The sequence below is a fragment of the Chrysoperla carnea genome, chromosome 5, assembly GCF_905475395.1.
Source record: "Chrysoperla carnea chromosome 5, inChrCarn1.1, whole genome shotgun sequence".
Taxonomy (NCBI): domain Eukaryota; kingdom Metazoa; phylum Arthropoda; class Insecta; order Neuroptera; family Chrysopidae; genus Chrysoperla; species Chrysoperla carnea.
Genome location: NC_058341.1, coordinates 5,034,397 through 5,095,854, shown reverse-complemented (window position 1 = coordinate 5,095,854; position 61,458 = coordinate 5,034,397). Strand labels below are relative to the sequence as shown.

The 61,458-nt window shown below is 31.7% G+C and overlaps 15 protein-coding genes across 19 annotated transcripts; 9 read left to right on the top strand and 6 right to left on the bottom strand.

Moving 5' to 3' along the window:
- Positions 1-2,061: 2,061 nt before the first annotated feature.
- Positions 2,062-3,691, bottom strand: LOC123301615. The gene is made up of 2 exons (XM_044884447.1): positions 3,248-3,691; positions 2,062-2,473 (listed from the first exon to the last, which is right to left on the bottom strand). Exons 1-2 carry the CDS (start codon positions 3,676-3,678, stop codon positions 2,320-2,322), a joined length of 585 nt encoding a protein of 194 aa, XP_044740382.1. The 5' UTR covers positions 3,679-3,691; the 3' UTR covers positions 2,062-2,319.
- Positions 3,692-7,786: 4,095 nt separating this feature from the next.
- LOC123301579 (stAR-related lipid transfer protein 7, mitochondrial-like) lies at positions 7,787-11,843 on the bottom strand. Its single transcript, XM_044884400.1, has 2 exons — positions 11,019-11,843; positions 7,787-9,743 (listed from the first exon to the last, which is right to left on the bottom strand). The coding sequence occupies exons 1-2, from the start codon at positions 11,841-11,843 to the stop codon at positions 9,072-9,074; spliced, it is 1,497 nt and encodes a 498-aa protein (XP_044740335.1). The 3' UTR covers positions 7,787-9,071.
- LOC123301580 (spermine oxidase-like) lies at positions 11,643-17,192 on the top strand. 4 transcript variants are annotated; one of them, XM_044884404.1, is made up of 6 exons: positions 11,643-11,661; positions 13,620-14,037; positions 15,070-15,286; positions 15,644-16,227; positions 16,548-16,778; positions 16,880-17,192. In XM_044884404.1, the coding sequence occupies exons 2-6, from the start codon at positions 13,622-13,624 to the stop codon at positions 16,911-16,913; spliced, it is 1,482 nt and encodes a 493-aa protein (XP_044740339.1). In that variant the 5' UTR covers positions 11,643-11,661; positions 13,620-13,621; the 3' UTR covers positions 16,914-17,192. The 4 variants fall into 4 exon arrangements, with proteins under 4 accessions (XP_044740339.1, XP_044740336.1, XP_044740337.1 ...); XM_044884401.1 differs by lacking the exon at positions 11,643-11,661 and adding an exon at positions 11,804-11,862; XM_044884402.1 differs by lacking the exon at positions 11,643-11,661 and adding an exon at positions 13,284-13,425.
- A 2,333-nt stretch (positions 17,193-19,525) lies between these two features.
- LOC123300323 (spermine oxidase-like) lies at positions 19,526-21,346 on the top strand. Its single transcript, XM_044882881.1, has 2 exons — positions 19,526-20,709; positions 21,067-21,346. Exons 1-2 carry the CDS (start codon positions 19,526-19,528, stop codon positions 21,344-21,346), a joined length of 1,464 nt encoding a protein of 487 aa, XP_044738816.1.
- A 5,408-nt stretch (positions 21,347-26,754) lies between these two features.
- On the top strand, positions 26,755-29,581 carry LOC123300322. Its single transcript, XM_044882880.1, has 6 exons — positions 26,755-26,947; positions 27,364-27,513; positions 27,624-27,784; positions 27,978-28,083; positions 28,875-29,030; positions 29,091-29,581. The coding sequence occupies exons 1-6, from the start codon at positions 26,755-26,757 to the stop codon at positions 29,579-29,581; spliced, it is 1,257 nt and encodes a 418-aa protein (XP_044738815.1).
- Positions 29,582-30,169: 588 nt separating this feature from the next.
- On the bottom strand, positions 30,170-31,057 carry LOC123301631 (COX assembly mitochondrial protein homolog). Its single transcript, XM_044884464.1, has 2 exons — positions 30,940-31,057; positions 30,170-30,831 (listed from the first exon to the last, which is right to left on the bottom strand). The coding sequence occupies exons 1-2, from the start codon at positions 31,019-31,021 to the stop codon at positions 30,515-30,517; spliced, it is 399 nt and encodes a 132-aa protein (XP_044740399.1). The 5' UTR covers positions 31,022-31,057; the 3' UTR covers positions 30,170-30,514.
- Positions 31,058-31,986: 929 nt separating this feature from the next.
- Positions 31,987-33,885, top strand: LOC123301594 (26S proteasome non-ATPase regulatory subunit 14). Its single transcript, XM_044884422.1, has 3 exons — positions 31,987-32,091; positions 32,227-32,478; positions 33,106-33,885. Exons 2-3 carry the CDS (start codon positions 32,241-32,243, stop codon positions 33,801-33,803), a joined length of 936 nt encoding a protein of 311 aa, XP_044740357.1. The 5' UTR covers positions 31,987-32,091; positions 32,227-32,240; the 3' UTR covers positions 33,804-33,885.
- A 118-nt stretch (positions 33,886-34,003) lies between these two features.
- LOC123301593 (glyceraldehyde-3-phosphate dehydrogenase-like) lies at positions 34,004-35,689 on the bottom strand. The gene is made up of 3 exons (XM_044884421.1): positions 35,573-35,689; positions 35,083-35,206; positions 34,004-34,825 (listed from the first exon to the last, which is right to left on the bottom strand). The coding sequence occupies exons 1-3, from the start codon at positions 35,648-35,650 to the stop codon at positions 34,023-34,025; spliced, it is 1,005 nt and encodes a 334-aa protein (XP_044740356.1). The 5' UTR covers positions 35,651-35,689; the 3' UTR covers positions 34,004-34,022.
- Positions 35,690-37,136: 1,447 nt separating this feature from the next.
- On the bottom strand, positions 37,137-38,281 carry LOC123301622. The gene is made up of 2 exons (XM_044884453.1): positions 38,150-38,281; positions 37,137-38,090 (listed from the first exon to the last, which is right to left on the bottom strand). The coding sequence occupies exons 1-2, from the start codon at positions 38,156-38,158 to the stop codon at positions 37,551-37,553; spliced, it is 549 nt and encodes a 182-aa protein (XP_044740388.1). The 5' UTR covers positions 38,159-38,281; the 3' UTR covers positions 37,137-37,550.
- Positions 38,282-38,561: 280 nt separating this feature from the next.
- LOC123301592 (glyceraldehyde-3-phosphate dehydrogenase-like) lies at positions 38,562-39,981 on the top strand. Its single transcript, XM_044884420.1, has 3 exons — positions 38,562-38,702; positions 38,819-38,942; positions 39,109-39,981. Exons 1-3 carry the CDS (start codon positions 38,625-38,627, stop codon positions 39,909-39,911), a joined length of 1,005 nt encoding a protein of 334 aa, XP_044740355.1. The 5' UTR covers positions 38,562-38,624; the 3' UTR covers positions 39,912-39,981.
- A 1,048-nt stretch (positions 39,982-41,029) lies between these two features.
- LOC123301590 (PI-PLC X domain-containing protein 3) lies at positions 41,030-43,612 on the top strand. Its single transcript, XM_044884418.1, has 4 exons — positions 41,030-41,525; positions 41,850-42,021; positions 42,533-42,827; positions 43,107-43,612. The coding sequence occupies exons 1-4, from the start codon at positions 41,294-41,296 to the stop codon at positions 43,479-43,481; spliced, it is 1,074 nt and encodes a 357-aa protein (XP_044740353.1). The 5' UTR covers positions 41,030-41,293; the 3' UTR covers positions 43,482-43,612.
- A 1,559-nt stretch (positions 43,613-45,171) lies between these two features.
- LOC123301564 (NADH-ubiquinone oxidoreductase 75 kDa subunit, mitochondrial) lies at positions 45,172-48,676 on the bottom strand. The gene is made up of 4 exons (XM_044884369.1): positions 48,538-48,676; positions 46,392-48,111; positions 45,484-45,794; positions 45,172-45,404 (listed from the first exon to the last, which is right to left on the bottom strand). Exons 2-4 carry the CDS (start codon positions 48,103-48,105, stop codon positions 45,249-45,251), a joined length of 2,181 nt encoding a protein of 726 aa, XP_044740304.1. The 5' UTR covers positions 48,106-48,111; positions 48,538-48,676; the 3' UTR covers positions 45,172-45,248.
- A 637-nt stretch (positions 48,677-49,313) lies between these two features.
- Positions 49,314-50,496, top strand: LOC123301609 (elongation factor 1-beta'-like). Its single transcript, XM_044884439.1, has 2 exons — positions 49,314-49,489; positions 49,816-50,496. The coding sequence occupies exons 1-2, from the start codon at positions 49,410-49,412 to the stop codon at positions 50,399-50,401; spliced, it is 666 nt and encodes a 221-aa protein (XP_044740374.1). The 5' UTR covers positions 49,314-49,409; the 3' UTR covers positions 50,402-50,496.
- A 696-nt stretch (positions 50,497-51,192) lies between these two features.
- On the top strand, positions 51,193-51,653 carry LOC123301642 (cytochrome c oxidase copper chaperone). The gene is made up of 2 exons (XM_044884477.1): positions 51,193-51,419; positions 51,482-51,653. Exons 1-2 carry the CDS (start codon positions 51,280-51,282, stop codon positions 51,564-51,566), a joined length of 225 nt encoding a protein of 74 aa, XP_044740412.1. The 5' UTR covers positions 51,193-51,279; the 3' UTR covers positions 51,567-51,653.
- Positions 51,654-53,081: 1,428 nt separating this feature from the next.
- On the top strand, positions 53,082-57,444 carry LOC123301566 (zinc finger-containing ubiquitin peptidase 1-like). Of its 2 annotated transcripts, XM_044884373.1 has the most exons (6): positions 53,082-53,412; positions 54,501-55,090; positions 55,188-55,340; positions 55,431-55,723; positions 56,081-56,569; positions 57,355-57,444. In XM_044884373.1, exons 1-6 carry the CDS (start codon positions 53,159-53,161, stop codon positions 57,397-57,399), a joined length of 1,824 nt encoding a protein of 607 aa, XP_044740308.1. In that variant the 5' UTR covers positions 53,082-53,158; the 3' UTR covers positions 57,400-57,444. The 2 variants fall into 2 exon arrangements, with proteins under 2 accessions (XP_044740308.1, XP_044740307.1); XM_044884372.1 differs by having other exon boundaries at positions 55,188-55,723.
- The last annotated feature ends 4,014 nt before the right edge of the window (positions 57,445-61,458 follow it).

Genomic DNA, 61,458 nt, shown 5'->3' with positions numbered 1-61,458 from the left:
AAAACATTTACTCGACAAAATTCTTTAGTTAAACATAAACGTATTCACACCGGAGAAAAACCATTTTCATGTGATGTTTGTAATAAAACATTTAATGAGAAACGTAATTTAGTTAAACATAAACGCATTCATGGTGGAGAAAAACCATTTTCATGTGATGTTTGTAATAAAACATTTACTCAACAACATCATTTAGTTTCACATAAACTAATTCATAGTGGGGAAAAACCATTTTCATGTGATATTTGTAATAAAACATTTAAACATAAACAGTCTTTATTTAATCATAAACTAATTCATAGAGGAGAACGTTATTTAGTTGTATATAAACGTTTTCATTTGAGAGCAAAACCCACAGTCGATATAAAGCAGAAACAAATTTCTAAATAAAATAAAATCGCTGTTATTTGATGTTCCAGATCTCAAAAGAAGTATAGTCTATGTCATTAAGAACGCTCGAATTAAAACATTCTAAGTGTTACTATTATAACATAACATATGATGAGTACGCTTAGAATGTTTTAACTGTTGTGATTTTTATGGAATCAAGTGTAATTTATTTTGATATAAAAATGCATTTGTATATAAATTGAAAAAAATGTTAAGGATCTTCATACAAGGACACAATTTTTGGTTGCAAATTAGTCCTTTTTACTAATTTAACCAATATGTCAATCAAAATCAGATTAATGTCAATAACCACGGAGATCGATTGATGGGAACCCCTAAATCAACTTCCATGATGATGGCTAGTCATTTTATTTGTCAGCTTAACAACAAATGTAGAAATATCGAAGCAACATTGTTTATAATGGATAATTTATAATTTAAAAAAAATGTAACAATATAAATAAATTCAAGATGTAGAATAAAAATCTAGTCCTTATTTTTGAATTCCTAGACCAATCTAAATAAAAATCATCCATGATCTAAATCAGTTTTTTATTTTTCTCGAATTTCCATAAAATATTTTTGACAGGAGTTCGAGATAATCACAAAAATAAAATGAAAAAATACCATCCTGATATCTTAAAGTTTATTTAGTGATTAACGCACATAGAAATAAAAAAAAACTTTTAACAGAAAGAAAACCGACTTCAAAGGAAAAATTTTTCCAAAATATTAAGGTAGTTCCTCCGCGACAGTCCAGTCAAAAAGTTTTGAACTAATACTATCATTCAGCGCATTAACTGTGCTATGACTGTACCATATATTTTTTCCACAAGACTGTACTTCCTCCACTACTATATCCCCTATACGTATACACACACACACACACACTATGAAATATACCTCTGTATGGAAATGTGGCAACGTCGCATTATTCTTATTATTATTTATCCTATACCTATACATGTACATATTACTACCCAACTTATAAACTATACAGTATCCGTTGCCACATCGTTTCCATACCACTAGTCTTTATATCCCCTCCACAAAAAATCATCGCTAAAACGAGTTATTTATTTAAGTTTTTTATCGAAACTATATGGTAAATAATTTTTATATTTTCTAAATATAGTATTCTACATTATATTAGATTTTCATAGAGATGGTGAACGTCATTCATTGATAAATAAATATAAATTTGTCATTTTTCCACGCTTCTCCCATGCTACGGGCTCGTACACGTACAAATTGCGTCACTTTTAATTGCTAATATCTCATGTATGACATTGTAAATCATCTTCTAATTTTAACAGCATGTGTATTATGAATTAAATATTTTATATTCTGAGTTTTGAGAAATTCTTGGAATATCACTTTCGTGGAGGTACTACCTTAAGTTATATTTTGATTGATTAATTACAAAACAAGCTAAGAAAAAAAATTAATGAACTTTATATTTTATCGTTGATAAAACTCCAACAGCTAAATTTCGCTAAAAATTGGGGGAAAAACCAAATTTTAAAAATATTTTTTATTAATTCTTAAAAAATATAATTTTTTGTTACAAAATAATACAAATAGTTTTTTAATTATTATTTATTAACATTTATGAAACAAACAAAAAAATTAGATTCTATCAACAAGTTTTCTAGAAACGACTTTAAAGAGATTCTTAGAAAAAATAGAAAGAAAGAAAAAAAAAACCTAACCATGTAACTTTTGATAGAATCATTTTAATATCACAATTTACTTTTTTCTTTTTAAACATTCGAAACGGAAATTATTAGCTCTGCAAAAATATCATTGAAAAGAAACGTTTATTGTCGTTAGAAGATTATTTTAGAATGGAAACATTATTAGTATGGCATCTGAAGACTTCGACATATTGATCCAATGATAACCAAAACGGAAGGATAAGAGTTTTAGTTAGTTGCCAGTTCGAACATGATTTCCTACATCGAATAATGTATCATCATCTTCATCCTCTGCTAGAGGTAAGGGTAGCATTTCTAAATCACCACGTTTTGCTTTTATACCATATTTTCGGACAGTTGTGTCAGGTGTTGGTGGTTGATTTACTCTAAAACAATAAAATTTATCAATGTAGAATTATTTGTTAATAAAAATTGCAATAGGGGAGCACAAATGCGCTTATACGACGAAACAGACTCGCATAATTTTCAGCACAACCTGAACTCCTTGCAGTAATATATAGTGTCTCAGAAATTCCTTTATACTAGTCACCTATCAACGCAAACCCGAAGAACTAGGCCCAATCTGATGTCAGAACATGATGTCCCCCATTGGTTATTGATTGGTTAACTACAAAACAAGCTATTAGCCATTATAGATGAAAGTGACTCACCCTGTATATACGTGATAGAGAATATCAACAGAAATTAACTTCTTTTTGTTGTATATAGACAATTTTATTACAGATGTGATATACAAATTACATACTGAACAAAATTGTATCTTAATAACCAAATCGGTGCGAGTACATTTTAGACCGTGGGTTTAGTTTTCTTCGCTAGCTAGCACGATAAGCTTTAAAATGAGGGGGTAATTCATGGATCCAGAGAAAAACAGACTAGAGAAACAACATACAAGATAATAAAGAGTGTGAGATTATCCTGTTTCACCCTGTGACTCACAGCATGTTCCATGCCTTTAATGGGGTCGAGTTAACACAGGTCTGCGGATTTTTTACGCCCTTGCGTTTACTTTATGGTGGCGTCCACTCTGTAATCCTTAAAGGCACGAAAATCCCTGTCAGATGGAAATAACAGCACTCAATATAAAGGCTTCAGAATAAGTTCTGTGGTAAAAAAACAAAATGGTTTAAAATTGTTACCTAATAGTTTTAATACCCATATAAACCAAAACGATAATACCAAAACCCATAAAAACATAAAATCCACGTATAAATGTATCCGCGGTCAATGATATATTCGCCTGTTGCATTTGCTCGATACCAATTCCCGTTGTTGGTGGTTTCTTTTGCAATGAAGACGGCTCTGTTGAATTGATTACAGGAACAACAACATTATTTATATGATTATTACTAATATTATTTACAGATGGAGAACTATTGATGGGAACTTTCGATAAAAGTTCAACTGGAACTGGTTTCTTTTCTTGATTAATTTTATTCACTTTTGTAATAACATTACTTAAACTAATATTATTATTTACAATTTGTGTATTTGTATTATCCGATGTTTCTAACCTCACTTGTTGTAAACACGTATAAATTATTAATAATATTACATATATTTTCGACATAATTTTATTAGAATTAAATAAATGATTTATTAAAAATGTCACTGTTAATTTTAATTTTAAAAAAAATATTTTTTTAAATAAATATTACTTGTTAACTCATAAATTTCCATTTTTTTGCTCACATTTCAAAGTATTTGATGAATACATGATTGATAAAATTTCTTAATACGTATGTGTTGTTATTAATATTCAAATAATTTTAATTTTTCAATAAATTCAATGTAAACATTTCAATATTGAATTGTTTATAATAATTTTGAATTATCTTCTTTTAAAATATTTGATTAATCATGTATTTATTAAAAGCTACTTAAGAATTTTATTTTAAATACTATTATATTCAATTTTTTAATTTTCAATATTTCATAATATTAATTCACTCGATTATTTATTTATTTATTTTATTAATTATGGGAAAAAAAAACTATTAAAGATAAATTTTCTATAAATAAATCTTTTTTTTTTAACATATTAAAAATGGCGCCATTTTACGAATGAAATCGAATATGAATATAAAAATTTGATAAAAATTTTATCGGATTTCGGGTTGTTGAAAAATTTATGGCTTCATGATGAAATTAATATCATAAATTTTCAAAAAAATAAACTAAATTGATTCAGCTGTTTGAGCAAGGATGGGGAATGTTCTTTTTTTTGCACAATAAACATAGTTTTGGGGCCTCTTACGAAGCAAAATTTTGAATTATTTCATTTTAAAATTGAAATTTTAAACATATGGTATGGAAGACTCGCTCGGTAACAGAGCCGAGGAGATCTTGAAACTAAACAGAGCTGATATTAGAGTCATCGTAGAGTTACTCACAGGGCATGATAACCTGAACAAGTTCCAACATCAGATTGAAAAAAGACAATCTCCTGCGTGTGACAGATGCGGAGAAAATTCAGAAGAAACATCGATCCACTTTCTCTGTTACTGCCCGGCGCTCATACAGCAGCGAAGGAAACGGTTTGGTCCGGTCATAGTCGAACCAGAAGAAATTAGGAAACTCAGCGCTAGGCAAATCCTGGGTTTCAGTACATCAGTTGGTTATAATAGCCACTGAAAAGTGTAGCGGGGATAGAGTACAAGGGTCTATTTGGCTAGGTGCTCTGAATCATTGCTTCGAGGCGCGATGCTCGAGCATGGCCCGCTAACCTCCATACCTTCCATCTGTTTATGAAAAAATAACATTGCCTAACGGAGCTTTCCAAAAAGAAAACATAAAAAAACTTTGGTCATTGACGCTTTTTCGTATTTTCATAAACATAGATTACGATCAATATGAAATATATTTTTATAGACATTATTTGGGGACAATATTGAAGTGTTGAACTCAACTTTCATTCTTTAAGAAGCTTTATAGATCATCCTTTACCTAGCATAGTAATTTTTCTAATAAATAGACAAATTAATATTCCAATTATTTAAATTATTGATTTTACACATCTATCAGCAAAATTTCATCAAAATAACAAATACATTATAATTTCAAATATGCCAAGAGAACATTTCATTTTAGACTAGGAGTTGATTGTCACAATTAACTAAAAGTTGCCATAAAAATAAGAATAGCCAAAACTTACCAAGAGTATCTATTTTGTAATAAACCGGATCAATCCATTTACTGGGCAAAGGTCTGTCTCATCAAATTTCACTCCGTTTTAGATTTGAATGTGGCCATCTTCATACAATCGGTTCGACAATGTCTCAATTGCTGATCCATATATCTTTTAGTGTTTTATGGTGTCCATTTCCAAAAGTTTTTTATCCTCTTTAAGTTTTTCTAATTTCCTGAAACTTTTCGATTTCGCACGGTTTGTGTAGCGAACATAAAAACCAATAAAAAAAAATTGATATCCAAGTATATTTAAACAATTAACTCTGTTGATTATTTTTTTTTTTTTTAATACATTTAATTTTTTTTTAATATAATAAAAATACAAATATAATATATATTTACAATCAATAACATTGAAGAACATTTTTTTATTACGAGTTTTTAATTAATTACATAAAAATTAATTAATTAACTATTAAAAATTAATTATATTCTTGATTTTATTTCTCTCTAAAAAAAAAAAATAATAAAGCAAACATAACGGAATAATCTAATTATATGTACAAACAAAAAAATCGCCCTTTTGACATTTTTCTTTAAAAAAAACAACAATTTGAATTTGATCATACCCTTTCAAAGGGATGTTTGTGGATTATTTTGGAATATATTATATTTGTGCATATCATTTTTAAAGGATAAAATTATAAATTCGGGGAGTTTAATTCTTATATATTCATGTTTGAGAATTTCCTTTATATAGAAAAAATTTTTTATTCCAAAGTTCTACATCACTCATAAAAAAAAGATTTCATTTTCAGTCACTTAAATATACGATTATGGACGTTTTTTTAGGAAGATTGGGAATATTATTTAAAAATACCTTCAGGATTATTGTTTTATTTTATCCAGGCCTAAAGTTAAAACAAAAGAAAATAAGAGATAAAACCGAATCGGATATAAATGGAAGCAAAAAAATAAAACAAAAGTATAGAACAGCGTGAAACAAGAACGACGATTTCATTTTGTATCCTTTTGATAAAAAACGTTAAATATTTTGGCCATTATAAAATGTGTAGGCTTGGAATGAGAACGATTTATACGTGGACTTAATGTTGAGGAAATTCAACATTTTCTCCAACAACAAGGCCCATTTTGACTTGAATTGAAAATTACGTATAATGGGCAAAGAGCAAGCTAGTAATTTAATTAAATTAGCACCAATACTTTAGTTTTTCGCAAAAAACTCGCTTTGGTGTTGCTTTCACTGCTTTATTCCTATTCACCCCTTTCACCTGAGCCTGTCAGTCCTGTAGCAAGATGTTCCGTAATTTACCGAATCATGTAATGAGACTTTACGCAGGGCATTCGATAGACCAAACTGTGTATAATCAAAGCTATACTCTGAGAGAAATTGATTTTTCTTAAAATTCACGCGGAAACAAAACGATTGTTGCTCTTTTGTGTTAAACATGATGGCAATTAAAAATACAGGAGCATATTTCGACAACGGCACCTTATTTCATTTTTTTAATATCGCTTTGTTTACTTTTGTTCCATTCTCGAAGCATTTGAAGTGCTTCGAAATGTCTTATAAATACAGTGGAACCTCGATAACTCGACTTAACACGTACTTCGAGATACAGAAATTTAATTGCTAATCTAAAGGCGTGATTATATTTTACTAACTACTACTTACGGAATCTGCTTTTTGAAATTCGAGTTACAGACTATAAATATGGAAAATAAAAATACGTCACAGGGAAATAACATTTTGTTCGAGTTAAAAAGTCTAGGGGTTTAGGGGTTTAGCGGAAGGGAATGGCTTCTTTTTTGTCTTCTTACTGAGAATTACGACTTAACGAGGTTCAAGTTATTAAGTCCCACTGTATTAAAATTTAATAATTCCTCGGATAAAAATAAAAACATACTTAAAAGTAGAGAAGAGATAAAAAGAAAATTACTATTAAAAACTACATTTTCTTTTTCGTGCCTAATATAAAGAAATTTTATAAAAAAAATTAAAATTTGTGAATTTTCTATGAAATTTTGATTAAATGTATTATTTTTGCTTAACATAGATTAAAAATTTTATAATTTTGATATTATTTTAATATAAAAAAAATCAAAAATTGAATTCTAACAATAATTTCACTCACAAAATGACTAGCTTTTTTTTATTGTCTTTTTTTAACTTTTTTAATTGAATATCAAATTATTTTTTACTAAAATTCACTAAACAGCACACAAGACACAACATTAGGCCAAAAAATGTATAAAAATACAGGACTGGCTTAATTTCATTTTTACACAAACTCACACTTTTTTTTTTTTAACAAATATTATGGCAGTAAATGCTTAATAAATATGGGATGATCAATTTGACTTAATATACAATTAATTGCTATATTGGATGATCTATTAGATTTATAACACATAAAATAATTTTTAAATATTATAACAAATCTACATATACGATTAATTTTTTCCCACGGGGAGCGAGCATAAACTACGTGACACAAATTCCAGCCTCTTTGGAACTCCTTCCTCCCTTTTATTATCAAGTCAAGAAGACATTATTTATTTTCTGAAATACTGGCATTACGACATTGTAACAATAAGGCGTTCATAATATAAAAGTATCCAATTTATCTCTCCCCTTCCTGACCGAGCCACGTGGTTTACGCAAACTCCCATGTAAAAACGTGATGTCTCACGTAACTCGAAATAAGGTTTTCCAGTAAATTTGTCTGAATTTTATACTTTTTACGGCATCTTTTAATATGACGAACAATAAAAATAAGGTTTTGTTCAACCTATTTTAACGAGACTTATGTGAATAATCCTAAATATGGGGACACTTCCAAACAAGAAGAGAAATATAAGGGGAAAATTTAATGGGGTCCGTAGAAGATTGAAATAATCAATAAAACTTAATCGATTAAACTATAACCCTCATAATACAGAGATCACTGATAGTTCCACTTTTACGGCCCGTATGGAGGGATATAAAATCTCCATACATGTTATTTGCACCTGCAGGGCGTCAGATTTAGAATGTTTGGATCCGAAACATTAGATCCATCGATCATGGTAGAAATCCCGGCGGAGAAGCTGAGGCAGAATAGCTTCACCTGCCTAAATTAATATGTTACCCGGGGACGTCTCGTCTTCGGGTAACTGGTTGTTCTCAAGTAGGGTACGGAGGACCCCTTAATGTAGACACTATGGACCCATTTGCGATGCCCCTTTCTGTTTTAATATTATTATTACTATCAAACTTAATGCATTCAATTAAAGACCTTTTCTAGCTAATTTTAAGGAGCCATATTCTATCTAGCGAATAACAAAATTGATAATTTTAACGAGCCCTTTGTGCTCACAAAAATCAACTTTATTCGAATTGGTATCACAAGAAAGAGCTTTTCAAAATAACTTGACAAATGTGTAGGTTATTTTCAATTTGATAGCACGGATAACTCAATATGGCGACAAGCAAACCAAATTTCATCCAGACAATTACAAAACTGTTTCGAGCATTCGAATTTGGTTTCTATTTTTACGAATATGATTCCAAAATTGCTAATTTGAACAAATCTTGTGTGAATATTTTAAATAAGTGACTAATATTATTCGAACGAAAGAGCTTATCAAGCTAATCCTAACTTATTATTTGGATTATACTAATTCCCTGAAAATATGACGCCACGAACAAATGGTGGCTCCATCAAACATAAATTTTCCTCGAGGTGAGCATCGAATTGAATGGTATTTAAGACGTTTACAAAACTATACGGCAAGGTTTTGTTTCGATATGTTCTTAAAATTGGTGATATTTTAATTAAAAAAGTATAATGGTCGTAAATACCTCCAAAAACTATCATCGACCGTACTATCAACATTATTTGCGTAGTCTTTTTGTGGTTCTAACGGATCAATTTGTTCGTAATCATCATCTACGTTTGACACAGTTTTAATTGGTTCACTAAATGGTTCTTTTTGTTTTTCCAATGTATCAGTCGTTGGTGTCGTTGTGGGAGTACTTTCTTCCGTTGATGTTTCTGATTTTGTAGTTGATTCCAATTCTAAGTCAACGTCAACCGAAGACGTGACATTTTCTTTATCGGATTCAGACGTTTTAAAACATTCCAATTCTTGTACATCGATATCTTTACTACCTAAATGTTTTCGATATGCTTTTGCCGCCTTATGCATTTTTTGCATAAAATCTGGCATTCCAGAGACCGCTATCCATGTGGTCATTGCTTCTGGTAATGCCATGCCAGGATCATCGAAATATGTTAAACAAAATTCACAGCCTGGTTGATTTAAATCTGAATATAATGGTCGTACAACTAAAATGGACCAATATTCGGTGACACGAATGGTGGAACGTTTTATTGGACACATTGGATGTTCGGTACTTTTACACACTAACACAATAATTTTATTTTCTTCGTCGATGTAATAACGACGATTGAATACGTAATCACGGTTTGAAAAAAATCTCTGTAAAAGAAAACGAAATTTTTATGTATTATAAAGTTCAAATAGAGTTAATTGTTTAAATATTCTACGTATTTTGAGTTGGTATAAATTTTAACTGAATCAACTAGGACACAGATGAGAAGGGTGGTGGGACTTTTGGTGGGAAAATATGATATTTAAAAGAGTCTCATCATTCACCTATCTCGGAGAGCAGGTAAATAACGAAGGAAAAACTAGCACAGCGATAAAAGAAAGACTCCTGAGAGGCAATCGAGCATACTTTGCAAATGTGAAGCTCTTGAAAAGCAAGCTGATTACAAGAAGACAAAGTTGTAAATATACAAGACTTTGGTTCGACCAGTAATAACCTATGGGAGTGAAAACTGGACACTCACGGTAGAAGATCAGGAGAAGATAAGATGGTTCGAACGGAAAATAATCAGAAGAATCAGTGGAGCGGTACAAATCAATGAGACAGAATGGCGTATCCGGAACAACAGCGAGATATTAGAAATCCTGGACGGTGAAGATATTAATTAAGACTCCGTTGGTTTGGGCACGTCCAGAGAATGGAAGACGCCAGGATGCCGAAGATGCTACTTAACACCAAGATCTATGCTACTAGGAAGAGAGGAAGACCAAAGTTCAGATGGATAGACCAGGTGCTGAATAATTTGAGGAAAATGCGAGTCACTGGATGGGGAACCAAGACCCAGGACCGCAACATCTGGAGGCGCATTGTGGAGGAGGCCAAGGCCCACGTCGGGCTGTAGCGCCTATTGCTGTATTTTTGAGTACAATTAATAAGAATCAAAAAGTCACTAATAAAATTTAAAATACATAATTGGCATTTTAACATTTTTAAAAACATAAATAATTAAATTTTAATTAAAACTGAAAGCTAAATAAAAAAACTTAAGGTTGCCAAAGAAGCACTTGAGTGGAACTCCCAAGGAAAAAGAAGGGTGGGCCGACCTCGTCATACCTGGCGAAGAACCCTGGAGCAAGAAATTACTGAAGAAGGCAAATTCTGGGGAGAAGTTAAGTCCATGGCACAGAATCGAGATCGTTGGCGAGCATTTGTTGAAGTCCTACGTTCCCCTCGGGATCATAGAACATAAATATAAAAATATAAGGTACGGAAAGCTAAAAGTACTACAATGTTGGCCCCATACTAAAGTATTTTTACCACCAAAAATAGTAATACTTTTTTTTCCCATTCATGGTACACTTTTTCATGGAATCACCCCTCGTATTCTCTAGATCAGAAAGTAAAAAATAATCAAAAATACTTACAGGCCATTTCATTTCCCAGTAAACAATATCGCTATGACTTTTATTATGTTTATCAACGACCCGCAGCTCCACCGCAGATTCATCCCATTTTTTTCGATACGGTAAATTAATTTGCACTTGTAAATAATCATTTGCACAAATATTCTTATACATTCCCAACATTTTATAAGCAAATTTCCCCGGATAAATTTCTTTACGCCATATTATAATATTTTTACGTTCGATAAACGGTTCCCATTGTCCTTTTGGTATTGGATTATTTTGATACTTCTGTTTAACGGTATGCGGTTGATTCGGACACTGACAATATTGTACTTTCGGTGCTGGTTTATCGATAACTAAACGATTGTTACACGTTGTACAAACTAATTGTGTATCACGCATCTGTTTCACAACACAAATCTCATCGATATGATCGAAAATTTCCGAATCTTTAATAATATTATCGTTCCATGAGTACGCGGTCGTTATTCCAGCTGCACTGAATACTAAATTACGTCCACGTCGGAAAACTTGTTGACGCATACGTTTTAAAAGCTCTTTAAAAGCATGTTCTTCCCATAATTTCGAATATAGCGTAAACATTTGCTGACCACGACGAATACGTTGTGCCAAAACAAATTCACATTGACGGGTCCATAATGTAAGTAAACAACAATTTTTACGCGTTGTTGATTTTTGATAACTTTTTCGATATAATAATTTGATACGTTCTCGAATATTTGTTAAATGAATATTGATAAATTTATGAAATGAATATTGTTTTTTTGTCGAGTAGAGGTTATGTTTTAATGAAATTATCCGTGACATTTTGCTAACAAACATAGTTTTTTTTCTTAAGGGGGTAAGTTTCGATTTTTTTTCGGTTTAAAATTTGAGTTAATTAATTTTTTTTCACAAACTTACAATATACAATTTATTATTCCGAAATTTGACACGAGAAATTGAATCACTTTTCATTTCACTTCAGCTTGAAAACCGAGTTGAGACGTATATTGACCGACCGGCATAGTGACACTTACAACTTTCAATTTCAATTTATGTGCGAAAAAAAAATTCCTTCTGGGTTGGGTTTTTTTTCTAAGAAAATTGGATACAATACATTTTTTAAATTTTAGAGAAAGTTTTTTTAAGTGGTTGGAATTTTTTGTTCATTCTCCATAGAAACAATTTCGTTTAAAATATTTTCTCTTTAGTTGAACCCTTTTACGAGATATGCGACGACGGGAATTAATGAACTACAACTACAATTTTGAAGGATAAACAAAGGATAGGAATATTTGCCAAGTTTTTAGGTTAAGAGCATGTGATTCCCTGGGAATTTTCCAATTTTTTTCATACGATTTTCGTTACTAAGTATAAATATCCTTCAATTTAATTACATCTATTAAATAATTATTGAGAAAAATTAAATATTTGTAAATTATTAAAAACATATTAAGTACAGGGTCTTCGGAAAACTTCGTGCAAATTAGAAGAAGAGATAATGTGGCAATTCTCAATTCAGGCAACATCAAATGAGGGGGTTAATAAATCTCAAGTTCTTTTTGCATCTCCCTTTCAGACCCCGTCTACTAAACTCTTTCTTGGAATTTTAATTTCAATAGACAGTTTTTTTAAGACAAATTACTACCTACTGAAATATTTATTAAATTTGCATTATTTTCTGGACACACTGTATAAAACTCTGTGTAAAAATGCCCGCAATATTTTTATGAAGAAACAGCTTTAACACATATTAAATCCCAATATCGTTCAGCGATAAAAAATGTTGAAGAGGTCTTACGTCCCGCAGTTTCAAACATTCCACCAAGATTTGATTTGTTATGCAATAAAAAACAGGCACATCCATCTCATTAAATTTTTAACTTACATACTTTAATTTAATAGTTACCATGCAACTACTTGAATATATTCGAGAGAATTAAGACGGTCAGAATCCACTTTTATTTTTGAAACTATAATAAATACAATTTTATAATTTTTTTTGCAATTTTTAATTTTAGATTTTTGTATGTTTCAAAACGAATTCTAAACTTATATATTTTCATATGTATATGCATATTGTTACCTAATAAATAAATCATCAAAAAATATTAATTTATTTTTCTTTTATATTTGTATGGGGTCGTGAAGAAACTCGCAATCATAAATGGGGTCGTGAATTACAAAAGTTTAAGAAGCCCTGATTTATATCAATTGTTGGGATTCTTTCAAACAACATTCTTTGACTACTCCATTAATTTTCATTTACTTCGAGATGTAATTACGTTTGGTTTAAAAACTGTTTTCTCGGATTAAGTTTTTATCCACCCGGTAAAAATAAATGTTTTGTTCTTCGTGTACAATCGTTTATTGAACTGTTATCAAACACTGCTTGAGAAATGCAATCTGAATTGATAAGAAGGTAATTAATTATCTTTAAATAATATAAATAATAAATAATTTTAAAAAATTTTTCATTCATTAGTAAAATTAGCACGTAAATAAATTTATTTTTAAAATTTATAATTTGAAGGTTTGTTTAAGGGGGCGTCGGTTCATTGGTTTAAGGCATGAAATTTAAATTATGATTTTTGAATTTTTGTTTTCATGTTACAGAAATGACCGGTCCTAGTGTAATTATAATTGGAACTGGAGCATCAGGATTAGCAGTTGGAACAAAATTATATGAGAATGGATTTAAAAATATTTTATGGTTAGAAGCTAACAATCGTATTGGTGGACGAATTTATACGGAAAATTTCGGTGAAAATGTAATTGATTATGGTGCCCAATGGTGTCACGGAGAAAAGGATAATTGTGTTTATAAATTGGCACAACCATACAATTTATTGGAAAGTTCCAATTTTAATTTTACTGATCCACAACAATTTCCAGAATTTTTTACTGTAACTGGCTCAAATTTACCACATGATGATACGTTTAAAGTTCATCTTGCCTTATTTGAAATTATGCATACTAGTGAGAATGAAATGATTAATTTTAAGGATTCTTTAGGGCATTTTGTAGATATTAAGTAAGTCCTTCATAGATTCTAGATTCATAGTTTAAGACGAGACTATATAACACTAAAAACGCTCTGAAATCGATTTTTTTCGGACAAGACATAAACAATTTCATTAATTTCACAATCCATGAAATTTTTTTTGACATATTCGTAATCAACGTGATCATCGATCTGAAAAACCTCCGAGTAACGATTTTAGGCACATTTCGTGATCAATTTTGAGACAAATCCGGGAGATGAGCTCTGCAATCAGGGTACTCTGGCCTTCAGGTATCCCGGAGTATCTTAGACTTCATATTCGTGATCAGCAACCTCTAAAACCTCCGAGTAATTATTTTTGATCCATTTTATAACAATTTAGATATACTCTGGGATGAGGTGTACAACCAGGTCATCTTGTTCACCAGGTACATCAAGGAAACTGTTGAACATCATATTCGTGTTCATAGGGATCCCTAAAACTCCTGACAAACAAAATTTGGTCGATTTCGTTGATATTTCACCAAGTAATAAATTTTTGCAATTACCAAAATCCATTCTGGTGATGCCAAAAATATTGTCATGGATTTTATAGAATCAACCGCATCTCGATTTATCTTGCCCGAAAAAAAAGATCTCAAATGTTATATCGTCTCTCTTATTTATTACCCTAACAAAGTTACTTTTATAAGTAGACCTCACAGACTTCAAAATTGGCAAAATATAAGCATAACTCTAGTGAACCATTTTCGAGAAAAACGCTGTCAAGGGATTTATAAACTTCACCGGTTGGTTCATCGAAAAACAATGACATGTTTCTGAGTTATTCGAAAAATGATTACTTACTTTAAAAATGATATAGGCAATATACATTACATATTTGTATAATTTTTGTAGAGAAAATTGTTTTGATTTTGTAAAAAAAACGTAACTTAGAAGCGAATAACTCGAAAATTTAAAAATACTTGTATATATTTTCAAAATAAGTGATTTTGTTAGGGCCCTAACCCGGGTTAGTGAATGTTTGCAAATATTTGTATTTTCGAACTTTTTATTGCTCAGGTTTCAAGAAAAATTAAAAAGTGATTTAATTGGAATTGATAAAAATATTTCGAAATACGTTTACGACTGGTTTCATAAAGTAGAGAATTCATTAGAAGCCTCCGATACTTGGTATCAAACTTCGGCTAGAGGTTTAACCGAATATTGGGAATGTGAAGGTGATTTATTATTAAATTGGAAAACACGAGGATATCGAACGATTTTAGATTTACTTATGGTAAGGAAGAAAAAATTTAATTGTTTATATACTCTGTATAGTGACTGTGTTAAAAGAGAGAAAATGTTAAAATTAAATATTACAATTAATCTAAGACTTATCTCATTAACGATGCGTTTGATTGAAAAACTACTCTCCTTTTTTTCCGAAGGACTTTATTAGTACAACTAATAAGCCGGGATCCATAGGAAAAGTTGAGACAGCACCGATTTTAATAAAACTTTTTGTAACGTGTTCATAGGACCCCAAGGAACATTCAGCTAACTTAAATTAGTCATAAGGAGGCACAAGGCCCCAGCCCATAGAAATGCTCATTTTAAAAAATATAAAAATTAATAAATAAACTTAAATTTCCAGAAAAAGTATCCAGATCCAACGAAAGCATTACCATTGGATGATAAAATACTTTTGAATAAAGAAGTTACTAATATTGTTTGGAATACGGATTCAAATCAAAATGGTGTGAAAGTGAAATGTACTGATGGATCCGAGTACAAAGCGGATCATGTAATTGTTACAGTATCGTTAGGTGTTTTAAAAGAACGAATTAATTCGTTATTTAAACCAGAATTACCCCTCACTAAATTACGTGCGATTCGTGGTTTAAATATTGGCACTGTAAATAAATTAATATTTGAGTTTCCACATCGATGGTGGCCAGAAAATCATACTGGATTCAGTTTTGTATGGAACGGAGATGAAGTGAAAGAGACACTTAAAGAATTTGATGGATCTTTAGATGATAATACTTGGTTGGGTGATGTTTTTGGATTTTATCCAATAAATCATCAACCAAATGTACTTTTAGGATGGGTGGTTTCATCGGGTGCACGGAAAATGGAAGAAATTCCTGAAGATGAAGTTAAAACGAAATTAATACAACTGTTAAGAAAGTTTTTAGGGAAAAAATTTAACATTCCAGAACCGGTGGCCTTTACACGGTATGTACAAAAAGCCAGCTTAACGAAGACATACTTGAATGTTTTTAAAAGAGTCTACGGACTCTCGGTTCGAAATAAGCTATTTTAGCCAAACTTATCTTAATATAAAGTTACTTCGTCCATATTTTTCCATATTTTTTGGGTGGCATTTTTCCTTCCCAAAAAACTCCATCATCCACTAAGAAAATCGTTCACTTTGAAACAGATTCGAAAGAAAAAAGGGTCTACGGTAGCGAAAATAAGAAATAATTTGCAGTAACATGATCTCCTAGTCCATATTGTACCTTTTTTTTTGTAATCCAAAATAATTTACATTCTAGATCGAAATGGTACACAAATCCGTATTTTCGTGGATCATATACATTTCGAAGTATGGCTACAGAAAAATTAAATACATCTGCTGCAGATTTAGCGCAACCGCTCAAAAATTCAACCGGTAAAGAGGTTGTATTATTTGCTGGTGAAGCAACCCATAGTCATTATTATTCCACAGTTCATGGTGCTATTGAAACTGGTTGGCGCGAGGCTGATCGACTTTTGAAACTTTACATGTAAGTTTTTTTATTAAATATTTTTTCGATGTTGTTTTTGTGATCTTAATTTTTTTAAATTTGGTTTATTTGATTTTTTTATTTTTTTGTTTTATTTACAGGGCCGGCCTTAATGAAATTACCAGCAAGATATAAAAATCATCTTCAAATCCTAATTATGTTACCATAGAAATGATTTTTATGCGTATACGCCAATGCCGGCTCTGTGCTTCCTGTGTTTTAAATTTTTTTTATTTCGAAAATGTTTTTTTATGTTTCTAGTATTGGAAATAAGTATATTAAACTCCTATTAAAAAGAAAATTGTAAATAAGATATTTTTGAAGATTTTCTTTTAAGAATGCATGCTATTGTATGATTTTATATATCAGAAAAGGAAAAGAAAGAATAGATTTTAATTTTTCTAGATCTAAGACCAAACTTTCTTCTTTCTCTCTGGACTTTTATGTATAAAATTTAATTTGTATATAAATAATTTGAAATATATGAATAAAATTAATGTTATTTTATTTTTTTTAGAAATTTCTAGGTTTGAATTGTATTTAACTGGGCTTGTGTTTAAAAAAAAGATTTATTTTTAATTATAATTTGAGTTTTATTTGCTGACTATCCCTATTTTTGTATTCGGACTGTGCATGACAAAGCTTTCATTTCACCCTTTTTTTATCCTATATTTCCCGCATTTTTATGGAATTGATTTTTGGAACGTAACAATTTTTTGCCTTCATTTTTAGAGAAACCAACTATTGATAAAAAAAACTATGAAAATCAAATTTATTTGAACGTTTTGACTGCCTATTTCCACATTATTGAACTAACCCAACTTACATAACAACTTTTCAACACTTTAGGTTAATTTGAAGATGCTTTTTCGACATTAAAAGGAAAAAGGAAGGTTGGAAAATTATTTGTCTTCTATTCGGATAAAATTATGTTTTTAAGTTAATTTGAACACTGCGAAAACAGCCCTGCTTGTTAAAATGCGATTAGATTTATCGTTTTAACGATTTCGATCCCACGATTCTGAAATTCAAAATTATAAGAATTGGAAGCCCAATATTCTGCAAACTAGTGGCCGGACGTTTAAATGAATACGATTTTCATAAATTTTGGGTCAAAATCACCTTAGAAAATGATTTTTATGAAAATTGGAAGCAAAATAAATTTTTTGATTTTTTCGAATTTTTGCAAAGGGGTACCCCTTAAAAAAATCGTAAAAATTCGAAAAAAATTATTTGTCTCCTATTTGGATAAAAATATGTTTTTAAGCTAATTTGAACCTAGCGAAAAAGATCCTGCCTGTTAAAATGCGATTAGATTTGTCGTTTTCAAGATATCAAAATTATAAAAATTGGAACCCCAATATTCTGCAAACTAGTGGCCGGACGTTTAAATGAATACGATTTTCATAAATTTTGGGTCAAAATGACCTTAGAAAATGATTTTTATGAAAATTGGAAGCAAAATAAATTTTTTGATTTTTTCGAATTTTTGCAAAGGGGTACCCCTTAAAAAAATCCTAAAAATTCGAAAAAAATTATTTGTCTCCTATTTGGATAAAAATATGTTTTTAAGCTAATTTGAACCTAGCGAAAAAGATCCTGCCTGTTAAAATGCGATTAGATTTGTCGTTTTCAAGATATCAAAATTATAAAAATTGGAACCCCAATATTCTGCAAACTAGTGGCCGGACGTTTAAATGAATACGATTTTCATAAATTTTGGGTCAAAATGACCTTAGAAACTGATTTTTATGAAAATTGGAAGCAAAATAAATTTTTTGATTTTTTCGAATTTTTGCAAAGGGGTACCCCTTAAAAAAATCGTAAAAATTCGAAAAAAATTATTTGTCTCCTATTTGGATAAAAATATGTTTTTAAGCTAATTTGAACCCAGCGAAAACGATCCTGCCTGTTAAAATGCGATTAGATTTGTCGTTTTCAAGATATCCAAATTATAAAAATTGGAAGCCCAATATTCTGTAAACTAGTGGCCGGACGTTTAAATGAATACGATTTTCATAAATTTTGGGTCAAAATGACCTTAGAAACTGATTTTTATGAAAATTGGAAGCAAAATAAATTTTTTGATTTTTTCGAATTTTTGCAAAGGGGTACCCCTTAAAAAAATCGTAAAAATTCGAAAAAAATTATTTGTCTCCTATTTGGATAAAAATATGTTTTTAAGCTAATTTGAACCTAGCGAAAAAGATCCTGCCTGTTAAAATGCGATTAGATTTATCGTTTTCGAAATATCAGCCCCACGGTTCTGAAATTGAATATTATAAGAATTGGAGGCCAAATATTTTGCCAACTATTGGTCGGACGTTCAAATGTAAACGATTTTCGTTACTTTTGGGTCAAAATTAGAACAATTTTACTGAAATTAGGGACAAAAACACATATCCTTGGCAGTATATCAACCTACATATCGATTTTCAATTCTCTAAGTCAATTAAAGTCATAAAAATGTCGAAAAAAACGATTTTTCTTTTTAAAAATTTAATTCTGGATATTAAGTTTAATTGTACTATTATAGCAATAACCGTTATCATCAGAGTACCCTGCTGCTAACCATGTGTGTCTCATGCCGTAGACATTAAACACAACTGTATTTACTTAGATTGAATTTCAATGCCTTTATAACTAACTTAAGTAAGCATTTAAAGTTAAGTAACAACATCGTCCAACGTGGCTTACAAAATAACTATCATCATTTAATAAAATAAAAAGGCAAATGACTTTTAATTATGGAAAATTCGTTTAATTTCAGTAACGAAAATCGAAATCAAACACGTCGAACTGGTGTATTAATCATTGGTGCAGGTATTGCTGGTTTAGCTGCGGCAAAAACATTATTAGATAACGATTATCACGATTTTATAATACTCGAAGCACAATCAAAACCGGGTGGACGTATTCAATCGTTACATTTAACGGAATCAACGATTTTAGAAATTGGTGCACAATGGATTCACGGAACGAAAAATCCTTTATATACGCTCGGAAAAAAATATCATTTAATATCAGAGAAACGATCACAAGAAGGTGCAGGGATTTATTTACGAAATGATCGATATCAATACGATCCGAAATTAATTATGGAAGTTGATCAAGAAGTTATGCGAATTTTAACTGATTGTGAACAATTTTATCGTTCATCGATTCCATACCCGAAATCGGTGGGGGAATATCTTCAAGATAGATTCGAGGAATATTTATCTCGATGCGAGAATGATAATGAAGAAATACAGAAATTAAAACGACAGATTTTTAATTGGCATGTTCGATTTCAAGTTATCGATAATTCATGTCAATCGTTAAATGATTTATCAGCGAAATTATGGGGTAGTTATTCGCTATCCATCGAACAAGACCATATTAACGTCTGTAATGGTTACGAAAGTATCATCAAAGTTTTATGTAACATGTTACCAAAAAATGTGCTCCAATTAGGAACTTGTGTCACAGCAATTAAATGGAATTCGAATACGGTTTTTATCGATTGTAAAAATGGTCAAAAATACGAAGCAGATTTTGTTATATGTACAATACCATTGGGTTATTTAAAAAGGTATCATCAAAAATTATTTCAGCCACAATTGCCAAAAATTATGTGCGATGCAATCGATAAAATTGGTTTTTGGGCGATTAATAAAATCTTTTTAAAATTTGAACAAAAATGGTGGGGAAATGTTCAGGGATTTCAATTAACTTGGAATGATTTTGATGTACCGAAACGACAATGGTATCATGATATTTCTGGTTTTGATGAATTACCACGATGCGATTTGAATATTTTAATTGGATGGATTGGTGGTAAAGGTGCAAAAATTATCGAGGATATTCCAGAAGAGGAAGTTGGAATTTGTTGCGTGAAACTTTTAAAGAAATTTACTGGATTAAATGTGCCTAATCCGGAACGAGTTATTAGGTAAGAGACTAATTTATTTTTCCCGTCCATAATTAGGGTATGGTGTCAATCTAAAACTTCCTTTCTGCATTTATAAAGCGATAATTTCACAAGAAATAAACTCGAAAATTATTTTCTGGTGGATCGATTCATTGAAAACTTGCGTAAAATTAATGAAGACATTATATAACTGGGTGCCTAGACATTCAAGTATCTCCAAAGTTCTCCACAAGTCAGTTTCAGTTCTTTGAGTATCAATTAAGCCACCTGGGTTCAATTGATTAAACAGGAATCTGTTTTTGATTCTCTCGTAGCTACACCACTAATTTCCACAAATTCTCTGCTCAAAATTTATAATGAATATTTTTTTTAATACAGGAGTAAATGGCTATCAAATCCTTACATCTACGGAGCGTATTGTTATCATTCCGTGGATTGTGATGAAGCTCAAGTATCAGCGGAAACATTATCCAGACCAATTTTAAATGAAAATAATGTTGCCGTAATGACATTCGCCGGGGAAGCATGTCATAAAACAAATTTTAGTACAACACATGGCGCCTATGAATCCGGTCATAATCAAGCGAATATCGCTTTACAAAAAGTATTAAATAATAAAAATTGCTCAACAGGTTTAACTGCCGATAATATTTTATAAAAAAAAAAAAACTGTCTTCTTTAATTTTTATAATAATAGACTTTAAGGATTTTCATCTTCCTTTCATGGTTGAAAGTCAATAGGCCATATCAAGAACATATGTATTAAAGGACGTGGAACTAGAATAGAGCGGGTAGCAGGAAAAAAGGCACCTATCAGGGCGAAATATAATCCTTTGCCTTTCCAGTCAATTGAAAGCATAGAGATAATACATATAGAGAATGTGAGGGATCTGCTAGCCTGTAAGTGGATGCGATATGATGAACGAGAGAAAAAACGATTAAGACGCTTTCAACGATACCTCATTTGCGAAATTATGATTAGTAGTTTAAGAGTTATGAGGGAACAGCTAAACATATACATTCGCATGCATACATACATATACCTTTCAAAAACATAACCCTCGTCGTAGTCGAGGTAATAAAGATAAGTCTTGGATTTTCTACACATCGTCTAGAAATTTAATTGATTCATTACGTAAAGATATTGAAATTGGACAGGCTCTTTAAGAGTTAGTTTCAATATAACAACGAAAATTCTCAAATTTGATTTTTGGTTTCGAAAACTATAACCTAAAAACTGTTAAAAAAAACCTTTTTTTTTTAATCAGAAAAATCTTTTTGTCTGTCCGTCCAGCATACTTTTTAAAAACATTACTTCAAAAATTTATAGCAAAACTTGTACATATACTAGAAATGTTCAAAAAAAATTTAAAAACTTTGTGATGTAGAAAAAATAATTCTAAAAGAAACAATCCACATTAATTTGTGAATCTTTAAAATATATGAATTCCATTTAAATAATCTATTATAAAGTGTCTTTCAAAGTTTCAAACAATTTTAAAAATTTTAACTATATATAGTGCCAATTTGTTGGAAAACTAGAAAAAAATCCCATATATATATAGAAAATTTTGATACAATTTGTGTTTTTACAATTTTTTAAATGTTTGAGTCTGTATTCAGACTTAATCGTTCAGTTTTCCATCAAAAGACTCCTTAAAACCAATAGAAAATTGTACCTATATTTGTTTGGATTTGAGGTAGACGTGATTTGGCAAAGCTCGGCTTTGAATAAATTTAGATACATAGATTTAGAGTTTTCGATCATTAATACAATAATCTTTAGACCATAAGCAAAGCCGTCTATATTCTATTGGGGAATCTAACCGCTTTTAGTTCATGGGACTTCTATGCTAATCCTCTTCAAACCGCGAATTTTTTTTGGTACAATTTTTAATCCGAGGTTACCCTTTATTACATGCAATCTCTAAGTGACTGGCAGTAATTAAGAGGACCCCATGGATCGGCATGGATCCCTGAGCACTTGCCCACAATACCAAATGGAAAAGAGTTCCTGATAAACCAAATATCTCAAATTCAGACAATTTTAGGTCAATTCCTGTTAGTGACAAATTACCATAATCATTTAAAAAAAAAAACTTTGTTCATATGAATTCACTGTTGGATTAATAAAATTTAGATCCTACATATCATCCAAAAAGGGGGCCATCCATAAATTACGTCACACGTTAAGGGGGGGGGGTCAACGGAATGTGGCAATGGATGGGGAGAATCAGAAGCTTCTAATAGATTGGTCAATTCAATTGACCGCGTAAATTCAATTAGTAAATTGATTTCGAATTTTATTTAGTCAAAAAATTTGTGTGACGTAATTTATGGTTGGCCCCCTAATTTAGAACCTACATTTCTTCCAAGACAAGACAACTAAACAATCAATTTATTAATTAAAAATTGTGAATAAATTGTGATATTTTAATAAATATGTAAATTTAAGTTCCTTTTTTCAAATTTTTGTATGCTTTTTGTATACTTTTATATAACTATTCGTTCTGTCAAGTTTCGAGAAGAATTGAACTATTTCAAAGATTTAATTTGAAACATCCGAAGAGAGTTTGATCGTACTCAAAGAATACTAGCAGAATCCTATAACGCGTTGTCTCTCAATCTACGTCATCTGCCGAGACTGATTCTTTCGATGCTCGACAATGCGAATAAATATTAATTCAAATCCTTAAGTTCTTCGTAAAAGATACTTAAAATCGATAATAAAGTTTAAGAACTGAGATTTTCACTACACGGTTTGACAGGTTTATGTAACAAACTGCACCATAACCGCCCCGATAAAAAAATATTTGAAGGAAGAATAAGTCTTAAAAAATCTTAGAAACTCTGAATAACTCTGAATTTCTGAACGTTCTTGGACTGTCTAATTCAGACTGAATAATTGTCTGAATAACTCTGAATTAGACAGATCGAAAAACGTTTAGAAATTCTGAGTTCCTAACAGTTTTAAAGACTTATTATTTCATCAAATATTTTTTTCACCTGGGCGTATGGAATTTTCCATTACAAAATTGCCTGACCTGTGTGGTGAAGATTCCAAATCGTAGTTCCAAAACTATTTATAATGTTAAGAGTTTTAAATTTTAACTAACATTTATTACTGAAACAATTTTTAAAAGTATTTTGAATAAATTTTAAAATTATAGTTTTAAATAGTTTTAAAACTCTGATTAGGTCCAAATATGCGTCTTAAAAACTTTGTCTCATATGATGTTAAGTTTCGTACTAGACTTATTTTTCCTTTAAAAGTAATGAAAATTCTGATTTATAAAATAATTAAAAATTTGCAAACATTCGTAAATTTTTTTTTAGAGTTAATTTCGACTTACAGAGAGTAGATTTGTCGGACAAATAATCATTTTGCTTGCTGCACTTATAAGTCCAGAATAATAATTAACTTTGGCCAACTAAAAATGGCTGTAGTCTGAATAAATATGGAAAAACAAATAATTTTAAAATTTTCGATTTGCACATAAAATTTTACATACAAAAAAAAAAAAATGTTTAATGCACTCACAAATTTTATAAATAAAATTCTTAAAATTTTCTCTGCGTTTTATTATTTTATTTTTTATGTATTATTCCTATAGGTATACAGGGTTGTTCTATAAAGTGTTACCACTTAAATTAGAGAAACACGTTGTTCAAAAACATATTACCATACTTTTTACAAATAATGATAAATTATATTAAGTTTATGTTTTTTTCGACAACAATATATAGACCCATTTACCAAACAATTACAATACGAACAGGCAGTGTTATCAAGGATTCTAGGGCTTCCATTTAGGTAACCTTCATAATTTTTAACATATCGATGAATACCATCTTTTGATACAAAACACAAGTAACGATTCACGTAAAAATTTCTTAGCCATATCACTTAAAAATTATTGAAATTCTTGTAAAAAGGAATACGTGTATAAAAGGGAATACTTACAAAATCCCAAGAATAATAAGTATACGATTATACTGAACGTGAATATGGCAAATAATGGAATTCCCAAAAGTGAATAATTTAATTCAAACATTTTACTAAAATACTATTTTAACGAATCGGATAACGCATTTTTTATTCACAAAAAAAAACAAGATTATATTGTCCTGAAAATTTTGACATTTGCAAAAACATTCAGTTGCTAAAGGAAATTTTCTTAATAGGAAATCTGCAACTTTGGATCTCTTTAATTAGCAGGAATAACGTAATATTAAAATCAGAGATGAATCTTTAAACTCGTTTACTGTCCCAAACAGCTTGTTTATGAATTCAAAGAAAATAAAATCGAAACATGGCCTCCAGTTAAAAAATAAAATTAAAAAACAAATATAGGAACCATATATTTAGTTTCTCCTCTAATAATAATTAATATAATATAGTCCAGTCTGTATATCTCAATTTCATTGATTGAAAATACAAATAATCATTTGGGAGACCACACAAGGCAAAAACAATTTATAACAATTCATTTCGTATTTCTTTCCGATGGGAATTTGTTACAGCTCTTAGGCATGTATCCCTGAAATTATTTCTTTTATCCAAGTTCCCGGATGTCATTATCCAAACTTGGCTAAATAAGTTCCAAAGAAATGACTCTTTGAAAACATTGTCCTCAAAAAGTTTTGCCCTTATTATTTTTCACGTAAAACCAATTTTCAAGAAGCCCTTATTGACTTCACCCTTAAAATCTAAGATAGCCACAAACCTTTTAAGAGAGATTGCAAACTATAGTCTCGCCATCTACAAGTGAAACAATTTCGACTGTCCAACTCATGCTAAGCACTCGTTGTGCAAATATCACAGCTAAACGTTAATTATGTTGTTATTTCGCTAATATTTCGTAAATTAAATAATACAGATTACAGACTGGGCTAACAATAATACTCGTTTGTTTGGAATGTAAAATAAATTAAAGAACCTACCCATTATTACCAATTTCTTCAATTTATACTCTGAAAAAGAGTACCGTTATTTTGTTTCAATCGCATCGCGAGCGGTAATCAACAATCATATTAGTCAGAGACTGATAACCGAATGAAATATCCAACAATAGTATAGACACTCATCGGTATTGAATATGTAAAAACCGATCAACAATTAATATAAGCAGTTTTTTTTAACACAAATCGTGATGGATACAAAGTTTGGAGACAAGACCAATAACAAAAAAAATATAAAGAGTAAAAATTTAGTGATAGAATGACCTCGTTACTTTTTTTGTGCGCGCCTTTAACTTTTTAGTAATGCTTGTATAAACATGTCGGACACAGAACACTATACAAAACTTAAGGGGTAAACTCCAGTCGTACAACGGATCTAACACACAAATTTCTTTTATGAAGCTTTAGAGAAAAAGCAGCTGTCTTTCTATGCCTCCCCTTGGCGTCGACGTTGCCATACACCTCATAAAATACAGGTTTAATATCGTTATCTGATATCTGATAAATATTATAATCATGAAAGTTTGAATTGATGGATCGATTTTTGTTACTCTTTCACGCAAAAACTACCCAACGGATTTGGATGAAATTTGGCACAGAGATATAATATAGTCTGGAATGGCACATAGGCTACTTTTAATCCCGGTAAAATGTATGGTTCTCGTGGAATAGATGTGTTAAAATTTTTCATAGAGCAAAGTATCAACATGAATTTTTAGGCATAGGTAGTGGTAGTTTGAGGGTCAGAAAATGGCATAGACTAATTTTTATCCCAGAAAAATGTACGGTTTAGCTAGTCTATGGAATAGCATACATGAATTGTGTTTTATAAAAGATTTTTTTCATACTCAATACCGATAAATACCTGTTCAACAACCCAGTTAACATTAAAAACAGGTACTTTATAAAACGAATTTCTTACTTAAGTAATAATTTAAGTAGACTTAAAGTAACACTGACCTACACATTATTACAAATTTATATTTTTCTAGGTCTAGTTTATCATATTTCCCCATGTCCTAATATCTACTAAAATATGTGACCAATTTAATATATTTTTATCTATTGTTTTTTTTTTTTTTTCTTCAATAATTTAAATAAAAAATGCCTGTGTTAAATCGATTGTTATATTATTATAATAGAATTTTAATTGTTGTTTTATGTGTTTGTATTATTGTGAATGATTGTTCGCCAGTTTTACCAAATTTTGATATATGGAGTGATCATGAAAATGACCAACAATTATCGAGTAATTTAACAAAGTTAGTTAATAATTCGACGACACGAAAATCTAAAGGTCTGTTTTTTTTTCATATTCATATTTAAAGTACTCCATTTAAATCGTAAGATTGTTGACTAGAATAAGGAACAATTTTTTCTTCTGAATAGAATCTTCGGTTTGTTTTTGCCTGAACGTATTCAACTTCGTGTTCTATACATGTACTTGTTGTTTTACAAAATTGTCTAACTACACTCCTTCAAAGCTCGGGAGTGATTTCTTTAACCATTTCTCTTTACATTTCTAAACTACCATTAACATTCCGGTCGAACTTTTTCAATTTGTGTCCTGTCACTCTGTACATTTGATATCAAGAGTGAATAGCTGAATGTTAATATTTTCGAAAGCAGAAAGCTTATGTAGACACTGCTACTTATGATGCAAGCTCTGTTTTGCACCCAAGTTATTAAAAATTAATTTTTATAAAATTACAGTGTTAAATTTCTTTCCTGTTCCTGTGGACGATGAATGTATATCAAATGATCAGCGTCGACCGGGCGTATGTTTAAATCCATACGAATGTCGAATACAGAATGGATCTCCGCACGGTCAATGCGCTTTAGGTTTTGGCGTATGTTGTATATGTAAGTATTTATTTTAAAAAATATGTTCACACAAGCAACAATTCAAAGAAGTTATTTGGGGTCACAATCCCCCTGAATTGCATTTAAATAAATCAATTGCTTTTATTCAGTTACAGCTCAATGTGGTTTAGACGTTTACAATAATATAACATATATAGTAAGTCCAGATTTTCCAGCATTATCACGTGGTCCCATAAATTGTGTACATAAAATCAAAAAAATTGATCCAGAAATTAGTCAAATACGTTTTGATTTTATACATTTTAGTGTGGTAAGTCATGTAAAAAGACTAGGAAAATTTTTAAATTTACCTGTAAACAAATAAACAGTTTATTCATTTCTTCCGAGAAAAAAAAATCTGTGCGAAATAGGGAAAAAAATGATATCTTACTTTCTTAGTCTATTTAATATACATGAATGTAATACTTATTGCCTATAAAATGTGATATTTGTTTACTTTTTAGGGACAACCAAATCGACAAACTGGTGTTTGTGATTCAGAAATATTGACTATTTCTGGTGGAAATAATCGACCATTACGAATGTGCGGCTTGAATAGTGGACAACATGGTTTGTATTTTGAAGTTAAACTGAAATTGACCTTGAAAATTAATGAACACGGCAACATACTGTATACCTCGCGGTAAAGGCAATATACCGTAGCTACGTGGAATGTAAAAGGCTGTAATTTTTAATAAAAGATCTCAAGAAAATAATTTTAAAACAGGCTATACCGAGAAAAATGTTTCAAACAAAAAAGGGATTCTTATGTAGCTTGATCACAGAATTAATGTCCGATGGAAACCTAACTTTCTACCGAAACTGAATCTTCGGTATCTGTCTCTGTTAAAACCTAAACTATTTAGACATGTTAAAAATTTATTGTTTACTGAAAAACCTCAACAAATACGATTTTTACTTATAGTTTCGAGTTAGGAACACTAAACTTGTACTTGAAACATAGCTAAGAAGATTTTCCATTAAATATCCTTTCAAATCTTACCTTTCGATGAACAAGCGTAGAATTGTGCACACATAATTTTTGTATTATGAAGTTTGTTATGTTCCCGGGCAGTGTTTCGCCGAGCTTGGCTTGAACAGAAGACTCTTATATATTTCATTGTCCTGTTCAAGTAGTTGTTCATATTAGTTCGTTCGATTAGTTGCCACAGAAATTCTTGGCTGTGTAAGCCATCCGAGTACCTGATGGTTACTAAGCCTTAATCTTTTTGAAACTCGTAGATCTCTAAACATATAATAATCAATAAAATTAGGAACCAGAAATCTAGTTGCAAATAGTGAGCGCCAACTTAATCAATAATATATTTTTTCAAATTATTAAATCTATTTCAAATTTTCAGTTTACTTCGATGTGGAAAATTTAAACGAACCATTAACTTTACAAATGAATTTTTCGAAAACAAATATAGATCGATTTTGGGAGATAAAAGTGACACAAATCCCATTCGATAGACGTGCACCTCTAGGATGTTTACAATATAATACAGGAACTACAGGTAAGTGAACAGAAATGCAAATTTCTAATCGTAAAACGTCATCAAACTGAGTTTTTGTAGGTATTATACGAACCATGAACTTTGCGGATAATGGACGCCGTTTAGCCGATCAAGAGTACACAATATGTACACGACAAGAGGCTGGTATGTGTTCAATCGTTTACGAGCCATGCGACGAGAATTCATTTCGTATCGGACAAGGAATACAAAATCAAACAACAAATATATTCGATGACGAAGGCTCTGGAGGTGGTGGAATACCATTATTCTACGACGAAGCTAGAATGTGCTCGGATCGTATTGTATTACCATGTGATTCAGAGGAATTTCTATTGCCGGGTCATGTAGCACCAGGTTATTGTGATATCGCACACTGTGGAGCATCGTTATGTCCACCTGGAGAGAGTGCATGCCGTGTTGAATCGTCAACAACTCCGTTTAATATTGGAATTCAATTTGGACCTGGTGCAACGTCAACGGCACGCATGGAATCACCTGAAGATAATCTTGGAATGTGTTTAAAATATGAACAATTACCTTGTGCAGTTTAAACATACCTACAGTGAAAGTTTACTTTAAGAAAGACGTAATCCCTCCGTTCCCCCACCTAAGTCTAGGAAATAAAAAGTAAATTTGATGAACGATTGAACTGATTTTCATATAACTTACAGTTTTGTAAAATATACGTCGTATCCTTTTGGGGATGACGAATACTTAAGCCGAGGGTTTATAGAAAGAGATTTAAAAATATTTGAGTTGAACTATCTCTTAACACAAAGTGCCAAAATATGAACATTTTAATACAAATTTAATTATTTATTTATTTAATTTAATTTAATATTAATTACTATGTACAGTAATTTATAAAATAAACAAATTAAATTATAACAATTACAATAATATCAACCTAAATAACATTATTTCAAAAAAAACTACGTGGGAAAAATAAAATGTCACAATCTAGATCATCATATTTACGGCAAAAAGTCCAAAAATAGATAGTTTTTAAATATTTAAAGTTCGGTTTTAAATCAGGAGTGCCAAAAAACCGAATTTTTCATCAATTTATTGCAAACTAGTCCAATCAATCTGTTTTGGTCTGAAATCCAAGGACGTCGCTTAGAATACCTTTTTATTTGTAATTTATCGATTTTTTACGAGAGGAATAAACATTGACGTTCGTTTTCGTTCGATTTTTTGATAATATCAAAAACTACGAAAATATGAAGGATTTAAAATGTATAAATAGAGAAGAAAATAGCACGTTGTGACGTCATAACTTGCTACTGCCATACTATTACATATTAAAAGTTACTTTGCAAGAAAAAGATAGAAAAAGTTATTTAATTACTAATATTTTCTCGCGCATTTTCAAATTTTAACGAAATATATTTTGAAATCGCTATCAGGACAGCTACCGTATTCTATCCGTTCATTGGACTAGCAGAAAATAAAAAATAGGAAAATGTACTTCGATCTTCGACTTACATAGATGATTGGATTTTTGTGACACGCCGTTTAATCGGTATTCCTGTACGTCGAAATTCACTACGTAATGATAAATACTCTTCGGTACATTCCTTTTTGAATCCTTCATCCTTATACCAATTCGCTAGACAATCCTTTAACGCTGAATTTTGTGCACGACATTTCACAACCATTAAAATACTCGAACTTTTGCAACATTCCGTGAAAGCTTTAACTTCATCAACACATTTAGTTTCTTTAGCACGATCTCGCATTAATTTCGGTATCATTACCTCAACTTCAACTTTACGTAATGTACGATCGTTTGGATCACCTGAAAATTCGGCAAAAAAAATTTTTAGGTTAGAAAATTTTTTTGGTCATTTTTGTTTTTGGAAATTTATGAATGAATTTAATTATGAATTTTTACGGCAAACTTTACCAAGTCCATGTGGTCCCCCGCCAGATTGTTTGGGTAAAACTGTAAATGTTGATTCGTCTTGTTTATCATAGATGGACGCCATATTTCTTTTAATGCCAACAACACCTTTTTACCTCCGTACACAAGCTACAACGATGAATCAGTAAATGTGAAATTGAATTTTTTTGCTTCACAGTTGCAAAAAAATATTGTTAACCAAATACTTCAGTCTAATAGTAGGTTAGGTTAGGTTAGAGTGGCTGTCCTGGGGTGAGACACACTTAGACCATAGGGTCTGTTGTGATACCGTAAATGGGTTGGTCCATCCCCGGCCACTACTCCATGAACCATTTGGAGCTGTTTAAGAACAGCAGGAGGACTTTGACGTCGACTGACTTTAGGTCGGAGAGGTCGTCAAAGAGAGGCTGGCTCAAGTAAGTCCATCTCCGCATGACAAGAGCTGGGCAGTGACAGAGAAGATGAGACATTGTCTCCTCCTCGTCATCACTGTGACAGCTCCTGCAGTAGTCGTGATACACTGCCAGGCTTAAGCGTTCAGCATGCTTGCCGCTCAGCCAGTGTCCTCAGTCTAATTTAAGGCATAAACGCTGCATCAAATAAGATATTTTTATTTTTAAATGTATTTTGTAATGTAAAGGCAATGTAAAAACCAAGTTTTCGATCTCGACAGACGCGACGATTCTCAAAAATAAAAATAAACTCAAAAATTTTGACATTATTTAAGTTTTTTTGTCGATTTTGATCCGAAAGGAAGGACTCGTTTTTGATCAAAGGTTATAGAATCATTTTCAAAGTAGGCAAATTTGCAACAAATTGAGGCTAGATAATCAGTTTTTAGAGGATCGATAAAGTTTTCTAGAATATCCATGAGACGGGCATTAACAGTTCTTCGTTTAACTTCATCTTTGTGAGGCATGTCATTTGTGGATGAGTAATTGTGTAACTTGAAAAATTTGGCAAAACTTTGAAAAGCTGTGTCTCCAAAACAATGGTCTTCTAAAAACTGTTCTGGCGATTGTATACGGAGGTTGTGTGGCGTTCACACATGATTTATAATAACGTGAATTGCAGAATTGAAGCTTGCACAGATTCAAGTTGTGACGGATAAAAATTAGTTTTATTTAAAATTTTCTTTTGTAAATTTAATAAAATGTAAGTCAAATTATTATTTAATATATTCACTTAACTGGAATAAAACTTGTTTTATATTACTGGCGTAAAATAGTGAAAATTTCGATAACCCAAAGTTTATGTATTATTGTTTTTTTTTTTTGTTCCCGGTTTTAGAATATAAAAAAAATATGGATCGGTTATTACGATTAGGGGGTGGAATGACTGGATTATCTCAAGCACCACCGCCATCCGATGCCCCAGTTGTGGATACAGCCGAACAAGTTTATATTTCATCGTTGGCTTTGTTAAAAATGTTAAAGCATGGAAGAGCTGGTGTTCCCATGGAAGTTATGGGTTTGATGTTGGGTGAATTCGTTGATGATTATACTGTACGAGTTATTGATGTGTTCGCTATGCCCCAAACAGGTTTGTTTTTTTACCGTTCTTTATGAGTAGTAATATGGTTAGTTTTCCATCTGATAAAGCTAAGTTGAGCTTTCGAGGCTTGCAATATTCGATGAATAATCTAGTTTAGATTCCAAAATTTGCAAACATTTTAATTTTTATCAGTACCTCGAAAAGATATCGATTAATCGATCGATCTTAGTTAATGCCTCAAAACTTTGTGTCTAATAGTCTAATTAACTGAATATTCGGGGTTTTTGGGCCCAGATTACTCTAAAAAAATATCGATAAAAGTAAAATTTCACTGGGAAACTGCTCTTTCATTTTTTTACCTAACCTTACTTTTGAAAATTTATAAATTTTTCAAACGCTTATATATCGAAAACGGCGAGGTTTGGTAAAAAAAGTTAAGGGTCCAAAAATCGTCCAAAATATACAGTTTTTTCAATAGTTCGAACGTAGGGACCTCTGCCCCACTTGGTGGGCGTAAATCGAAAAAACACAAGTTCACATAAATATGATTTTGTTGAGTATACTCAGACAATTTCTAAAAACATTTTCTACCGGCTTCCATAAAAATTTACTGGCACGGACTCGATTCCTAAAAATCCGAATCGAAACTTTAATAATAATTTTTTAAATTCTTAGGTACGGGTGTAAGTGTCGAAGCTGTAGATCCCGTATTCCAAGCAAAAATGTTAGATATGTTAAAACAAACTGGTCGACCTGAAATGGTTGTTGGATGGTACCATTCTCATCCTGGTTTCGGATGCTGGCTATCCGGTGTCGATATCAACACACAACAATCATTCGAAGCGCTATCAGAACGTGCTGTTGCCGTAGTCGTTGATCCAATTCAATCGGTGAAAGGTAAAGTTGTGATTGATGCATTCCGTTTAATAAATCCCAACATGATGGTTTTGGGTCAAGAACCACGTCAAACAACATCAAATTTGGGCCATTTACAAAAACCAAGTGTACAAGCCTTAATACACGGTTTAAATCGACATTATTATTCAATTAGTATCAATTATCGTAAAAATGAATTAGAGCAAAAAATGTTATTGAATTTACATAAAAAATCCTGGATGGATGGTCTTCAATTGGCTGATTACACCGAACATTGTAGTATAAATGAAGGCACTGTCTCAGATATGTTAGATTTAGCGAAAAATTATAATAAATCATTGGAGGAAGAGGAGAAAATGACACCAGAACAATTGGCTATCAAGAATGTTGGTAAACAAGATCCAAAACGACATTTAGAAGAGAAAGTTGATGTTTTGATGACTACAAATATTGTACAGTGTCTTGCAGCTATGTTAGACACTGTTGTTTTTAAGTGAAATCATTATTTACAAAAAATTATTTTTATTTATCATCCCTCTCATTAATTAACTCCGCCCCCTTATTTTTTTTTTTGTCTTACAAAATTTTGCACATGAATTTCAAATTTAATTTTTAAGATTTCAATTTTAATAAAAAAATTAATAAATATCTGAACTGAGTTAATTTTTTAAATATTAACCTTTTTTTTATTAAATTTTTCACAATAATTTAGTACATCAAAAACCATTTTTGGTTGACATATATTTGATTAAATCCACAACACGATTCGAATATCCAACTTCGTTGTCATACCATGAAATCAACTTAACGAATGTCTCGTTTAAAGCCATACCAGCACCTGCATCGAAGATGCAAGAATGTGTGTCTCCATTAAAGTCCGTGGATACAACTTGTTCCTCCGTATAACCCAATATCCCTTTCAAATGTCCGTTAGCAGCTTCCTTCATTTTCAATTTAATTTCGTCGTAACACGTTGGTTTACAAAGACGAACTGTTAAATCCACAACAGATACATCGGATGTGGGTACACGAAATGCCATACCCGTTATTTTACCTTTTAGATCAGGTATGACTTTAGCCACAGCTTTGGCAGCGCCTGTTGATGCTGGTATAATATTTTGTAAGGCGCCACGACCAAGACGCCAATCTTTTTTCGACAAACCATCCACAGTATTTTGTGAGGCTGTGATCGAATGCACTGTTGTCATTAAACCTTCAATTATTTTAAAGTTGTCGTGTAATACTTTAGCTAATGGAGCCAAACAATTTGTTGTACAACTTGCATTCGATACAATGTCCATGGATGATTCATATTTGTCATTGTTGACACCCATCACAAACATTGGAGCATCTTTTGATGGTGCTGTTATAACAACCTTTTTTGCACCACCCTTTAAATGTCCTGAAGCTTTTTCGATTGATTTAAATACACCAGTGGAGTCTACAACATAATCTACACAATTTTTACCCCAAGGTATTGCAGCTGGATCTTTTTCATTTGATATATTAACGGGCTTTCCTATAAAATATATTTTTATTAGAAACATGAAAATAGGCTACTACAGGCTGAAATAAAGTTCAGCACATAAAAACCCGGCACTACTTGACGTCACATTGCCTATAACCAGTGGACGATCAAGACGCTTGCAACGATACTTCCTTTATTAAATTATGATAAGTAGTTTGGATAAGGGAACAGAAGAACAAACATACATAGTTTCTACATACATCCTGTCAAACACATAGCCTTCGCCGTCGTCGGGGTAAAATACGTACCATTAATAACTAGAGTATTTTCTTTATTTTCCACTGATCCTTTGTAACGACCATGGGTCGAATCATATTTAAACATGTAGGCGATATAATCTGGTTTAATAAACGGATCATTGATATGCTTGACCTAAATTGGACAGAAAATAAATTTATCGAATAAGAAAACTTAAATTAATTTTTGACAACCAAATTGTTTTATCCAACAAAATTAAATTTGTATCTGTCGTAATGAAATTAGCCAGAAATCAATAAATTATTGATTTTATAAACTTGGGACGCCTTTTCTCCTCAGGATTTGAAGTGAAGTCACTTCATTTTCTTCATTCGAGTTTTTACAGGGAACAGCTACCCTTCCTGTTATCCCAATTAGAGCCGTTGTCTGATATCGTAGTACCATTTACACTATAGTTTCAGTTCTCCACCGTTTTAGATCACTACATCTTTTAGACTAATTTCCATAGGATTTCGCTTTAACTTGATGAAAATTACAAACCTCGATACCCTTTTCAAGGGCTGCCCTAGTCACCATTCGTCCGATTCGACCAAAACCATTTATACCAATTTTAGGCATATTTAAAATTAAAAATTTTTTTTGCTATATCCCGATTTTTATATAAAAAGAATCTACCCGTGACAGTCATTAAAAATTACCATAGAATTTCTACAAACTAGATACTTGTAAAAACATTTTTTAAAAATCAGGGTAAAACGGGATGAATCGATTTTGCGAAGTAATAAAGACCACAGATTATAGTTTTTAATTTAAAACAGATCTGCAACTCCCTGTAAGATTTTTACTATTTTGGTACTCTGAAGGTGCCTTTCTCCAGGTAGCTCTACACGTTATATTCGTGTAGGGCCATCTATTAGTTTTGATAATAATTTATCCATTTCAATGGTTGTTGAGGAAACAATATTTTTTATATTTTTAAAATAATAAACAATACGCCCTTCAACGTTGCTAATACGGCCCTGTGGCAAAGTGATATATCTAGGATATTTTGATTGCAGCTTCAACTTCTTATCAGTAAATTTTTTTTTGAAAAATTTTACATTTATTCAAAAATTCATAATAACACATTAACTGACTATACAATTATTAACATAATATATTTTTCAACATAAATCTAATCGGGCCATTCGTGAAGACATTTTAACAAAATTCATTTAGGCCAAAAATATTTATTTTTTATAATTTCTATGAAAATCCGTAGAAAAAAGTATGAAAGTTTAAAATTTTGTATTATTTTTAAAATACGAGTATGTCAAGGCTTCTTTTTTTTTGAAAATATCTTCATGTATGGACTATTTTTAAGGAAATTCTACGATCTTCGTAGCCTCTTGATTTGATTAATCAACTTTCGGAGATTATTACGTAACTAGCGTAGACTTTAAATTACAAAAAGAGCTTCAAATAGATAATTTGATAAATATAGTGTTCAATCGCACGATTTGGGTGACCCAAGCTGTTGTTAAATTAAACAAAATTTATTTGGAAAAAAGCCGAAAATCACGGAGATAATAGGTTAGGTTAGAGTGGCTGTCCTATGGTGGGACACACTTAGATCATAGGGTCCGTTGCGATATCGTAAATGGGTTGGCACATCCTCGGCCACTACTCCATGAACCATTTGGAGCTGTTTAAGAACAGGAGCAGGAGGGCTTTGACGTCGACTGACTTTAGGTCGGAGAGGTCGTCAAAGAGAGGCTGGCTCAGGTAAGTCCATCTCCTCATGACAAGAGCTGGGCAGTGACAGAGAAGATGAGACATTGTCTCCTCTTCGTCACCACTGTGACAGCTCCTGCAGTAGTCGTGATACACTGCCAGGCCTAAGCGTTCTGGGCCCTCAGCCGCTATTTATTCTTTAAGCATCTTGACTATCTTGAGGAGAATTGCATCAAAATTGATTCCAGTACCAACTTGGTAAAAATATAAAATGTAATGACTAGGCAAAACGGAGTTAGCACCTTGTTCAGACATACTGGGTGGGCCATCTTAATCTATACATCTCCCTCTTTGTAGTTAACCCATTAAAAAATAATTTAAACAAAAGGTGCAGAGTTTCTAAGACTTCTTAAAATATAATATAATGGCGAAATCTAGGGGCTACGAAAACCGAAGAACTGCGCTTTATACGAGTTTACAGCAACATTTCATCATTTATATATAAAAAAAAAAAAAACAAACATAAAATATATGAGAAAATTGGAAAATCTAAATTTCCATTAAAACTTAAACTAATGAGCTAATTGACTAAAAGAACCAAAAAAACTGGATTATTGCTCCCATATCGATTGGCCAATTCCACAATTCATACGATATCGTAATCAAATTTGAAGAATTCGACAAAATATGATTAAATATCGAAATTTTTTTGAGACTTCATTTAATTTTTACAATATTGAAATCGGAAAATAATTATTAACTAAAGGGGATTATAGAAACTGTAGAATTGCCGAATCGATTAATTTTAATCATTCATTTTTAATCGTTGTATTCGACTTGATACAAACTCCATTTCATGTGAGGGTTGAGACGCATTATCATTCTCAATCCGTACATTTTCCAATGATTTTGATTTTTTTAAGCCAATACGTTTCTTGTCAACGGATGTTGACGCTTTCTTTGATAAATCAATCGCCATATCGACAACGGTCTCAACAATAAATGGAGCAATTGTTATACCAGCGACAGGTGGAGCATCCGCATTCTCGCTACGTGTACGTGGTCGTTCTTCACGATAACCACCACCTGCAGTCACACTTAAACGATCCTCACGGTTTTTATTTCGTACCGTGTACGGTTTAACGCGATTATAATCACACGCTGGTTTTATACGGAATCCACAACTAACATTTGTCACATAACGTGAATTTTTTTGTATAATTCGTGAACATTTACTTATTTCTTGTAAATATTGTAATCGTGCATCTGTTACGGAGCCTAGCATGCCTAATTCGTGTAAAGCTGCGTCAATTGTGTCCATATATTGGCCATTGTTTTCTTCGTCCTAAAAAATTCATTACATTTCTGTCATAATTATTTCTAATTACTGCTGCAAAAAATTACTTTATTCATTTCCAAGCAATTCAAACTGGTTCGAAGTAGTTTAATTACATGTTTTCATTATTTTCCTTAAATTTTCTATTCCATTTCCTTCTTCTATTTGTTCGCTTTTGACATTTCGAAAACAAAAATATACTTTTGACAAATGATTAGTGTTTAGAAAATACTGTAGAGGACTATAGTAAAATAGCGGGAATTACAATTGTTTTCTTTTGTGAAGAAAGAAAATTTACAGAAAATACAAGAATCCTTTCGAAGTGGCACGTCCCATAAAAAGACTTCTATCCATCAGAAAATCAAAATCATAGAATTTTGTTGAAATATCGCAGAATTTTCTAAATTTTTTCTACAAAATAATATCTAGTTTGTAAAAATTCCATAGCAATAATTATTTTAAAATATATTTTGTTTGATAAATGTTTTTGGAAATAAGTAGAATCATATTTAAATTTGTAGCGTAAATTCATTTTGCTTGAAAATGGTAAAAATTGGTGTAAATGGTTTTGGTCGAATCGGACGATTAGTAACTAGAGCAGCACTTGAAAAAGGCGTAGAGGTTTGTATTTACCAGTATTTTTTACCTAAGAATTCAAAACTTTAATGAGAAATATTTATTTATGAAATTTGTAATTTCCAATATGATAAATTTGTCGTATTTATTGTCTAATTTAGGTCGTGCATATCAATGACCCGTTTATTACACCAGAGTATATGGCCTACATGTTTAAATATGATTCTACTCATGGCCGTTATAAAGGATGTGTAAATACTACAGGGGGTTGTTTATTTATTAATGGTACGTATATTTTTGGTATTTTTCCATTTTAATAAGTATACCTTGATTTTGTTGCGTAAGTCACAAATTCCAAAATTGGTACTCTTCATTTTCGCTTTATTATAGCTATATTTATCAATATTCCATCGTCAAATCTTCAATTAATCAAAATAAATGTTTTCTACAGGAAAATCCATTTACGTAACAAATGAAAAAGATCCGGCTGCAATACCATGGGGCAAAAGTGGTGCAGATTATGTCGTAGAATCGACTGGTGTCTTTTTAACAATCGAAAAAGCATCAGCACATTTACAATCTGGTGCAAAAAAAGTTATTATATCGGCACCATCACCGGACGCTCCAATGTTTGTGATGGGTGTTAACAATGAAAAATACGATCCAGCCATGGACATTGTATCGAATGCAAGTTGTACAACAAATTGTTTGGCTCCATTAGCTAAAGTATTACATGACAACTTTAAAATAATTGAAGCTCTGATGACAACAGTGCATTCAACCACGGCCACACAGAAAACTGTGGACGGTCCATCAAGTAAAGACTGGCGTGGAGGCCGCGGTGCCGCTCAAAACATTATACCAGCATCGACAGGTGCAGCAAAAGCTGTGGGTAAAGTCATACCTGATCTAAATGGTAAATTAACTGGTATGGCATTTCGGGTGCCCACCTGTAATGTATCTGTGGTGGATTTAACGGCCCGTATAGCAACACCCACAACATACGATCAAATTAAATTGAAAATGAAGGAAGCTGCTAACGGACATTTGAAAGGGATATTAGGCTATACAGAAGATCAAGTTGTATCCTCAGACTTTAACGGAGACACACATTCAAGCACCTTTGATGCAGGGGCTGGTTTATCGTTAAATGAAACTTTTGTTAAGTTGATTTCATGGTATGATAACGAAGTTGGATATTCGAATCGTGTTGTGGATTTAATCAAATATATGTCGACCAAAAACGGCTTTTAAAGTACCAAAGTTACTCGAAATAATAATACTTTTAGTATTACATTATTTTTTTAAATTTTTAGATTAAATAAACGCCATATAATTTTCCGATTTGTGTGTGCATTTATTTTTCCCAACATTTGTTTTCTATTTGATTGCATGATTTACTTTGAACCATAAATGATATGGCTAAACGCTATAAGAAAAAAAATTGACGAATTTTAAATTTCTAGTTTGTAAATGAGTATAAGCGGGTTTAAATTATTGATAACTTTGATTTGCAACCCGCAAACTGGTAGTAATTATTCGTACTAATAAAACCAGTAAATAGCCCCGTTTTCAGTAGTTCCAATTTAAACTACCAGTTTACTAATACCCTTTTCAGTAGTTCGAATTTAGACGACGAGATGGTAATATTCAAATTAAGTTTGACCTGTTTATCTATGTATCTGTGTGTTTGTCTGTAGCGGCTCCTAGACGGATAAACCGGCTTGATCGAGACTTCGAGAGCATTCTATAGCCAAGTTTCAAGAAAATCGGTTTAGTTTTGGAGAGAGTTTCAAGAAAAAAACCGCATTTATCGAAGGTTAACTTTTGTAAATTTCACTGGTTCGGAAAACGACCGAACATAGCAACATAATCCTACTTTATGAATGACCTTCAGACACACTTCATCGATTTGTTAGTAATGAAAGCTGGAATGGAATCGATTTGAATGCAGTTTTTTTTTCACTTGAAAGGAGATTTTGTAGCGATGTTTCTTGGACATGTTTAATCAAAATCACTTCAATCCAAGACGCAAAAAGATAGGTGTTTTAGTTTGACGTATGTATCACTGTGTGTCGGAGCATCGTAGCTCCAAAACGGATGAACTAACTTGACGAGAGTGTTCTATAGGTAAGCTTCTTAAGAAAATCGATTTAGTTTAGAGAGAGTTATAAGAAAAAAAACAGTCAGGGTTTAAATTTTATAAATTTTACTGATTAGAAATGTAGCTCTTTCTTCAGTAAATGACAGGACATAGCAACGGAATCCTACTATTATAAATGACCTTCAGACTTTACACACTTCGCCGATTTACTAGTAATGACAGCTAGAACAATAAGTTTGTTTTGCTTTTCTATTATGACATAAGTACCCAGAAATATTTCATTCAAATTTTAAGTGGGTTAATTTTTTTAAGATAAGAGAAAAATGTTGATAAATTATACGTAACAAAGAATTTTTAACCGTACAAAGAAACTTAAACACAATACAAAAATGATAAAAAAGAAAATAATTATACTTAGTAAAAACAAAACTAATTATCAGGAAAAAATGTTGAGTATATGAAGATAATTAGGATTGATGATGATGAATCCTAGATTTATTATCATTTATAATAATAAGTGTCATACAAAAAAATGAAAATTAAGTGTAAAGATAATCGTTGTATATTTATGGAGTATTGTTGGGCCTTTTGTTCGGGTTTATTTAGTTCTACATGTTATGGTTGTTGTAATAATTCTAATAAGATTCACGTAATGGCATATGAACCAGAATTAGCTGAAAAATTACTTAGTGATTTATCGAATTGGATGGGTAATTTACCAGATCATTTAAAAACAGTACCATTTTATCAATTAGCAATTCCAGGTTTGTTTTATTGCACTTTTATTTAATTCATTGGTGAAGATATTATCTTCTATTATACTTTTTTTTGCGTAAACGCAATCAAACTGTGAGAAACACTAACAATATTATTAGTTGCTACGCCATATTGGCAGGGTGTGAATTTCAGCGCCGCGTAGCAGAAATTGGAACTAAATTTAAATAACTAGACTAGGCAAACAGTTAAATGTTCTCGATCCAAGTTATTTCTTTAGCTGTATGATTGAATGTCTGAATATAGTTGAGGTCGATAGTTGAACGGCGCCGTTTAGTAAAAAAATATTAAAATTATTTTAAACTTTTATGTAGGAAGTCATGATAGTATAACATATACTATAACATCGAATTCAGATTTTGCTCCGGATGCCGAAGAATGGATGCAAAAGATGGCCATCCTTGGTAAACCATTAAAATCATTTATTTCAAGATGGTCACGTTGTCAAGAAGATGATACAGCTACTCAATTGGAAAATGGTATAAGGTATTATTATACTTTCGCAGAGATGTTCTTATATCGATAAAAATGCTTCAAGCGAAAAATGTTGGGGGTGTAGGGGTATATCTTACGCAGACATTAAACTTGACCTAGGTTTTCAAGCTCAATGAAAAGTTTACTCTACTCCATAATTCTTTCTAAGACTTATTCTTTATTTAAATATTTTTTCCACCAGGGAACGTACAAAAAGCTAGATTTTTGCAATCAATTAATGGCTAAACTATTCGGTTTACAAAAAAATGTTTCAAACAAAAAATGATTGCGTATTTATAAAGAACAACTTTGCAATTTAAAGCGTTCATCTAATGTTTGTCAGTTATGAATCAGATTGAGGTTTTAATTGAACCTGAAAACTTAGATCGAATTCGATGCCGGTACGTTTGAAGCATTTTCCTCGATTTATTTATCGAATTTCAAGCAATATCAACTTAAAAAAGTACACCTTTTAACACACGACGAAAATTCTTTAAGTCTCGCTAAATTGATATTTTCATAGATATTTAGATTACCGCCTGGCTACAAAAAAAGACACCGATGAACTATTCATATGTCATGCATTATATGGTGATAATGCTACCGATAGTTTTCATCAAGTTCAAGAATTCATCACAAAACATTCTGGTGAAATTGTTATTTTGGATTTACAACATTTCTATGGTTTTGAGCCGAAAAATCATAAATATTTGTTGAATAAAATCGATGAGATATTTGGGGATTCTTTATTACATTATGATCCTGATGATGTACAAAATTATACGTTAGATTATTTAACAAATGATAAAAAATGTCAGGTAAATATTATGATGTCAAACAAGTAATTTACGTTGAGTATATTTGAGTTAGGAGTAGGTAAGATTACGTTGGAGTGGCCATCCTGGGATGGAACGTACTTAGATCAAAGGGTCCGTTATGATATCGAAAAAGGTTGGCCCATCCCCGACCAGTACTCCATGAATCATATAGAACTGTTTAAGAACAGCAGGAGTCATTTGACGTCAACAGACTTAGAGATCGTCAAAGAAAGATCGTCTCTTTCATCAAAAATATCATTGATTTATCTCTTTTTTTAGGTGATAATAATATATCGAGATCGACAAACTGAAAATCCCTATTGGAATCTTGATAAATTTCCAACGCCATGGCCAGATACAACCGATAGCAAGATATTATTTGAAAAATTAGATGAAGGATTAAAAACACGTAATATCAATTATGGTTACGTTTCACAATGTATTTATACACCAGATGGTAAATTAATAGCAAAAAATTTTACATCAAATTTAAAGAGAGCATGTGCAGTGAAATTATTAAAAACATTGTTAGAATGGTTACGTGCACAATCACCAGGTCCCACAGGACGTTTAAATGTTACCATTGCTGATTTTGTAGGTATGAATGATTGGATCTACACTAAATCCGTTATTATGTTAAATTTAAAACTTTAGCAAGATATCTTTTTTATTTAACATCATAGTTTTTGGTTTGGTTTAAGATATTTGGTATTTAAGTAACCATATACAGTGTCCCCCCGGATAGAGGTAACTATACTTGTAAATTTCCTTATTTTGCATTTAAAAAAAAAAGTCATTCTTTATAAGAAGATTTGCTTATTATGAAAAGTATGTAGGAATATTTAAAACTTCTTAATAATATATAGGGTAGCCAAAAATTTGGAATCACATTTTTATTTTTGGTAAACTACCCTTCGTTTTTATAAGTTGACAATTATGACTCTATACAAAATATTAAGAAGATCTTTCCAACTTTGACAATTCCATTCTTATTGAATGTTTATCCGATAAAATAAATTTTCTTTTTAATTTTCTAGTCTAGTCCACAATAAATTACACTCTCGGATAGTACATGTTAATTGATTTATTATTATTTTCTTTCTTACGTTTTTTTATAATTAGAGTTTTTGTTCAAATAAAAACTGATGCTATAATTAAAGTGCACGGATCTTCTAGATATTTTGTATAGTCATAATTTTTAATTGCGAGTAACATTTCGCCAACTTATAAAAATGAAGGGTAGTTTACCAAAAATAAAAATAGTGATACCAAATTTTTGGCTACCCTGTACATTATTAAGAAGTTTTAAATATTCCTACATACTTTTCATAATAAACAAAACTTCTCATAAAGAATGACTTTTTTTCTTAATATGCAAAATAAGAAAATTTACAAGTATAGTTACCTCTATCCGGGGACACACTGTATATCTGAAAAACGGAGGTTAAACTCCATTATTATTAATTTAAAAATACTAACCATTCCTTGTCGGATTCTGTATTTTTATTAAATAAATATTTTATTCTTTAATATAAATTTGTTTTTCTTATTATTTGCCCTTTTTTCCCGAAAATATAGACTTAAGCACTGTATCTAAGATCAAGGGGGAAGGGTGGCAGTACCCCCTTTTTTTTCAATGAATTAAAAATATAAAAAAATTACATGAATATTCCCTATTGAATTGGCATTTTAGGTTTAGGATTATGACAGTTTTACATGCTAAATAATATTCGTGTACTGTACTTACCACAAAATGATAATTCCATTTTCTAATCGTATCTTTGCGATAAGCATTTTCAAACAACTTTCTTCTGATATTCACGTCAATTGACATGGAAAATTAAAGTTTTTCTGGTTCTTTTGAACTAGTATCTGGACACAGAGACACAATTCATTTTCTATATCGATTGGTTTATTTAACTCGCAAAGCAGCAATCAATACAATTTTTCAGAGAATCCAATGTAAACGCATGTAAACAAAACGTAAACACGACAGTCAACTTTCGAATTGACATCACAGCTCTTATCACTCTTTAGTCGCTCAATAGTCTTTTCAAGCACGCTAAAAGGGAAGTTCAAGTCAAGGAACACAACCTTGAGAATAGCTTCACAAATTTCCAGTCGTTCTGAAATGACTTTTAAATATGGGCTGGTTCTGGACAACAAGCACAAAAATTTATGGTTGAATTATGGGTTATTATTAGAGCTAAATTTTTATATACGCCTTATGAAAATTTGTTTAGACTTTATTTTTAACAAATAAATATAAAATTAAAGTTCTTAATAAATCATTGATTGTTTATTGATAAAATAAAACTGAAGAACTATCGCCATTTTATTTTTGGTTTTCTTTTAAATTTGATGGATTTCAGGTTTTTCTTTTTTGTTTTTATATATACAAATTAAACTAAATAGTTGAATCTAAGACGCTGTGGACGCTGTTTTTTGTTTAATTACTTTCGCAACACATTTAGCCATGGTTGGTGATGCTCGACTTATTGAATTCGTCATATAAAAATCTTCTAAATTCTTTTGTTTCACATCTAATGGACTGGAGCTAATTTTATTCAGTGATTTCTGTACAAAAAAAAGAAAAAAATACATATTATTATTTACATAAACTAGGGAAGGGATGGAAGATCGCGAAATGATATACCTGAGCTAATTTAGCAGCGACATCAAAGAAGTTTGCAGATTCAACTTCACCATATCGTGTTAAATTTGGTGCAACATCTGTTAAACGATCTCGTACTTCATCTAATGTTTCATATGGTAATGTTTTACCCATAATTTGTGATAATGCTCGAATAATTTTCCAATCTTCACGTGCTAAGCCCGGTGGTGTAACTGCTTTTAGTGTTTCCTGTGCACGACCTTCAGTATTCACATATGTTGCTTGTTTTTCTGTGTACGCTGCACCTGGGAGTATTGCATCAGCTAATGCTGCACCTGCATCTCCATGATGACCTTTTAAAAATTAAAAAAAATCTTTAATATCAAAAAGGCTGACAAGCCACAGGTTATAGTGGCTGTCCTGGGATGGGACACACTTAGACCATAGTGTCCGTTATGATACCGTAAATGGGTTGGCCCATCCTCCGCCACTACTCCATGAACCATTTGGAGCTGTTTAAGAACAGCAGAAGGGCTTTGACGTCGACTGACTTTAGGTCGGAGAGGTCGTCAAAGATAGGCTGGCTCAAGTAAGTCCATCTCCTCATGATAAGAGCTGGGCAGTGACAGAGAAGATGAGACATTGTCTCCTCCTCGTCACCACTGTGGCAGCTCCTGCAATAGTCGTGATCTACTGCCAGGCCTAAGCGTTCAGCCAATAAAGTTACGGAAAAAAGATATTTCAAAACTACAATTGCTTATAACTAGAGAAAAGGGTCGATCGAGTCTTGCCTAAAAATACGCATTTTTAAATTATCTTTAACTTTCCCATTTAATTTTATCAACGAAAATGAAAAATGAAACGTGAATAATCTTGTATAAAGGTTCAAAATACCTCTGTGTTTTCCCTAATGAAACAAATCAAATCACTAAAAAAAAAATGGTTTTTACCTTGATAAATCACAAAGCAATCCTTGGGCAAATCATCTTTAGAAATTGGAAGCTCATCGGCTCCCAATAAAAACAGCACCGTAGGATTTAATGCTTTTAAATCAGCAACACCAGCTTTATATCCTATATCCAAGGCAGCCACTTGTCCAGCAACTTTTTGTAATATATTCAAAACTTTCCAATCCGGTTGATTCAATTGGTTAGCAATTAACAAAGTATGTGCCAAAATTGAGCCACCATCCGGACGATTTAATTGCTCTGAACCCAAAATAATCAATGGTTTTTTGGCTGCCTTTAATTTTGCAGCAAATGGATGTGTACCAGATTGTAATTCTGCTAAAATATTTGGACTATCGCCTAAATGTTCATATTCGTAGCTCAAATCCACTTTTGGACCAATTACGGCTACGTTAGTTTCACGATGAATATACGATTTACGTATTCGGGTATTCAACAACGGTGCTTCTAATCGGGTATTTGTTCCGATAAGTAAAACTAAATCCGATTCCTCAACTCCAGCGATACCCGTATTCAGTAGATACGAAGAACGTAAATCAGTACCGGAACCGTCTAATGGGAATGATTCCTCGGTGTAAAGATGTTCTGATCCTAATTTATTCAATAAATCTTTAAGGGTAACCAAAGATTCAGCATCTGCTAATCCACCAGAGACACCAACAATTCGTTCTGGGTTGGCATTTTTTAATTTGGATGAAACCGCCAATAAGACGGATTCCCAATCAGTGTTCACTAATTTCCCAGTGGAATCTTTCAACATGGGAGTAACCAATCGTTGTCGTTTAAGACCGTCATAAGCAAAACGTGATTTATCCGACAACCATTCTTCATTAACTTCTTCATTGGTGCGTGGTAAAATGCGTAGAACTTCATTTGTACGCATAGTAACCACAATATTTGAACCAATCGAGTCCATAACATCGATTGATTCAATTTTTCGTGTCTCCCATGGTCGTGCCGTGAAACTATATGGTTTACTTGTTAAAGCCCCGACTGGACATAAATCGATTACGTTGCCGGATAATTCTGAGAGGAACATTTTTTCAACATATGTTCCAATTTGCATATCAGAACCTCGACCAGTTGTTCCTAAATCATCGACACCGGCAACTTCAGATGCGAATCGAATACAACGAGTACAATGAATACATCGAGTCATAATTGTTTTAATCAAAGGTCCAATATCTTTATCTTCAACAGCACGCTTCCCCGAGAATTCAATGTCCGTGAATCGGGAACGATCTGATCCAAAAGCCATAGATTGATCTTGTAAATCACATTCACCACCTTGATCACAAATTGGACAGTCTAAGGGGTGATTAACCAACAAGAATTCCATAACACCTTCGCGAGCTTTACGTGTCAAATCGGAGTTAGTTTTGATACGCCAGCCTTTCATTACAGGCATAGCACATGCTGCCACTGGTTTTGGTGATTTTTCGACTTCAACTAAACACATACGACAATTTCCGGCTACGGCTAATCGTTCATGATAGCAGAATCGTGGAATTTCGACACCGACCATAGCGGCCGCTTGTAAAACGGTGGTACCTGGTACAACTTGTACAGGTTTATCATCGATGAACACTTCAATTTTCTGGACTGGTGGCGATGAAGCTTCTGCCGCGTATGGTCGAATATTGCTTGTACATTTAGGTGAGGCACAAAGTGCCCTACTTAATGACAATCTTAGCATGTTTTTCTACAAAACAAAATTTAGAATTACTTAAAACATTCTTAGTATCAACTACTCAAACACCGAGCAATTATAGTTTTTCGCTACGGAATACTTTTTTGAAACATCGGTTTAGTGACGGATTAACTCGTAAACTTTTAATTCATTAATTGAGATGAAAAAGAACGTCTTTGGCACCTTCAGAAATTTAATAATCTTCGTAAGTCAATATAATATTTTAGGATATTAATTGATAAATTTGAAATAATTTACCAAATTTTCGAAATTAACTTTATGATAATATTTATCGATCTCTACTCAAATCAAAAACATTATATAATCAGACCATTTAATTATTATAAAATATATTAAATTAATCAAGAAATAGATATAAATAATACATAAATTTGCTAATTCAATTGATATAATTACAAATTATAAATTAATACGTACAGAATTGTTTACAACTTAAAATGGTATTTTCCGAATTCTTAACTTGGTAGCTGTCATTCGGTTCACCATATTTTCATTTTGCACAAAAAAACGCATAGACTTATATTAAACATAGACTAGCAGTACTGCCATCATTGATACTGCCAAAGTAATAATTTTGAGAAAAACAAAACGAAAAGAATTTGGAGTAGATATAACTAGCGTGAACAGAATATTTTCTAAGTTTTTTGAGGAAAAATTAATAGTTTTTCCCTGTGATTTAAATCATTCACTGATACACGGGTAGGCCATGCCTTTAATGGGGTTGAGTTAGCACGAGTCTGTGGGTTTTTTGGTTTACCCCAAAATTACGTTCATTCTCTGATCTTCAGAAAAATCTAAGAAAAGCTTAAAAATCTTAGATAATATTCTATTCACGCTAATCATCTACTACAAGTTATGTTAACATGAGACATCACGCTTTAAGAAAAGAAAAATTACATTTTTTTACAATCTTTTGGGAAGACCAGTAGGCAACTCCGTAAAGGATTTCAATTTAATGTAATATTTCGGATCTTACTAATTCAACAGTCACTCAAAATGAATCCAATTATTGTATTTTGTTTGGGTTAAAACTACCATTCTTATTGAGTCTTTTTTTTAAATTTCTATGTAACGACTAACGAATGCGGTTATTTTGAGACACCTTATATATATTTTGGGGTATTATTTTAATGGTCTATATTTATTGCTAAAAAACTAAAATCCCTACACGCGATTTTATGAATTGTAGTGACATTCACATGCCACGAACTTTCTTTTCAAGCTGGACATTAGCCGCGTGTGTACCGTACTAAATTAAAAAAAACGATTTTAAACAATAATTTTTAAAAATGGCTTTTGGAGATGTTAAAACTGAAAAAGGATTAAAAGAATTGAATTCACATTTAGCAGATAGAAGTTACATTGATGGGTAAATTTATTTTTATTTCAATATTTCATGCACGATTATAATTTGGATCCGGTCCGTAGATAATAAACGAGTATCTTTTCCGGTTTTTCTTTACACGTGTATATGACCAAAAATAACTGATATATTATGCAACTTTTAACTTATTTATACTTACTTTCATCTTGATCTTGAACAAAATTTGGAATCTGGAGGAATGCAAAGCTTTAAAAATCGTTAATCGGGAAGGTGTCTGGGAAGTTGACACTTTTCTCGAAGTTTCGTTCTTTTTTTTACCGAAAAATAGGCTTTTAAGACGTATATTCATATGTTTTTTTCTTTGTTTATAGTTATGTAGCCAGTCAAAACGATTTAACAACATTTGACAACTTGGGAAAAGCTCCACCAGCCAATTTACCACACGTCTTAAGATGGTACAATCATATCAAATCATTCACACCAGCTGAAAAACAAACATTTGGAGCTGCGGCATGTCCACTTAAAGCCGGTGCAAAACCAACAACAACAGCACCACCCGCTAAAGATGATGATGACGATGATGTCGATCTCTTTGGTTCCGATGAAGAAGAGGATGCAGAAGCAGAACGTATTCGTGAAGAGCGTTTAAAAGCATACGCCGAAAAGAAATCAAAGAAACCAGCATTGATTGCAAAATCATCGATTGTTTTAGATGTAAAACCGTGGGACGATGAAACCGACATGAAAGCTATGGAAACACAAGTACGTACTATTATTATGGATGGATTAGTTTGGGGCGCTTCAAAACTAGTACCAGTTGGTTATGGTATCAACAAATTACAAATTATGTGTGTTGTTGAAGATGATAAAGTATCCGTCGATGAATTGGTTGAGAAGATTCAAGATTTTGAAGATTTTGTACAATCTGTTGATATTGCTGCCTTTAACAAAATCTAAAATGGATTTGCCTCTCTTCTGATATTTTCAAAATGCATAACATTAAATGTTTTTGCATCAATTTGTTTTTAAAAATAAAATATTTTTCATCTTAATTTAAGATTACTTTGTATTTTTTTCCTAATCCCTTACCCCTATATATTATAAAAGCGAAAGTTAATTTGTTTGTTACGCTTTCACGCAAAACTACTTAACGAATTTGAATGAAACTTTATTACAATAATATAGCTCATACATAAGAATAACACATAGGCTATAATTTATAATGAAAGCAGATCTATCTGCCCGCTTTAGTGGATGATGATTAAAACTACTTGATGGATTTAAATGAAACTTTACAATAATACAGCTCATACATAAGTAATATCGCTATAATTTGTAATGATACAGTTACTCGCATACTTCACCGGAGAATTTCTACTTTAAAAGCAAAGACTAAATAGTTTGGATAATAAAAAGTATTAGAGTGTAATGGAACGAGGATAAGTGAGAGCTAGGGTAATGTAGGCTATAAAGTGTTAGTCTTTACTTTTAAAATAGAAATTTCCCAGCGAAGTGGGCGGGTATTGAAGATGATTGCGAAGTGGTCGATCATTGATATGATCGCCGAAAATATTGTGTGAAAGAAGGGAAAGTTTGAGCAATATCTTGAAAGTTATTCGTTCAATTAAAATAAACTGAATTTCCAAAAAACAGAATATAGTACTTTGTAAATAAAACCGCTTAAGTTTAAATTTTTTTATATACCGTAGCTCTATCTATGTAATAATAAGCATATTAATTTATAAAACTTAACCTGTCAATATCATGTCTGAATATAACTCAATATTATGGTGATTCATTTGTCAGATGTTATTCGACAAAAATAAAAATAAAATATGGGTAACGCATCAGCAAAACAACCAGAAATTGAAGCAATTCCACAACCGATTTCAGTTGTTGAACCAAATAAAACGGAACAAAAAAAATTGAAACCCTGTTGTGCATGTCCTGAAACAAAACGCGCTCGTGATGAATGGTAAATTATTATTTATTCTTAGTATTCTTTTCGTAAAATATTAAAAAATTTGTTTGTTACAGTATTATCCAAAACGGTGAAGAAAAATGTGGCGATTTAATAGAGGCACATAAAGAATGTATGCGCAAAATGGGATTTAAAATTTAAAATCAATTTTTTTGTTTGACGTTTTATAGTAATAATAATGTATCAATTGTACGGCGGATTTTCCTTGTTTCCTATGAAAATTTGTTATTATTTATTTTGTGTTAATGTATTTATTGTAAATAAAAGTTTTCATTAAAATGATTAATGATTTTTATTACGCAATTAATTCAATAAAAGTATTTATTAGGTAACTACATTGTAATGCAATTGCGCCTTTTATTCATTCATTATAAAGCTGACCATACACGTTTAGATAAGCTTCCAATATAAAAAGCCTAGTACTATTTTACAGTAAATAATTTCAGAATATAATCAAAGCTGTTGTCAAGCTTGATGTGTATAAATAAAATTTTTTATCCAAGCTACAGGATTAATCCATAGTCCAATATATATAGATTTGTAGAATCTGACACAATATCTGGTACTGTATAACGCAGTCACATTGATCTGGGTACCGGGTCACTCTAGCGTTGGTGGAAGAAGGGTCGTTTCAAACGCCCCTTTCATCTGAGCCTGTCATTCCCGTAGGGAGATGCTCTGTAAGTTATCGAATCAAGGAATGGCTACAACAAGCCCAATTTGATTACTAAGACTGAGCAAGGCATGCGACAGCTAGGCGATTTGATTGTGCTCTTCTGAGACTCACTAGAGTATAGTTGAGGCGAATGGTGAGACTCTTAACAAGACACTGAGAACTACCACCTTCATAGCATGGGGATCTCAGATGATTCCCCTTGTAGGACCTTTGTGAAGGACGATGAAATCTCCATACATTTTATTTGCACCTGAAGAAATCTGCTGGGCATTAGATTTAGAATGTTTGGGTCTGAAACCAACAATCCTGGGAGAAATATATTCGGAGAAGATGTGGGCTTTCTCCGTGACGTCTCACCTCGACAAAATTCTATTGCTTCATCTGTGATATGTTGGCATCAAGGAGGGCATGGAGGAGCCCCTTGGTCTAGGTGCCAGGGACCCATTTGCAGACAGCCCTTTTGTTTTATTAGTATATGTTAAGAGGCCGTCATACTGTAAGAAATGGTTTTGGGGTTTTTTTGTCAGATGCCTCGTCAAATCGTTCTTAACTTTCAACTGAAATATCTCAAACCGTTTTTGAGTTATACTGTATGACGTATTTTTGAATATTGATGAGTTGCATAATAAATATGTGTTATAAAATCTATGAATGAAATCATAACTTACAGTGCTTCCGGTTTCACTTCCGTGTTATTCGTTTCGTAAATGGGTAACCACCTCTCATGCTCATATGGGGTCATAATACACAAGTTTCATATTGCGGTGTTATATGCGGTTATTACGCATGCGCGATGACATGACATATTATTATGGGGGTATGAGTTTACAATTTCTTTTTTTTTATTATTTCAATTATGTGTTATAAAATTGAAATGAATTTTTAAATAAAACTTAATAATTTAATAAAAATATAATTTAAAAATAAATAAAAAACAATGAAAACATAGAATGAATCGAATTAAAAATTCATCATACAGTTAATAGAATTCAAATAAATTATCAAATTTTCTTAATGGACATCTAAGAATTTCGATTATAAACAATACACGGAAATCATGGCAGCATCGAATATCCCTGACGATCAACTTAGTTTTACATGTGAAATATGTGGTGTCGAAAATTTAAGCGAAGATTCAATGCGAACACATACCAAAGAGTATCATATCGATGGACATGGATCGTGTCCGTTTTGTGATTTGGCTGCTGGTAATCTTGAGGAGCTAACATTACATGTTAATCAAGTACATTTGGATTATTTAACACCGGAAAATGAGTTATTAACATTTATCGATGAAGATAACACACTTAGGTAAAAACGTTTCCCCATTTTTGTATTTTTTTTTTTTATAAATAGGTCGCATTTCCGTTGTCCTTTTATGAACCCGGAAGTATTATTGCATAAATCATTCGTTAAAGCTGTTGAAACAATTCCAGGGGGTTTTAAGCTTGTTTGATATTGCTTTTTTGTAGTTTAATTTCATTTTTTGTTTAAATTTATTGCTCTATTATCCTTTTTTTTTGCAAGATATGTAAAATATATGTACTGACAGTAAGATTTTGCCAAAATTTCTTTATAAATTTCGATTTTTGTCCCAATTTCCTAGATCAGTTTCTTGTATTTTTAAAATACGTATTTTCGACTACCAAGAAGTCATCATCAGTAAGAATTAGCTAGTGATTACTCTTATTATGAATGTTACTCTTTGCTAATTTGGTAGCGGTAATCACTAGCTAATTCTTACTGATGATGACTACTTGGTAGTCGAAAATACGTATTTTAAAAATACAAAAAACTGATCTAGGAAATTGGGGCAAAAATCGAAATTTATTTTGATATATCCTAGAGTTCTCATTTATTATCTCCGATAATATTTATAACAAAATTTCTTTGCAATTGCTCATCGATTTTATCGAATAAATATCGGAAATGACTCTTATAATGTTTTTGCTACAATTTTTGTCCGATCAGAATGAAATATTAGATATTTAAACTATATGAAAAGGTTAATTTCATTAATGGAAGGAGGCTTAGATAATAGGGAAAAATTAAGGAAATTTTCAAATAATATTAAATTATAAGCGGGGAGCCCGTGACAGTATAACTGCACTTACAAGGATTTCGAAATTTCGCGTATGAGTCAATGCTATTTAAGGATAGATACAATATGTACTAGGTGTGCCAGGGTTTATCCTATCGTTAAATAGCATTGATTAATATGCGAAGTTTCAAAATCCGTATAAGTGCAGTTTTACTGTCACGGGCTTCCCGTTTAATATGTTTTGAGTTTTGTATTTAATTTTTGTAGAACTTTGTTTTTTAATTTTATTATTTTAATAAAATAAGAAAAAGCAATTTGATTGACTCTATAATTTAAACACAAAATGGACGCTGCGCAGCCATGATGATACAGATGACACACATAATTGGCAACTCGACGACGATTATGACGATGACAATAATAAAGGGGCACACGGTGTAGCTGGGGCAACCGCTTCGCACGCTACACACAATGGATCAACATCATGTAACAACGTTAATGTTGGTCGTGGCTATGGTGGGGGTGGCGAAGGCTCTCCATATCGATCACAGCTAGCGTTAAAATTAAAGCATAACGCATCCGAAATGTTGGGCGGCGGAAGCAGTGATAATAAAAGTCCACAGTTACAGTGTCCTTTGTGTCCACATCGTGGTGAGAATCCCGCACGCCTCGAGGAGCATATAAATCGACAACATTTCGATTTAACATCACCGATGTTATCGGGTTCAACTAGCTCGATGGCTACTAACGGTGAATTAGCGTCGTATCCATGTCCGTTATGCGTGCGCTCATTTCAAGCAGCTAGCGATTTAGAATTACACGTAAACATTGAACATCGTGACGTTCTTAGTCCAGGTTGTCCACAACAATCGTCCCCACAACAGTCTTCGGTGGCTGGTGCGACAACCCCAACAACCACCAGTTGTCCTGTTTGTGGAACGCTTTTAGGTGAGTAACTAATCGTCTAAAAGATATTGAACAAAGAAGCAAACATTCGATTCGTTCAAAATTTATAATCACGAATTGCAATATGTTTATGTTTTAGGAGCATCCGATGTTGCACGGCACGTCGAAGAACATTTTCCAACGGCCAATGGAAGTGCCTCCGGCTGTGATGATTCACGGCGCGATGCGCAACGTGTTCGTGAACAACATGAATTCGATCTGTTACGTGCTCAATATGGAATGGATAATCAAGGTAATTTCCGTGAACAAAGTGTTGCAAATATGCAACGCGCTGTTTACGCTGGTGAAATGAGTGTAGCTGATTATTATGAACGTCAATTAGAATTACGTGCGGCCGAAAGTTATGGTGTCGATGATGGCAGTTCAATTACAAAACATATTGTGCAAAAAGTACGAGCGATTTTGGGCCCAGAATGTTTAACATGTACCTATGTGGATCATTATGCTTCAAGTTATGGTGATCGTGGCTGGGGATGTGGTTATCGAAATGCTCAGATGTTGTTGTCCTCATTACTTACGCATACTGGATATAATGATTTGTTGTATCGGAAGTTATGGACGCCACAAGGAGAGTTACCACCTCGTACTGCAGTTCCTAGTATTTCAAGGCTACAGGTAAATTTTTTGCGAAAATTGCGAAATTTCCATTTTGAAATAGAATTTTAAAAACTAATGTACGTATTTTTAAGCATATTTTATCTAGAAATGTAGACTTATGCACATAATCGAAGATCAATTCGACTAAGGGCTTAAGTGCATTATTAATTATAAGCCCCAGAATGTAATTTATGGTGTTTTATTACTAGGGTTGAATTTATCTGTATCTTTTTGGGATTTTAACTTTCCCGCCTTCGTTCCCACTTTTTATGTCCCTGGTTTTTAAGGCTTTGTTCACCTCTAAAATAAAAATTGGAATGTAAGTTGAATTAATTTCAAAAGCAAGTACATAAATATATTTTATCCGTTATGTAGGTGTTAATTGAAGCCGCATGGGCACAAGGATTTGATTTACAAGGTTCAGAACAATTAGGATGCCGTTTACATAATACACGTAAATGGATTGGTGCAACCGAGGTGTTCACCTTACTATCATCAATGCGTATCAAATGTCAATTAATTGATTTCTATCGACCGACGGGTGCGGATGGAACACATCCAGAATTATTTTCATGGGTACTCAATTATTTTCAATGTGGCAAAGAATTCCTGCCCCCATTATATTTACAACATCAAGGCCATAGTCGTACCATCATGGGTGTAGAATGTGTTAGAGACGGTGGTACCATACAATTGTTAATATTGGATCCAAGTCATTCACCACAACAGATGGCACAATTGAATACGAACAGTACAGCGAGTCAAGGTATACGATTGTTACGGAAAGGACCATCCGCTATGAAAGCACGTCAGTATCAATTGGTTGTTGTTGTTGGTACCATTGATTCAGAAGCACAGTATCAGGTAAGAGGTCTTTGATCAATAATACAAAGCAGGTTCGATGATTGGATGAATAATTTTTGCGATATCGTTCAAAATTCCCTTCGAAGAATGATTTGTCGAATCGATTTCAGACAATTTCTTAGAAAATATATTTGTCTAATAGTCCAATAAGATGGATATTCGTGAAATCAGTCCTGATATTTATTTAACTGGAACATAAATATCCAAAATTACAAAAGCTCGGTTCATTTGGAGACAAGAATAATAGTTCTCGAGAAATCGCAGAAAATTTTTCCCAAAAAGTATACGATTTTGGAAAATATTCGATGAATCGTCAAATGAACCAGATTTTTGGATTTTTTGGATCAAAATTATTATATATACGAAATTTTATCAAATTCCGAAATAAAAAATGTATTCCGAATTTTTCGATTTTTTCAAAGTTTTTTGTCTCCAATTTCGATAAAACTCAGTTTATAAGTTAATTTGGACGCGAAAAATACAAAAATCGCCTCCAATTATCGATTGGATTAATAGTTTTTAAGATATTGGCTAAAATCCCAATCAAAAATCAATTTAAGACAATTAGGCTCAGCTATTGGACAAAAGGGCACAATGGCAAGTTTTTTATGTAGCCTTCGTTGCTTAACTCGATCCCCATTTTGGTGGTGCCCTTTCATAAACATTTGTCTTTTTCCCTTTTTTTTTTTAGTTTTCATAAATGCACTTCAGGCTTCTTTGTAGCGCCCTATTTCGAGGCATTTTAACATTTTGTGTATTAATTTTTCGGTTTATTTTTATTACAGCAAAGCAAAGTTCTTCGAGGAATTCGTATACCACAAGATCGGTGAAACTTTAGTGACCATAAAATGAATAATATCAATATTAATAAAAATAAAAACACTAAAAATATGGAATTTTTAATAAAAATCTGTAAAACATTTATATAAACAAAAAAAAAACAAATAATTCAATTAGGATTCTCAACAACAAATATTTAATAATAATTGACATTAATTAAACAAAAAAAATATTAAAAATTTAAAAAAAAAATAATAATAATTGCAAAATTAATAAATTGCAGGCAAGGCAGAGCAGATTTAAATAAAACTAATACAATATAGTGTTCATTATTATTATTATACAAAGCGTACCTGGGTGAACGTGTTCCAAAAATATGTGGCATTTTTTTTGGGAGACCATTATAACTCATTATTATCTAAATTAAGCTTCTTCAGGCCCCCCCTTCTTGATATCTTCTTCTCATCACTTTCATCATCATCATCATCAGTTATTATTATCTTCAAAAATGAAGAAATTTAGTAATTAGAGGAAAAAATTAATTCTCGAAATTGTTATCAAACGAATTTCTAAACTGCCGTATTAATAATCGAATTGTTTTCGTTTAAGTTATTAATTTTATTTACTATCGTCTTATAGTCGAATTTTGTAAATACAGTTGATCCAGTATCCAGTATCCGTCTTATAACTAGAGTGGCAATCAACTTGAAAAATTTTGAAATGCCAGGGAATTTTAAAAAGATAAAAATTATAATAATAATAATACATAATAGGGGTCCCTAGCATCTAGAGCAAAGGGTCCTCTATGCCCTTCTCCGAAGAGGAGACGTCTCCGGATAAGAAATGCAATTTTGAAGCTAATAGCTTCTTCGCCGGGATTTCCCCCAGAATTGATGGATCCAATGTTTCAGTCTTAAACATTTTAATCCTGACCCCTTGCAAGTTTCTGCAGGTGTAAATAACATATATATGGAGGTTTCATCGACATCTATACGGTCCCTATAAGTGGAATCATCAGAGATCCTCATGCTGTGAAAGTGGTAGTTCACAGTGTCTTGTCAAGAATCCCAGCACCCATCTCAACTGTGCTCTGAGACGGGTGTCGACGACCGGGCAGAAAACAGACTCATTGGAGCTTGATATCCTATAAGCTCTTCGTTTTTTCTTCAAATAAAAATATAATTAAATTCCTCCGTATTTCCGAACTGAGTTTGTATAATTCAATTTCGCACGGTTGAAATATACGAGGTTTTACTATATTTACAAAATTTGAATGACTCGATTGATTCCGTGCAGGCATTCTTAGTTTTTAAATCGATTAGTTCTCCATTATTATTAATACGGTTTTGAATCCTATGTTTTTTTAGTCATATTAATTATTTATTTAATTTTTATCGGTGCATATTAAAGCACGATTCAATTTTGTTGTTATTTTGTTTTTATAGCGGGTGAACCATCTTTTATGTTGAAGCGGTTTATGGTTAAAATTGTACTGAATTGACGTTTCAAAAACATGTCTAATCGACTTTAATCGGTTATCAAATATCAAAGTTAATCAATATATTTACCTACCGGCATAAAAAATGGCGCACCCTGTATAATATATCGATTAATTATAGATTTTTTGAAGTGAAATTTCTTTAGCCGCCATCAATTTGGGTAAAGACTACTTCGAAAATTTTCTGGGTGTATCCGAATCCGAAGACGTTAGAAATTATCCGTGTCGACTTTCTTCTTTATCCATTGTGTGTTTGCAAATGTTTCGAACACTAGTTGTTGGCATTTTTGCAAGAAACATTTTTGATGTTTAATGTTTTGTTCACACGCTTTAATAGAAATGTCGCGGTCGACAACTGTTAAGAACGAAATAACTATTTATTTTCGAAGTGGTCACCCGAATTGAATAAAAATCGCTTCGATTTGTATGCAGAGAAGTTAAAACTTCTTATTGTGTGATATTTTTAAATTTAAACCTTTTTTTTTTATAGAATTCTCGATTCACCTTTATACTACTAGACACTTTTTTTAAGGCTCTTATCAGGGTTGTACGCAACATTTTTAAGTTAAATAAAACCAATGTTTACGATTGATCTTTGTAGGATATGAAATCCTTAATAGTTTACCCTTTAACGAAATGGAAATCGATTCAGTAAAACATGGAAAGATCAGAGAAATTTGGATTGAATCAGAAAATAGCGATTGAGAATGGCAAGAGCTTTAAAAAGAAATTAATTTTAGATAAAATTTCATGATCTTTTTTTTTGTGGGTAGACAAAACGAACGTGAATAGTAGCCACACTGTTGCTTTTTTTTATGATTGTACACAGATAATCACAAAGTATTGACACTTGGATTTGGCATCGAATTAAAAAATATTCCCAAGAGAGTTCATTAAAGTAATTTTTTTTTTCTAAGTAATTTTAAAACGGCAAATATTCAACCATTTCTTACCCTTCGCAAATAGAGCTTTTGAAAAAGGTGTGTAAAATTCACAAAATGGAAAAAAAACCATCCTGAGTGTAACTCTCACAGATAAGACCCAATTACTTCCTGATTAAACTGCAATAGTTTAGATTATTTATTAAAGACATTTTTCTTAACGTATCTTTCGAGACATTTTGATATCTCAAGGTAAAAAGCTTATAAAACATTTGATTCTCGCGATTTTTATTCCGATTTTCGAAGTGAAAAAATGTATTAACTTTTTTTTATCAGCAAGTTAAAACTGCTGTAAAGATTATTACGGGTAAAATAATTTCCAGAATAAATTATGATTGACTTTTTCACCTTCATTTGGGGACTTTACTGTTCGTACGACTCAACAATCTGAAGGTGAAATCTGATAAAATACCAAATTTTCATTTTTAGAGTTCGGTATATCTCAAATACCGGGATATGTGGGGTGCTCGTTTGCCTAGAGATGAACTTGTTTCTCAGGAATTCTCTTAACAGAAAGTTACCCAAAATTAAGCCATAAGATCAGGCTGTTCAGGTTGTCTTGAAAATGAGACTTTCAACATGTCTCACATTTCCCTAGCTAATAAAATGATGAAAATGCGATGCTTATTTTCACCATAAACTAAATAAAAATAAATGAATATTTTCAAAAAAAAAAAATAATCTATATATATATTAAAATAAAATTAAAAAAACAAACTAATAACGCTATTTTTACACTACGTTTTAATTAATTTTGTTATTTGTTAAATTTTGTTGTAAAATATTATTATTTATTTATAGTAAAATAATAAAAAGTGCTGCGCGGTGCTGTACTGCTCGTTTTTAGCTTAATCTTGCATTTTTTAAAGCACTTTAAAACAAATGTAGAAGCAAAGCACATCAGGTCATCTCACATTATTTTATTGCAAACGTTACGAAAATATAATTAGGTATTGGATTTTTGAAAATTAATTGTTACATTTAATTGTTTTTCTAAACTAATAACCTGGTCCAGAAATATTTCCAATAGTCTAATTTAGTCTTTCAGTGTTTTGAAAAACAATTCTAGAAGAATGAGTAAGTCTAACAAATTCTTATCTATTTAAAACATTTCAGATTTAATTAATTACTGCTGGTTTTATCATATTTAAATATTGAATACTTCTCTTAAGGAATATAAAAATTTGTCAAGAAATTATTTAAAGTTTTCCTGACTTATTTATTCGCTTTGATAAGAGAAATATCACCACAGCTCAAAATAATCTAATAACGTCATTTTTAGACAAATTAAAATTACAATAAGGCAATTTTTAAATCGGTTTGTGAATTACTTGTAACTTTTAATTCTCAAAAATAAAAAATATACATTCTATAAAAGAACAGAAATAAATCAGTTATTTCAATTAGGTTTTAAATCGTAAAATCATGCTTTTCAGAATTTCGTAGAAATTATAAGGTGTCTTATTATCAAAGTAGATTCGAAACAATTTTTAGGCACTATAAAAATTATAAACGGTAAAAAATTATGTAAAATTAATTAGTTATTGGATTATAATTAGTTATTATATGGAAGTTGATTGATGACGAACGACTGATTAAAATAAAAGCTAAATAATGGGCGAATATTGGAACCATAAATCCTAGGATAGATCCTGGTGGAAAAGTTGTGG

Excerpts from the sequence above, each read along its gene's own strand:
- LOC123301566 (XM_044884372.1), top strand. The coding sequence starts at position 53,159 with ATGGCAGCATCGAATATCCCTGACGATCAACTTAGTTTTACATGTGAA. Across the intron at positions 55,724-56,080 it reads CTAGTATTTCAAGGCTACAG|GTGTTAATTGAAGCCGCATG; the intron begins GTAAATTTTTTG and ends TCCGTTATGTAG. Across the intron at positions 56,570-57,354 it reads ATTCAGAAGCACAGTATCAG|CAAAGCAAAGTTCTTCGAGG; the intron begins GTAAGAGGTCTT and ends TTTTTATTACAG.
- LOC123300323 (XM_044882881.1), top strand. The coding sequence starts at position 19,526 with ATGGAAAATTCGTTTAATTTCAGTAACGAAAATCGAAATCAAACACGT. Across the intron at positions 20,710-21,066 it reads AATCCGGAACGAGTTATTAG|GAGTAAATGGCTATCAAATC; the intron begins GTAAGAGACTAA and ends TTTTTAATACAG.
- LOC123301564 (XM_044884369.1), bottom strand. The coding sequence starts at position 48,105 with ATGCTAAGATTGTCATTAAGTAGGGCACTTTGTGCCTCACCTAAATGT. Across the intron at positions 45,795-46,391 it reads TTGCTTTGTGATTTATCAAG|GTCATCATGGAGATGCAGGT; the intron begins GTAAAAACCATT and ends AATTTTTAAAAG. Across the intron at positions 45,405-45,483 it reads TCGCTGCTAAATTAGCTCAG|AAATCACTGAATAAAATTAG; the intron begins GTATATCATTTC and ends TTTTTTGTACAG.
- LOC123301594 (XM_044884422.1), top strand. The coding sequence starts at position 32,241 with ATGGATCGGTTATTACGATTAGGGGGTGGAATGACTGGATTATCTCAA. Across the intron at positions 32,479-33,105 it reads GTTCGCTATGCCCCAAACAG|GTACGGGTGTAAGTGTCGAA; the intron begins GTTTGTTTTTTT and ends TTAAATTCTTAG.
- LOC123301590 (XM_044884418.1), top strand. The coding sequence starts at position 41,294 with ATGAAAATTAAGTGTAAAGATAATCGTTGTATATTTATGGAGTATTGT. Across the intron at positions 42,022-42,532 it reads CAATTGGAAAATGGTATAAG|ATATTTAGATTACCGCCTGG; the intron begins GTATTATTATAC and ends ATATTTTCATAG. Across the intron at positions 42,828-43,106 it reads CAAATGATAAAAAATGTCAG|GTGATAATAATATATCGAGA; the intron begins GTAAATATTATG and ends CTCTTTTTTTAG.
- LOC123301579 (XM_044884400.1), bottom strand. The coding sequence starts at position 11,843 with ATGTTTGTTAGCAAAATGTCACGGATAATTTCATTAAAACATAACCTC. Across the intron at positions 9,744-11,018 it reads ACTGGGAAATGAAATGGCCT|AGATTTTTTTCAAACCGTGA; the intron begins GTAAGTATTTTT and ends TTTCTTTTACAG.
- LOC123301580 (XM_044884404.1), top strand. The coding sequence starts at position 13,622 with ATGACCGGTCCTAGTGTAATTATAATTGGAACTGGAGCATCAGGATTA. Across the intron at positions 15,287-15,643 it reads CGATTTTAGATTTACTTATG|AAAAAGTATCCAGATCCAAC; the intron begins GTAAGGAAGAAA and ends TTAAATTTCCAG. Across the intron at positions 16,779-16,879 it reads CGACTTTTGAAACTTTACAT|GGCCGGCCTTAATGAAATTA; the intron begins GTAAGTTTTTTT and ends TTTTATTTACAG.
- LOC123301609 (XM_044884439.1), top strand. The coding sequence starts at position 49,410 with ATGGCTTTTGGAGATGTTAAAACTGAAAAAGGATTAAAAGAATTGAAT. Across the intron at positions 49,490-49,815 it reads GATAGAAGTTACATTGATGG|TTATGTAGCCAGTCAAAACG; the intron begins GTAAATTTATTT and ends CTTTGTTTATAG.
- LOC123301631 (XM_044884464.1), bottom strand. The coding sequence starts at position 31,021 with ATGGCGTCCATCTATGATAAACAAGACGAATCAACATTTACAGTTTTA. Across the intron at positions 30,832-30,939 it reads CGGGGGACCACATGGACTTG|GTGATCCAAACGATCGTACA; the intron begins GTAAAGTTTGCC and ends CCGAATTTTCAG.
- LOC123300322 (XM_044882880.1), top strand. The coding sequence starts at position 26,755 with ATGCCTGTGTTAAATCGATTGTTATATTATTATAATAGAATTTTAATT. Across the intron at positions 26,948-27,363 it reads GACGACACGAAAATCTAAAG|TGTTAAATTTCTTTCCTGTT; the intron begins GTCTGTTTTTTT and ends ATAAAATTACAG. Across the intron at positions 27,514-27,623 it reads TTTTGGCGTATGTTGTATAT|TTACAGCTCAATGTGGTTTA; the intron begins GTAAGTATTTAT and ends GCTTTTATTCAG.
- LOC123301592 (XM_044884420.1), top strand. The coding sequence starts at position 38,625 with ATGGTAAAAATTGGTGTAAATGGTTTTGGTCGAATCGGACGATTAGTA. Across the intron at positions 38,703-38,818 it reads CACTTGAAAAAGGCGTAGAG|GTCGTGCATATCAATGACCC; the intron begins GTTTGTATTTAC and ends TGTCTAATTTAG. Across the intron at positions 38,943-39,108 it reads GGGTTGTTTATTTATTAATG|GAAAATCCATTTACGTAACA; the intron begins GTACGTATATTT and ends TGTTTTCTACAG.
- LOC123301642 (XM_044884477.1), top strand. The coding sequence starts at position 51,280 with ATGGGTAACGCATCAGCAAAACAACCAGAAATTGAAGCAATTCCACAA. Across the intron at positions 51,420-51,481 it reads AAACGCGCTCGTGATGAATG|TATTATCCAAAACGGTGAAG; the intron begins GTAAATTATTAT and ends TGTTTGTTACAG.
- LOC123301593 (XM_044884421.1), bottom strand. The coding sequence starts at position 35,650 with ATGCCTAAAATTGGTATAAATGGTTTTGGTCGAATCGGACGAATGGTG. Across the intron at positions 35,207-35,572 it reads CCCTTGAAAAGGGTATCGAG|GTCAAGCATATCAATGATCC; the intron begins GTTTGTAATTTT and ends TGTCCAATTTAG. Across the intron at positions 34,826-35,082 it reads AAATACTCTAGTTATTAATG|GAAAGCCCGTTAATATATCA; the intron begins GTACGTATTTTA and ends TATATTTTATAG.
- LOC123301615 (XM_044884447.1), bottom strand. The coding sequence starts at position 3,678 with ATGTCGAAAATATATGTAATATTATTAATAATTTATACGTGTTTACAA. Across the intron at positions 2,474-3,247 it reads ATGGGTATTAAAACTATTAG|AGTAAATCAACCACCAACAC; the intron begins GTAACAATTTTA and ends TTATTGTTTTAG.